The sequence below is a fragment of the Alexandromys fortis genome, unplaced genomic scaffold, assembly GCF_014885135.2.
Source record: "Alexandromys fortis isolate MF-2015 unplaced genomic scaffold, M_Fortis_MF-2015_v1.1 scaffold_12, whole genome shotgun sequence".
Classification (NCBI taxonomy): domain Eukaryota; kingdom Metazoa; phylum Chordata; class Mammalia; order Rodentia; family Cricetidae; genus Alexandromys; species Alexandromys fortis.
Genome location: NW_026067937.1, coordinates 7,701,829 through 7,773,568, shown reverse-complemented (window position 1 = coordinate 7,773,568; position 71,740 = coordinate 7,701,829). Strand labels below are relative to the sequence as shown.

The 71,740-nt window shown below is 47.0% G+C and overlaps 1 protein-coding gene across 1 annotated transcript; it reads left to right on the top strand.

Moving 5' to 3' along the window:
* The first annotated feature begins 33,908 nt into the window (after positions 1-33,908).
* Commd9 (COMM domain containing 9) lies at positions 33,909-50,688 on the top strand. Its single transcript, XM_050147111.1, has 6 exons — positions 33,909-33,987; positions 43,803-43,928; positions 46,188-46,327; positions 48,067-48,101; positions 48,992-49,095; positions 50,022-50,688. Exons 1-6 carry the CDS (start codon positions 33,937-33,939, stop codon positions 50,160-50,162), a joined length of 597 nt encoding a protein of 198 aa, XP_050003068.1. The 5' UTR covers positions 33,909-33,936; the 3' UTR covers positions 50,163-50,688.
* Positions 50,689-71,740: the final 21,052 nt, after the last annotated feature.

Below are 71,740 nucleotides of genomic sequence, written 5' to 3'. Positions count from 1 at the left end.
CAAACAGCTAGCAAGTGGCAGCAACGCGAGGAGGACACAGGTCAGGTCTTCGGTCCGGTCTTCTGTCCGCTCGGGGAAGCTCACAGCTCTGGGGTTGGTCAGAGAACTACACAGAGCAGCTCCTGAAATTGCTTGACTTGGGAAGTTGCCTTAATAGAGATCCGGCATTCGGAGCCTGTGTGCCTCCTTTTCTTCAGTGATGAAACTCTGTCCTCCTGCAAGTGGCCGTGAAGTAACTGGTCCCTTCTACTGATCATGTGACACACACTACACCAATTTCCAGAGAATTTGAGTTTGACTGTTTTGGTAATGAATTTGACATTTTCATTACAGAGTTCAGAGCCAGTTTCCATCATTCACAGCCTAAGACTCTTAACCAACAGGAAGCCGGAGCCAAATACAGGAAGATGTACTTGGTTAGACAGAGGGTCCTAAATTGTGTGATCGCTCTTAGTACATGCACTTTCCCTGATGGTCTAATGTTCTTGTAAGTTTTTTTTTTCTTATTTTGAGTCAAGGTCACTCTATATGGCTCTCTCCATCCAGGAACTCATTGTGTAGACCAGGCTGGTCTTGAACACACAGAGACCCGAAGATGGACCCTTAAAAAAATCCCACACTAGCTCTGAATTGAGAACAATAAAGGGTTATTTATTTAGGGATAGACTCACAGACCACAGTCCTCTGCTCGAACGGGAAAACAGCAACCGAATCCAGCAGCCAGAAGAGAGAGTAAGCACGAGTTTACATGGGCATTTATAGTATAAGAGACCATGTGCAAGTAGACAGGTAACTCAAAGGCTACTGGCTGAAGGATTTCCTACAGCAGAGATCCACTTGCCTTTGCTTCCCAGTGCTAGGGTGGAAGGAGGGCAAGGCCACAGGCAGCTCTTCCTGTGGGATGTGAGGAGAATCCTTGTCCAGTGCTTCCTCAGCAACAACACTCCTTGTTATTGGAGAAGTCATCAGCTCCCCTTCATTCCTGCTGGTGTGGTTGAGCAGAGCTGACTCCACCCGTCTAAGCTGGGCCCTGACCATATGCTATGCTAGCCTATATCCACTATTTACTTTGAGATTGGATAAGGTGTTGCCGCATGGCCTAGCTTGGACCAGTGAGAAGTTGCTTTTGTATGGTACTATTTTCCCCTCTAGTAAGAAGATGCCATCTTGGACATTGCCTTGTAGCCAAGGCAACTACGAGCAGACAATACAGTAGTATCCAGGTTTGTGGTTATGGTAATGGAGATCTAACATTTCCTAATAGATGGAAGAAAGAAGGGTCAGGAGACCTCACTTGAGAGATCAGCTTTGTTCCACTGCTCCCCCCTACCCAGCGCAAGTGATCTTAGGAGAGGCTAGTAGTATATAGGAAGTGAGCAGTTAAATAAGAGTAAGACCTGGAGATGCAGACTCTAGGCACCAACCTTGATGAGGTCATCCTTTGCGGTGATGCAGTTGTTTTGGGATCACCTGTATTTTTGTAAACAATGCCTCATTGCAGTCTGAAAGGAAGCCCAACGAACTCATTGGTCTTACCAAGATGGACTTTGGTGGAACTCTCCTTTGGCTTGTTATTGGTGCCCAGTTACGGTAGATGTAAAGCACATATGTATGTATGTTGCTGAGGCTTGCATCCCTCCTAGAAGGACAGTGATTAGACTATGGGGCACTTGCTAACGCTGGACTCCATAATAGTTATTCTAGAGACAAAACACCCAATTGATTTTTTTTGCAGCCAAATGCCACAGAGGTAGTCTACCAGATCCTGAACCAGGCTACTAGAGATTGATGTCTAAAGACCAGTCTGGCCTCTAGTTTAGCAACTCCACTGTTGAAGCCAGGGGCCTCAAACACATGGCAGTTCAGAAGACTGGGTACATTTAAAATCCCGGAAGTCAGGGTCCCCTCCAGACCAGTCTATCCCAATGGGAATGGGACAAGGCCTTTTCTTACCTTCTTCCCTTGCATCCCAAAGAATGAGTCCCTAAGTTCACCATGCCAGAGTAAGAGGTCAAGTGAGTCTCAGGGGCTGGGTTAGTTAACATTCTACAGCTCCAACAAAAATAACCCGAGGGGCTCAGCTAAGAATTATTTATTTGGACTTACAATTTTAGAGATTGAACCCATTCAACCACACAGTTCTTGGGTCCCTTCCTTCTGGGCCTGTGGTGACGCAGAGAGTCGTTGTAGAAGGGCGCCCATGGGAGAGCCCATGCACCTTGGGCAGATGGAAGCAGAAAGAGACAGACAGGCCGAGGAGGAGATAGGCTCATCAAGGACAAGCACCCCGTGACTCACTTCCTTCCTGCCAGCCCCACCCTCCAAACTCTAGACTCTCCCAGACAGCGTCTCCAGCTGGAAAGCCAGCATGCACAGCCCCCTTTGAGGTCACTTCCCACCCAAACTGACAAGTGTTCCTGTGAACTGCAGCCAAAGTTCACATTAAAGAGTCAGATAACAAGCAGAGACGAGCAGCAATGACACTTCCACTTACTCTCCTACTCGGTCTTACCGGAAGTTCAAGTCGCATTCCCTACAATTGTATTATAGCGTAAAACAGTAAGTATCGGCCTGCTTGCTTAACTGTGCTTTGGCCTGGATTCCTCAGGACATTAAGTCTATATTTTCTGGGCTACTTAAGTTAGAAATGTCAATTTCGCTGATTTTATTCATGGTTTATGTCATATTTAGACGTGCCTTAAAAGGTCTCAGTGAAATTACTACGGATAAAATATACTAAACTGAACTCCGGCTGCAGGGTCGCAGCTCTTTCTTGCTTTCTTGTCTAGAGTTTCACCCCTCTAATCTGTGAGGTACAGCACTCCCACCAGGCCATGCCTGCTTTAAAAGAATGACTCCCCATCCTCAGTGAACCCCTCAAGAGTAAAAGCTGACATGTGCTGGGAGGCTCATGGACTTCTAAGTGAAGCAGGAACCTTTAGGAGAATGTTCTGTTCTAATCTTTGTTCTTGGGTCTGTTTAAGCTTTTGGAGAAAACTAACCATTCCCAGAGGTCCTTCTGCTCAGCATCTTTATTGCATGAACTGTGTATGTCCTGAAGTGTTCCTGTCCACCATCTTAATCCTCTAAAATATTACCATGAACTGAGCAAGCTACAAAATAAATTTACCATCCTTCTGTCTGAACTATGACCTTAAACTAAGTGTGTTCAGAAAGAAAGACCCCGCCTTTATGTGTAGGGTCCCTGACTAAAATCCCCATGCTCCCCTTGTCTGGAGAGCAGGAATCACTCTAGTTCATCCTGCGTGTGCTGTGGACAGAAGCTTTTCTCCTTTTTTCCATCTTCTGGGCTTGCTTTGCAAGCTTTGATCTCAGAGAGACCCCATTCTACTCAGGGCAGCGACACCGTCTGAGCTGCCGGAAAAGGCCTCCTCTGAGGGCAGTGCCTGCTCTAGATCACTCCATGATGGAAGCTAAATCCTTCATCCGATTATTGAAGTTCACGTTGGGACTTCACTTCCTTGCAAGCAGGAGCTCTATCGGTTCCTAGATGGAACTCTCCGAGATGCAGATCCTTTTAGGCTGGACTAGATCCATCTTGACGTGGGCTATGATTTTTACAGTGCTTGCTGCTGCTAAAACGCTTTCATTCTCTTTATTTCATATAGTACCTTAAAGTGAATGATCCATTTTACTCCCTGTCAGGAGGGGGAAATAGTGAGCATTAAATGTCTCTATTATCAAAACACCCTTGTTATGTGATATAGACCATTAGGGCCTTCCAGTGCAAGACAGACAGACACAGAGAGAGAGACAGAGAGAGAGAGAGACAGAGAGAGAGAGACAGAGAGAGAGAGACAGAGAGAGAGACAGAGAGAGACAGAGAGAGAGAGACAGAGAGAGACAGAGAGAGAGACAGAGAGAGAGNAGAGAGAGAGAGAGAGAGAGAGAGAGAGAGAGAGAGAGAGAGAGAGAGAGAGAGAGAGAGAGAGAGAGAGAGATCAAAGGACCCAGCTCTTCTTGGGCCAAGCCCCTACCAATACCTCGCTCTGCTATATTTGAGTTTCTTCTTTCCTGCCGTCCTCCCTGTCTTCTGTCTTTTGGATCTACCCTGAGACTCATTTCCTCCCAGTTTCTCTTCATTTTCCGGAGTATTCGAGAGCCTTCCCTGGCTATGTTTTTCGACTGCTCAAATCTCTATCTCATTCACCTAACTTCTCCTCTGAAATCCTTCCTGTCCGTCCTCTTGCAGGCTTATGCCCTCAGAGACTTCCTCCACCTTCTCTTTGGTACAACCACCCTCTGAAAAGCAGCTGAAATGAGCTCCCACTCAAACACAGGTGATCACTTGACAGCAACTGTGTGTGTCTACCCTCACGTGCATTGAAAGTAGACTTGACCAAAACGGCTAGTGTTTCACAAACTCGACCATAGACTGTAACAGAATATATTCAACAATAGAATATCTCTGCAGTAGAAGAAGATTATTAGCCCAGTGGTTCTCAAATGGTGTTTGTGAGTGGCAGGTAGTATAAGAATTAGGATCTGTGTGCTATCCTATCATTTCACAAGATTTTAAAAATGGAAGTGGGATTGACATATAGAACTATATTTAAATCAGGGGTTTTCTTTACCAATTAATATCTGTAACAGCTGAAGGTCTCAGGTCCAGATAATATGAAGAACTACTCCAACTCAGTATGAAAAGCTGATCTTCGAGGACGCAGTATATGAACGTGAGTATTCAAATCTTGATCAGTGTATGAAAAACCACACAATCTCATTACTCGCTAAGGAGATGACACTTAAAACCACCAGAAACCAACAAGGCAAGCAATTGGAATTCTCACAACGTTGCTCAAGAAAACACCAAGAGCTCAATCAGTTTTCTAGAACTGTTTAGTGTTTACTAAGCCGTTTGTTATCTCCTGAACATACACAGCCCAGATCTAGACACGCACGCCTGTACGTCTCTGACACGCAGTTCCTCTCATGGATACACTGTGAAATCAATGAACTCTAAACACTGACCCAGATTTTGAGATGCAAATCTTTATGAATGGTGATAAGTCTTTCAACTTCCCTAAATTAAAAATAAAATAGCATATAGGAACACACAACTATCATTTAGTATATGCTGAACAGTTTACCTACCAAAGTCCACCTGGCCCTCCCGACTCTGAGGCCGGTCCTATCATTCCAATTGCAGAGGTGGCTTAGAGAGGCAAAGAAACTTGCCAAAGGGCACACACTTAAGTCAAAAGATGGGATTCAAACGTAACCCCAGTCCGTTGCCAGACTCTTCCCATTCTGTCATCTCTTTTCTTTACCTGGTTCCATGCTGGTTTGGCTTCTTCTCTCATGGCTATAACAAAACGCCTGATAAAAGAAACCTAAAGCTGGAAGGGTTTTATCTCGCAGTTTGGGATATCATGGTGGAGATGTCCTGATGGCAGGCACTACAGGGCGGCAGGAGTGTGCAGCGGGGATGCACCACCTCCGAGTATCTCGAGTATCTCGGAGGAACAGCAGAGAGTGGAGGGGAAGTGAGGCTGTGCTGTAAAATTCCAAGGCCTCCCTAAACTGTATCTGTTAAAACTTCAACAATTTCCTAAAACACGCCACCATCTGGCTTATCTGTTCAAACACATAAACACTTCCCAGCCAAACCCCCGGACACAAGCTGGTGGTTGCACACAGGAACTCCCACAGCTGTTGCTACCTACACAAGGTCTGTGCAACATCAGGATAGTTAAAAATTCCAACATGGAGAAACCCTGTCTCAACTCCCCCCCCCAAAAAAAAATTCCAATATGGATTCCTTTACCAACAATTCCTTACAAGGACCATCATGTCCTGCTCCTAAGAAATAGTCTCCCTGATCATCCTCACCCCACGCCCAAAGGGAAGCATCTGGACATTCCACGTTCTGGTACACCCCAAAAGGCTCTAAGTTGCTTTCTGCTCCTGATAGGCCTAATCTTTTCCTTGTGGGCTAATCCTGAACGGACTTGCTTTGAGCTGTAGTCGTCTCCAAGAACTACATTTGTGTCTAATTACCACCAGGCACAATATTGATTTTGCACAGCCTTTATAACATCGCATTCAATTTAATGCAAGCTTTATTTGATCTAGGCATTAAACTCTGCTCTTGCATCCACAGTCCATCTCCGTAACTAGTTGCTGGTGGAGTACGGCCAATTGCTAGCAATTTACACAAAATCAAAGGGCACGCTGGCCAGAAGTGCTGGGCTATTAGCTCATGCCTCAAATTAATTCTGAATGTGGAGCTGACGAAAGGAAACCACCACAAAGCTAAAAGGCCCCGAAGAAGTTGAGATTTCCTAAGCCAAATATCAAGAGGGAGCCATTAGTACATTTATGGATTGTGTAGCAATTTTCAACCTCTAAAGCTAAAGCTATTAGACTAAATTAAATGATTTCTGTCTTGACCAAAGCTTTCAAGAGAAAAAAAATAACATTAAGATTGCCTAAATATATCTGAACCTTGCAAACTCGAGTTTTATACTGGGGAAAAAAAGCAAATACACTTTCATATCCTAACAGTGCAATTCAAAGAATGAGCTATTAGTAATACCTAAGCTTTTTAAACTCTGAGTTGGACTAGACTGTGTTGTACACATATTATCTCATTTAATTTTCCTACAAGTCATAAGTAAATGTAACGCTCCCCATTTCCTGATGGGGCACTTTAATATGGAGAATGGTGAAGTGGTGAAGGAAGCTGCAAAAATCTCCACCACTATCTGCGACCCAGCTCTTTACGCCTTTGTGTTCCATGGTGCTCTCTACACATTCGCTAACACACTTATCAGTGGCCCCTTTTCATTATGAAAAGCCCCACTTACATGAGGCCTGGGGCCACCCATTCATCCATACAGCGTGCACAGCAGTCTGAGTATGTGCCAGACACTGTGTTTCCCAGGCCTGACTCCACACGCTCTTCCCCATAACTCTAATGACACTATCATTATCTCTGTCTCTCAGACAGCTTACCCGATTTTCAGATGACAAAGAAAATAGCGCGCCCCAAGCCACAGGACTAGGAAGCAAAAGACTGTGTGTTTTCATTGTTGACTCTGGGATCCCCAAGCAAAGGGTCGTTTTGATATATCAGTGTGCCGAGTCATAGTTGCTGGCCTGGCAGAAGTTCGATGCAGTAAGACTGTGGAGGAAGCTGTATTAGGGCCCAGGAGCCCTGCTTACTGAAACGAATAAGGAATTGGAATTTCCCAGGAGGCGGACAGAGAACAAGACTGGCTGCTGGTGTAAGGAAAAGGGCATGGGGGGAAACCCTCCGAGCACAGCCAATTGGGACTTCAGAGAGAAGAAACCCTGAGAGATGTGGAAGCTCTTTGCTTGCTGTGGGATAGACATGTGTGTATGTGTGTGTACACGTGCACACACGTTATAAACACACCGCTTCCTTCCTTCCCGGAGCTCACCAGAGCACCGTGAGTAGACGCTACCCAGCCTGCACGTATGTGAGCTCACCAGAGCACCGTGAGTAGACTCTACCAAGCCTGCACAGGTGTGAGGGAGTTCTTTTTACAGCAAGTCACCGCATGACCTTGGATCTGGATTGTCACCAGGCAAACAAGAGGACACGGGAGCCACGCCTTAGCCACCAGCCGACCTCTCAGCCACGTTTTATAGGTAATCTCAGGAATTAGTTCAGTGACCTCATACCAACCACATGTTTCCAGTGAGGTAAGTGTTCTTCAGTCCCAGGTACTTTACAAACACAAGGAAAGACGTTACTGGTTATTTGAGGCTCAATTCCTACGCAGCTTGCGCTGAAGGTTATTTCTCCTTATTAACACCTTCAATCCCCACTGCAGCCCGGGGAAACACGTGCTGGTGTTGCCAGCATTTTCAGCGGAAGGCAAAGTGAAGGTGAGGGAAGGCATGTGACTGGTTAAAACCACACCAGGTGCTGAGGATAAGCTCGGCTGGTTTTAAACTCGGGTCGGGTCACATGCCCCAGAGCACCTAATCCAGACTTTACCCGAAGCTGTGCCACGCAGAGAGATCTGCTACAGCAGGACCTGCAAAGCCCTTTACCCCCCCCTCCCCCGCTCAGCTCTAACTTGACAATATCCGCACCCTTTAATTGTTCCTCAAAGCAGATATGACTGGCAAGGCAGATAAGGTCAAGCTGTAGCTTGGCGGTTGCTGGACCGTGGTTTTGAGATTTTTGGCGTGTTCATACGGGAAAAGATTAATTCAGACCTACGGCCCTCAGGTCCCTCACTGCTCTCCCCGCCTGTCTACAGGAAGAGTAGGCTCAGCTGCTATTGGCTTACCTCATGCGTCCAGGATGAACTATTCGGTGGTACAACGAAGAAATATATGTCTGCCCAGAATACAGACCAGGACCAAAAAATAACCTGAGACAGCCTTCACTATATTCCCACTTTGGTCTTGAATTCCTAGGCTCATATGATGCTCCAATGTCAGCCTCTTGAGTAGCAGTGGCTACAGGCCCATTCTGCCCTACCAGCACACAGTCCTGCAGGCTTCCCCTCCTCCCCCTCCTCTTCCTCTTATTCTTATTGTTCTGCCTTGTTGTTGGCTATTAAATGCAGGGTCTCGCACATTCTAGACCATCTATACCCAATATTTTCGTACTAAATACTTTAAAAACATGACTAGACTGAACTATTTGAACCCCAAATATTGGAGGAACTTAAAACTTCCTCCTCCAGGCAGAGTAAAACATATCACATTAAAAGTGGAGAATCCCTAATAACTTGGCTGGCATCTACTTTTCTTTCTCTTGCCTCAAGCAAGATTTGCTTATCACAAACGAAACTCGAGGAGGCTCATTGATTAGGGCACAGTGAGACCCATTGCTTCTCTCTGACATCTGGTGTGGCTGCAGGCAGGGAGAGGGCTTTTCTATTAGAGGAACCATTAGCGTTTAGAGCCATTTTGCAATGACATTAAACCTTTTGCTTAGCAGTCGCATGGGGAATAAACACTTGTGGGGTGTCCGAGAATACAGTTGTGTGGCTGCATCTGAAATGACCTCCAGAACCCCACTCTGCCATCTGAGCAGTGCCCAAGGGATGCCTCAGAAAGAAGGTTTGTGTTGTCCTGCTCTGCCTGAGAAATCATAGACTTGGTACTACCTTAAGTACAAAAAGTCAGTGCTTGCACTCCCGACTGCAAGCAGTGTTGCTAATGTAGAACATAGATGTTTGAGCATCTATAGCGGACCATGCACTGACCTCCTCTTGGGATGAACCTCACGAGAGTATGGTGGGCACTCATGCTATACATGTTTCATAGGTGTGGGGATGGAGGCACACAGGTGATTAAATAGATGTGAGGCTCACATATCTAGTGAAGGCCAGAGGTAGGGTTTGAATGTAAGTTGATTTTGTCTCCGGAGCCACTATCTTAATGATCCCCTGCCCTGCCTCCCCAGAACAGCAAAGAGAGGTGGGCCCAGCTGCTCCTGCAGAACTCCAGCTGCCTCGCACCTCAGCAGGCACACTTCCAAGCTCTGTTCAGAGGAGTGCATAGCTGCTGCACAAGACGCAGAGAACACACCAAGGACATGCTTAGCAGGAGGGAGGGACGCGGTCCTCTGCTGTATAAGACACAGAGAACACACCAAAAACGTGCTTAGCACACAAATGTGGTCCCCTGTATGAGACGCAGAGAACACACCAAAAACACGCTTAGCAGATGGATGTGGTCTTCTGCTGCATGGGACACAGAGAACACACCAAGGAGGACACGCTTAGCAGATGGATGTGGTCTTCTGCTCCATGAGACACAGAGAACACACCAAGGAGGACACGCTTAGCAGATGGATGTGGTCCTCTGCCTTCAGGCTCAGCACTCGGTTTCTTCTTGCTCATATCTTCCTGTCCTTTCTTCTCTTCTCCCCTTCCCAAAGACAGGGTAAAGGTCATCCCAGTGACTCATAATGTACACAGAAACAGTTATTTTCAGTTATCCCTTCTCTATCTACCTTCCCCTCCTTGGGTTCTCTGTGTATATATGTATGTATACATAGGGAATATATTCTGTTTCTATGAAATGATATTGAAAAGTTTCTAGATCTGGGGAAGAAAAAGAATATGATAAAATACATTGCAGAAAACTCTCAATGAATAAGCAAAAAACATTTTTTAAAAGATAATTTTTTTCCCATCAGGTTCCTATCCACCTCATTGCCATCCTTAATCCCTATCAGTACATGTCAGAGCTGCTGCTCTGTTGCTGTGGAGAGAGGCCACGGCCAAGGAAACTCTTACAAAAGAAAGCATCTAACTGGGGCTTGCTTACAGGTTCAGGTTCAGAGGCTTAGCTCATTATCATAATGGCAGGAAGCAGACAGGCATGGTGCTGGAACAGTAACCATGCTACATTCATGTGTGTCCTTGGTGTGTTTTCCGCGTCTCATGCAGCAGAGGACCACATCCACGTGTCCTTGGTAGGAGAGAAGAGAAGGAGATTTCCTCCAACAAGGCCACACCTCCTAATCCTTCTAATCCTTTCCAAGAGTTCTGCTCCCTGGTGACTAAGCCTTCAAATAAGTGAGGCTACATGGCCTGTTCTTATTCAAACCGCCCAGGGATTCCTTTCATGCATCTTGTATGTATGAGGTGCTAAAGCATGCAGGCCTCCCTTCCCTCCCCCACTCTCACAGCTTGTTCATAGGAACAAGCTGGGAGAAGATATTCCTTCTCTTTTTATGGTCGATAGCATTCCATCTTATGGTTACAGTGTATTGTATTTAATCAGTCCCTCCCTTATTAGCAAGCAGGGATTATTTCTAATCTTTTGTTACATTTAAGTTGGTGTTGTGATTTTATGCCTGTACCACAATTGGCTTTAACACAGACAGAAGGAAGGAGAGGGCATCCCAGAATTCCAACACTGCCTTCCACTGAACACTGGAATAGAGGAAAAATGAAACACACTCAAAGGCCCCACTGGAAAAAAGAAAGAAAGAAAGAAAGAAAGAAAGAAAGAAAGAAAGAAAGAAAGAAAAGAAAAGAAAAGAAAAGAAAAGAAAAGAAAAGAAAAGAAAAGAAAAGAAAAGGGCCTTACTAAGTCCCCGGAATCTGCTACATCCACTGGCTCTGCCAGAGACCTCATTTCTTCTCAGACCGGAAGAGAAGGACAGGCTAAACTGAGTCATCTCTCCAGGGGTGTTGTAGCTTAGAAACATTTCTAAAGTGACGGACCTCAATTTTTCCATTCCACTTTCCTTAAAGTCATTAACATAACTCAAATTTTAATCTAGCACAATTTAGCAGCTCAAGGCCAAGCAAGGAGACCTTACTCCCTAGGCTGGGACCGTGAAGAGCTAAACAACAGCCACTCTGCTAAGATACCTGTGCCCCTACCCCTGCTCCATGCCAACCAAGGCATTCCCCTAAGCTGTGGAAAGGACACACCCGTTCTAGATTTGTGAATTCCTTCTCTCCAGCCTCTTTAACGTCCACAGGAAGAGCTATGCCAAGCGGCCACACCTTCGCATGAACCACACAAGAAATGCCCCTGACTCCTGACATCTTTGCCTTCCCCAGGTTGAGTCGCTGCTCCCGACTCTCCTCTGTGCTTTTCTCACCATAGGTGATGCCACATATCCAGGAATTAATGCCACCATGTGCATCACCTCAGCCAATCACTGGGCAAAGCTGGTAGAAATAAATAAGGCAGCTTTCATGCCACTTAGTTGAGATAACCTAAAAAAAACACATTTCATATTGTTTTCCAAAGTTCTCCAGCAGGATTACGCCTGTTTTGGTAATGTGCACGTTAATGTATCCTTACCTGGTTTCTCCTGCCTGGTGGAGCTTCCATCATCTTCCAAGAGAACTGCTGGACCAGGCACATTATCTTCAAGGTCTTCTTTATGACTGAAGTGGTCCTAAGAAAACAGAACATCAAGATAGGATTCTCAAAGTTGGATCTTTGCCTGGCTGGTGACAATACAGATCTGTTGATGGTGCCAAGCGGGGAGTTCCTGATTCCTCAAGGACTAGCATCCTGACGGTAGTGGATTGGGTTGGAGCACAGGTGGAAGGAAGTGTCTGGCGTGTGTAATATTTAGCGATAGAGAGAAAGGGGAGGAAGTATGACATCTGTAAAGCTTTGAGGTCAGTTACTGGTTGAGATGTACAGAAATAACAAAGGGGGAAAAACGACCAATCCAAACTATGCAGCCATCACCGGGCAGTGGTGATACATGTCTTTAATCCCAGGCCTTGAGAGTCTGAGGCAGCAGATCTCTGAATTCGAAGCCAGCCTGGCAAAGATCCAACTAGCCTACAGAGCTAGTTCCAGGACAGCCAGAGCTACAGTGAGAAACCCTGTCTCAGAAAACAAGAACAAAACCAAAACAAACAAGCAAAAACAACAACAACAACAACAAAAAAAGCTATCAACTTAGGTTGATGATCTAACAGCTACTATGGAAGTGTGTAATGAGACTCTTAAAGTCTGTGCCAGAGGGCCAATTGTGCTGATAACCAATTGCACAAACAGTAAGGAAGCATGGGAAATATAGGAACAGTACACCTCTGGGGCTAACATCAAAATCCTGAAATGGAAGGAGTATTAGGTCCTACAATGCATTCATAGGAAGAGTTTGCTTTTCCTCTTTTTGTCAAGGGACAGCCAAGGGAATGTTCTAAGAACCATAAGATCTACTACCTTCATATTATACCACATCACACAAAAGCTGTTTGTCTAAAACTAGATTAAAACAACTCACCAACACATAAAGGCACAGGAGAGAGGCCAACTTTGGGGTGACCTCTTATGGAGTCAAGGTACACCCCACGAAAATGTGGTATATTTTGAACCAGGAGTCATTATCTGGTGCTCTGTCCCCAGTCACTAAGCTACATGGATTTAGAGACCATGAAATGTAATTACAACTAACTCCTCTTGCTGTAACTCCGGTGACCTGCTTATGGACTTTGTGCTTCTCATTTGCTCAAATTTAATATCTGTTGATTCTTAGTGGGGAGATAGGGAGAAGATGAACTTTTACCATAGAAACAGTATGAGTTACACCCAACCTAAAACTGCTAGTTAACCAGCAGACAAAGGAAGGAGCTTTTATACAGATGTTGATAATTGATCTGGGTATCAAAACATAGCAGAACCAAGGAAGTCTATATCCAGAAGCTGCAGGAACACTTGGGCACATTTTAATATATCTGACCACAGTGATAACAAGATGGGTAACTGTCACACAAATACATCTTGACTAAGTCACAGCTACTAGAAGATCAAATCCCTTGATGGTGTCAGCCTGGGATATCTCCTTGATTTAAAAACCTGTGCCAACAGAAGTTGTGGCTAGGGTAAGGAATAGTAGGACAGGATGGAAGAAGAGGAGAGGATGGTCTGGTTGATCTACAGAGAAAGGTTTGTAGATACCAGAGCTGGTGCTGCCTCTGAAGAGCAGTCCCATTCCCCAAGGTCATTGTGCTCAGGCTTGTGGAGGGCCATAAAAGCTAGGGAATTCATACCCACGGAAGCATTCTCAACCACCAGCCAAGGAAGCTGGCATAGAAATGCTCACTGACTTCTTCCCGAATGACATAACTCTCAGGTGCATGCCCTACAGTCTCCCAAGGCTTTTAGGAGTTAAACTACAACCACCATTACAGGGATAATTTTCCTTATAACACTACGTTTATGGGCCAGTTTTCCCTGCTTTCTCGGTTTCCTGCTTTGATAATAGCCTTTCCCCTTACCTTACACATAGATTACATGCGCTTTTGTCTCAGGATTGGCTCCTAGGAAAACTGATTAAGACACTTAGTTCCACTCCAGTTAATTCTCCCTGGATAGATGCTGATGGCCTCTTCCGTCAGGTGCAGATGACTCATGTGGTCCAGTGGAGTAAATTTAAAAGGTTTAGGTGCCGATGCAATGGGCTAGACATGTAGGAGCTGTGTGAAAATGTGCTGCCAAATTATGACCAAAGGACAAGTCATTGTCAGTAACAACCGACTGTCGTTACTGTATGCTGTCACAGACTTGTGAACTGATCCTGTCTCAGAGGAAGGGGTACAGCTTACAGCTCTGTCAAGCCATACATGGGTGTTCTCCTGAGATGACTTTTATATCTGGGTGCAAATATCAAGCTCTGCTCAGATACTGACATCAAGGCAAAGAGCCATCACATGCAACTCTAGGATAACAGTGGGTGGTTAACAGATACACTGATGTTTGCAGAACCATAGAAAATACGATATAAGGACAGCTGAGCCGGGCAGTGGTGGCGCATGCCTTCAATTCCAGTCCTCAAGAGGCAGAAGCAAGCAGATCTTTGTGAGTTTGAGGCTAGCCTGTCTACAGTGAGTTCCAGAACTGGCAAGTCTACACAGAGAAACCCTGTCCCAAAACCTCTCCCATAAAGGAAAGCTGAATTGTTGGGGGTTGTTGAGTCTTCTCATCCTTATGTTGAGTTTAACAGCGCATGTGCACGCACACAGAGAGAGAGAGAGAGAGAGAGAGAGAGAGAGAGAGAGACTGTAACTCTGGATTTCCAGTTACAATAAGTAATACAGATCTAAGGAGAAGAGAAGAAGATGAAAATTTCTGAGAGACTTTGAGATCATATGCCACCAACACGCCCACTATTGCCCACCACCCACGCTTGCCAAGTATCTTTACTGTGTCAGTATTTTTTAAGCAGGCTAAAGAGAACCCTAAGGGTGCTAGGTAGGAACTTGACAGTTCAGTCAACACTGAAAGACTTAGTACTAAATGATGATGGTGTAGACTGTACTCAGTGATCAGTTTTATATGTTAACTTTGTTGGAAAAGGGCATCCTACTCCTTAAATGCAGTTTAGAAACTAGTAATAAACATGCTCCTCCCTCCCTCCCTTCCTTCCTTCCTTCCTTCCTTCCTTCCTTCCTTCCTTCCTTCCTTCCTTCCTTCCTTTCTTCCTTCCTTTTGTCCTTCCTTTTTTTGTTTTGATTTCCAGACAGGATTTCTCTGTGTAGCCCTGAATGTCCTGGAACTCATTCTATAGTCAAGGCTGGCCTTGAATTCAGGGATCAGCCAGCCTCTGCCTTCGGAGTGCTGGATTTTAAGGTGTGCACCACTACCACCTGGCAACTATTTTATTTTTATAACCACCTCCATCTTGCAGATAAGGACAGTGAGGTTCAAAGAGGTTGAATTACTTATCCGAAGGCGCAGACTAGACAAGAGCCAGGCTGTGGCATGCAGCCATGGCCCAGCCCACGCCACAGCCCTCACTCTTTCCTCCACGTACAGCGTGTGAGAGGCTATGCTGAAATGCATGGTTTAGCAATTTCTTGGCCGTGAAGTTGGTTTAGGTGACAAGGGGTCACGAACAGTTTATTAAAATTTCAGCGTTTGGGTTGCTTCAAGAAGCTCACCATGATACCTCCAGTTCCTTCCAGTGCTGAGCTCTTCTCGAGGCTGCTGACCTAGGAGCTGCTTGAATGGGACATGTCCTCACAGCTTGTCTCCACGTCTACGCACTCGAGCAAAGCCCCCACATATCAGTCTGCTATTGCGCCGATGATGCTATGAAAACAACACCAACTTTGTGGTCTAAGAAAACAAGCATATGGGCTGGAGAGACGACTTAGTGGATAAAATGTCGGCTGCACATGCAAGAGGACCAGAGTTCGGATCCCCAGAACCCTTGTAAAAATGACAGCATGTGTCTGCAATTCCAGTTCCTCTATGTCAAAATAGGGAAGTGACACAGAAAAGGCCTTCGAACCTCCCAGGCCAACTAGCACGTCATACCGTGCACCTGCCTCAAGCAAGGGTTGAAGGCGAGGGTGTCTTCTGGGTTTCACAAATGTGACCTGGTATTTTTACCTGAAATCACACAAATGAATACACACACACACACACACACACACACACACACACCAAAAAGAAGAAGAAAAAGAAAGACACTAATATGCCTTACTTGAGGATCTGTAGGTGGGCTAGACGAATCCTTCTACTAGTTGCGCTGAGTTCTGTTTCCTATGACTAATTCTGTCTGGGGGTCTACGGAGAAAGGACTGCAGCTACGCTCAGCATGCTCTCTCCTCTCCAGGTATAGGACCACAAGGCCAGGCAAACTGCAGAAGCATTGCTTAGCCTCAACCACCCAATCTGTACTATCACATCCCATTAGCAAAGCAAGTCTAAGGACGTGTGCAAGCTTCAGATGATCCTGTGGTGGAGAAGGTGAGTGGAGATTTACTGACTGGCACCTGTCCCCCACGCTAGGTAAGTAAGAGTGTGCTTCCCAGCGAGAAGGTAAGAATGCCTTTCCTAAGTCCTTCAAATCTAAAATTCTCCCAATTTCCAAAATCAAGCCTGCAAACAGACCTCTCACCCTGAAGAGACTTCTCCTGAGAGCCCAGAGATAGTTAAATATCTGCCACCCAGCATAAAGACATCCGAGAAGGAATTATCCGTGATACTGGGATAGTTCAAAAGCAGCCGCTTTGCTCCTATGATCTACACAAACCAAGTCTGCAACACCCTGCGTCATAAAGGCTGCAACCTGGGATAAAACAGGAGGGCAGATGTGGGTATTTCATACCCTCCACCTTCAAGGTATTAGCTGTCTCAGCATTGTGACCTGAAAGAACACACTAAAGGAGGGGAGATTTACTTCAGTCTTCCATTTCAGCCCATAGTCACCTGACCATGCACTTGGACCCTTCACGGTAGGCAGAAAACAGCTCACTGTGTATATTAACCACACGTAAGGCCCAGTGCCAACAGAAGATCGCCAATGCAAAATGAACTCAATCTCATATTGCTTTTGTGGACATTTTTTGTCTTATTGGCCTTTTGCTTGTAAATTATGGTTTCCAATTTTGTTTTTATGGTTTTTTTTTTGTGTGTGTGTGATTCTTGTGTTTTTCTTTTCTTTTTTTAAAAAGATTCTGGGCCGTGCAGTGGTGGCGCACGCCTTTAATTCCAGCACTCTGGAGGCAGAGGCAGGCAGATCTCTGTGAGTTCGAGGCCAGCCTGGTCTACAAGAGCTAGTTCCAGGACAGGAACCAAAAAGCTACGGAGAAACCCTGTCTCGGAAAAAAAAAAGATTCTGGTTTGTTTTTGTGTTTGCCTGTTTGTTTTTAAACAAACAGAAAGAAAGGTGAAGTGTTGGGTTGGTGGCGAGGTAGAGAGAGCTGGGAGGAGTTGGGGGAGAGGAACCTCGATCAGAATAGATTATGTTTACGTTGATAACATTTTTAAAAAGAATATTTGTTAACACAGTTTTTAAGCACACCCTCGTTTATCATGCTTGCCTGGGAGTTTAAGGCAAGGCAGCCACTTACTAGCGCATCCGTTATTACCTAACTCGCTCACTCCACTTTTGCATGGGCACCCTGTCCCGGAATTGCTGCAAGGGGCGAACGCCATTGCGGAGGAAGTCTTTGAGACCTGACAGGGTCTGGAAGCTGTGCGGGTGCAGTGCCACATGGCCATGGCTTTTATTGCAGGGAATTTGAAAACTTTCAAGTAAGAAAATATGGCCCGAGACAGCGGCTGTCCTTTCCCCATGTTTAGTTTGTCGCCCCCTAGCTGCCGCTTCCAGAACTCATTCTACAACCTACTCCTCAAATTGGGAAGGGCTCCAAACTGCATCAATGAGCTCCTAACAGGTAGCATCAATGAGGGTTCCTACACCATGGCTGCCATTGGTGGGACCCCAGGAGGAAAATGGATGGCTGCTCTTATTTTAAAACATTACAATTTGTATAAGTTCCCTTTTCATGAGAAAAAAAATACAATCAGTTTAAGTAAGAGGAAAGCGTGTCCCAGGTTCCACTGCCCAAAGGAAACACCGTGAACACAGGTATGTCCTCCAACGGTTTTGGTGCTGGTTGCTCTTGAGAAAAGGAGACTGACAAGCAGCCAGCCAGGTTCCCAGGGGTAGCCTCCCACATCAGCCTTGGGGAAGAGCCTGGTGGAGTTTTCAGGAGAAGGGTCCAGCTGTGCACAACCTGAAAAGAATGATGTACCTGTTCTCTGGATAAGCAATTCTGCTGGAGGGAGGGGGAGAAATAAGAGCAAAGTATAATACCAAATTGTTGTCTGAGGTTTCTGTCCTGCCTGGTTCCCGCATTCGTTAAGTCCCAAAGAAATCACACAGAGGTCTACATTAATCATAAACTGATTGACCCATTACTCAGGCTTCTTATTAACTCTTATTATTTACATTAGCCCATTATTTTTATCTGTGTTAGCCACATGGCTCAGTACCTTTTTCAGCGGCATAGTCACATCTTGCTTCTTTTGTGCCTGGGCAGGACTACAGAGGTAGCTTCCCTCTTCCCAGAATTCTCCTGTTCTCTCTACTTCCTGTCTGGTTGTCCCACCTACACTTCCTGCCTGGCTACTGGCCAATCAGCATTTATTTAAAACATAATTGACAATTGTCCTGCACCACCAAATGTTTATGAAAAGGCCACAATGAAACCCAATACGTATGCTAACTTAAAAAAAATTAACTTTAAAACCAGGTGGTGCTGGTGCATGCCTGTAATCCCAGCATTCAGGAGGCAGAGGCAGATGAAGCTCTGTGAGTTCAAGGCCAGCCTGATCTTCATAGTGAGTTCCAGGACAGGCTCCAAAGCTACACAGAGAAAATCTGTCTCAAAAAAAAAATTAACTTTAAAATGTGCTTGTAGGACCCTGGCTCCTGAAAACAGCAAAGAAACCAATGAGTAATTACAAAGAGCTTGTAGACTGCTAGAGTCTTTCTGTGTATTTTTTATACCTGTCCTTCAGGGAATATTCAAAGCAACCACTTTAAAAAAAAAAAAGAAAAGAAAGAAAATGGTAGGTTTGTTGAGGAGTAATTCACATGGTGCCTTGTATTTTTGGGTTATTGTAACCATCACTATCAAATAATGGCTTCTATGCAACAGTAGCTTGCTCCTTATCATTCTGGATGCCAGGGTATTCCAGATGGAGGCTGTACCCAGGGTTTTGTGAGGGCTCTTTTTCCATTTCGTGGCTGGTGCCTAATACGGCCTCCAAATGTTAAAAGGGAGGAAGCACTTTGTAGGGTCTCTTCCCTGAAGGCACTAGTCCCAATTGTGAGAGCTTCGTCCTTATGGTCTCCTCGCCTCCCAGAGGCCCAACACAAAGACTGTCACACTGCCAGCAAGTTTCAACATGGGAATTCATGGAAGGCGTGAGCATGGCATTCAGAGCTTGGCACCTGGTATAAAATTAAACTATTTATAGTCCATAACAGCTCAGTGATGTAAAAACACATTCTCAAATGTGGCTCATTTTAAACACCTTTCTCACTCCAAAAAAGAAACCCAACAGCATCTCTCTGTTCCCGTGCTTGCCCGCGTGCCTTTTAATGACTTAGCCACCTCCCTCTTTTCTTCTGGAAATGTTCTACAAGTAGATTTACCTATTATAATGTTGTTTCTGACTCATTCCTTTCACTTAGCATGTTTCCAAGATTGTCCATATTCTAGCAGCTATCAGTATTTAATCTCTCTTTAATGCTGAGTAATATTACAGTTTATAGATATATTATACATATATATATACTAGTTTACAGATATACTTCATATATGCCAGTTTATAGATATACAAATTTTGTATTTAACCCTTCATTAGTTGGTGGGTACTTGAGTTACATCTATCTTTGATACGCTACAAACAAAACTGCTATGAGCATTTTTTGTGCAGACATCTATTTCCATTTCTCCTGGGAACAGACCTAGAAGGGAACGTCTTGGATTAAATTACAGTCTGGGTTTTCCCTCTGGAGGAAACGTCGGACTGTCTTCCAAGGTAGCAGCAGCATTTTCCGCTGTGACCGGCAGGGGGCGGGTTTTCTCATTTCTCTCTACCTTCACCAACATTTCTTATCTGGTTGATCATCTCCTTGTGCCTGTCCCTGTGGGTGTGCAGTGCGGAGTTGAAGTGCACTTCCATGGTGTCTGTTGAAGCTTTACTTCACTAGTGAAATTGCACAGAGGGGGAAAGTGAGGTCCAGAGAATCTACCTAATTCACACGCAAATACTTGGTGTTCACACTTACATGTCAACACAATGTGCAGAGGAAAGTATGGGTATGTGCGCATGTGTGTCTATGAGTGCTTGTCTGCTCCATGGGTGCCTTCAGAGGCCAGAAGACAGTGGTGGATTCCCTGGGCTGGGGTTCCAGGAAGACATGAGCAGCCACAGACTTGTGCTGGGAACCAAATTCAGGTCCTCCGGGAAAACGGCAAACACTCTTGACCTCTGAGCCTTCTCTCCAGCCTTGTTTGTGAAAACTAATGACAACCCCACTGGCTTTTCTTCAGGGTTTATCAAAGGACAGGGAAGGTCAGATGGGATGAATTCCAAGACAAATTGCTAGTGAAAAGTTACAGAACCACACACACAGTATGAACGTGCTTACCTTTGTGAATGTATGGGCTGGAAGACTGTATACCACATTGTCACAATATTACCTAGAAAGGGCTGGGGAAATGGCTTAGCAGAAAAGACTGCATACTGATCTACCAGAGGACCTGAGCTCTGTTCCCAATCTTCACATCAGGCAGGTCAAGAACACCTGTTACTTGGCAGCAGGGGAGCGATGCCCTCTTCAGTCCTCCATGGGCACAAACACGCATGTGATGTACATAACCACACACACACACACATAGAGAGAGACAGAGACAGAGAGACAGAGACAGAGGGAAAGACACACACTAGCATACAGAAATAAAAATACAATCTGTAGAAAGAGTATCAACTTGGTCAAAAGATCTGGGTGCTAGGGGACACCCACAGGCCTGGCTGCCACTGCTAGACCTGAATAGGTAGAGGAACATCCAGCTGGCAGAGGAAACCTGAGATGCCCTTGCCCTCAGCCACGTGACTTGGGCCACAGCCCAGAGGATGTGAGCTCAGGAGAGCTGGCCTTGCCCCTTGTCAGCAGGGCGGTGGCTGAGGGAGAGATGTGTTGTGCCCCTCATCCCACCCCTCGCAGTAGGCGGGGGAACTGTCCCTGAGAGCCCCATCTCTCACCAGCTACAGCCATCCAGGGAGCGGCCTCACACCCTGCCTGGGCAGCACAGTAGAGCTGGGCCTGGTAGCATAGGCACAGGAGATCCAGGGGGAGGGGTGAGGCAGGAGAGTTGGCTCCACCTCTCACCAGGGCATCGCTGGCGAGCAGACCCTGCTGGTGGGGGTATAGGAGGATGGGCAGCTTGACAAACTCAGCTACCACCCAGGCCCAGATCCGGGGCTTTGAGCTGGCCCGCCCCAGCATCTGCCCCATCTATAAACTGCTGGAGCATGTGAAGGGGCTGGACCTGCAGATCCAAAGCTGCAGGATCTCCATGACATAGAGCAACAACAAGGCATCTGAGAGGAGTCCCGTGGGGATCTGATATCGATCGTGTAGCAGAAGCCAGAGACCTCAGACTACACATTTGCAAGGAGAGATGTCTGGACTAATGGACAGACTGTGAGACACACCACGGCACATTGCAGCTTCCAGGGGTAGAGGTTTTTTAATTTTAATTTTTTATCGTTTTTTTGTTTTCTTTGGGGGAAGGTTGCAAGGGCAGAGGGCAGGCATGGAGGGACAGGAATATGAGTGGAGCTGATATGAAATCCACAAAGGATCAATGAAGAAATAAGCTACAGGAAGGCAAGGCTTTCGTCATCTTACGCACGGCTGTGTTACCAATCCTTTACATAGTGTGTAGCACGTAGTAGCAGCTGACCAAAGAGTTCTCAGAAAGGTATGGCGAGAGGGGACTGCAGAGGAGCCGGTGTTTTATTCTGCAGACCTGTGTCCTCTGTGCCCAACATGGCATAGTGCTTGCCTCCCCCTTCCCCCTCCTCCACCACCACGGAAAAACCAACCAGGAATCTTGAGGCCTTTAGTGGCACAAAAGAATGGTAAAAGCGACCCTCAGAGATGTTGATGTGAGACAGAAAAGTGGCCTCAGTGGCCTTCAAGGGTGCTATTGATTCTTCTGGACCACAGCGCTCTGCCCTTCAAATGGGTTCAATTCGGTCTCAGTACAGCTCCATCTCTGAAGGCTGATTACTTTCCCGGGAAGAATCCTGTTCACTGGGAACCCCCACCTAATCAATAAACCACTCTTCTAGGGAACAGGCATCCAATGTCAAGATACTAGCACTGAGTCTTGTTTTCATGCCTGAGAAGATCCCACAAATCAATAAGCATTAGAAGACATGGCCGTGTTCTTTTCTTTCTATCGCTTTTCAATATTTGCTTAATTTCTCATACCGGTTAAGCATTCTGAAGAGGCTCGCGGATCAAGGGCTTCTGGTGAGTACACACAGGTGTGTGATCATGCCATCCAAGGCTAAGGCTACGACTGCTAGGTCGAGGAACTATTAGAGAAGAGACCGAGAACTGGGGTTTGCCTGGACTGACAATCAGCCGCGGGTACAGGGGTACAGGAATAGCCTACGTATTACAGCAACTGCAGATTACAGGGCTCACACCGTACAAATGACAAGTTGCACCAATGAATGTTAGCAGAGGCCAGGACAAGGGGAACGTGAGCTGACTGCACAACGAGCCACCCGACTTGGCCGAGGAGCACGCTAAGGGACTGCCAGCACTTGTTTGAGATTTTAACAATTAGAGCGTTTCTGTGCTCCCTTATTCTGGTCCATTTCTCAGGCCAGTGCTATGCAAGCTCAGGTTTTCAGTGGGGGAACAAACTGATCTCTTCTTTGACATCAGTTATGAATACTTGCTCTGAAATTCCCCTGTCCCCTCCCCTTTGTCTCCGTCTCCACTGTTACTTTGTTACTTTGTCTCCTGCGAGGCTCCACTGCCAGTTGCCTTGACTGATGGTTCCACAAGAAGGCTTCCTGCCTAAACTGTTGGCCAAGTCCCCATACAGATATCTGAGTGGCCTGGAGTAACACTGTAACGCAGTGCTTATTTAGCATAGGCCTTGAAGTCAGGCCACCTCAGTTCGAATCCAGTGTCCTTCAGACCTGCGGTGACCTCTGCAAGTTACCGGGTCCTTCTGAGCTTGGTTGGTTTACACTTCAAAGAGAGATTCTAGTGTGCATGTAGTTGGTAAGGGCTCAGCAAAGCTAAACAAAGTAGTATAGACTAAGTGTTTGGAACTGAAACAACTGGGTCCTTATAGCCACATGCCTGTTAGCTGGCCTGTTTCAAAAACATATCCATCCGCCTCTTTACAGTGTGTTGAGAAGAAAATCCAGATCACTTCCTGAAACACATGGGCATGCATGCATACACACACCCCTATAAGCCTTGTGGGACCTGATCTTCCTGCCTGTCACTCACCCTTCAGTGACTAAGCCGTTGCTTCCCATTCCACACTGACATTGAATGTCTGTCTGTTACTCTAGGAAGATGGGCCCCCAGGCCTACAGACACTCTTCCCTGTGCCTGGAACATTCCTGATCCGCTGCTGCCTGTCTCCCAAGGCTTAGGTGGCATTTTCTCTGGGATATTTATGTCGCCTGTGTCAATCAATGCCTTTGAAGAAACGTCCTTTCTCATCCATGTCTTTGACACTTTGAATCTAAGTTTTCAGTGTGAAGCCTAAACGCTCATGCTCTCCCAGCAATTGAGAATGCTTACACGTGTTTGTCTCTCTATTTCTATAAATATTATTTTTATGTAAATTACAGGCACCATGGATTTTTCCCCATGAGTCTTCCAACTTACATCCTCAAAAAGACACAAGTGAAGGGCTAGTCTCCCAACTAAAAGGCAACATTAGGACCAGAGTTTAAAATGGCCGATTCTCTAGTATCACTTACTACTTGGTCCTCATTCACATCCCCCCAATTAATCGCCAACATTCCATCAAATCTCCTGCGCTGCTCTTCCTGTGTGCTGTGTCAGCTCGAGAGGCACCAACACATCCTGTTTTCCACGCCAGCACTCAGCCCTGTTGACGTTTGCTGAAAGAGGAGTTACCTTGCCTCAGTCTCTCCAGCTAGGAAGGATTCTCTGTTTATTCCATCCACACACAGATGCACACACATACACACACACACAACATATACACATACCATACACACACACACATCCACACACATATGCACACACACCACACACACACATCATCCATACACACATGCACATATATATGCACATACACCATACACATGCACACACACCACACATACACACACCACACACACACACACTATCCACAAACACACACATCCACACACATGCACACACATGTGCACACACACACACACACATACACACACCATCCACACACACAAACACATGTGCTTTCCATAGTTCAGATCAGAAATTCCGGGCGTTTCTGTGCCCCTCCCTTGGCTGGTCCCGCTGGTCCCCACACTCTGTCTTTTCTCCTGTGGCTTTGCTTGTTTCTCTGCGTGTTTCTGAAATTCACACTCATGGGGTGTATCAGTATTTGCACTGGGTGAGCAGCTGCTACACATTGATTACACAGATAACAGGAAGTAGACTGAGACACTGGGTGTGGCTTTAGCATATATGAGACCTTAAAGCCCTCCTCCACAGTGACACACTTCCTCCGACAAGGCCACACCTACTCCAACAAAGTCACACTTCCTAACAGTGTCAATCCCTCTGGAGGTCATTTTCTTTCAAGCCACCACAGTCGCCCTCCTTCCGGTAGCTACATTCTCTTGAAAACCCAGAGAGTAGCACATAGCCACTTACCAATGCCTGCCCTCTCCTGGTGAGGGTTCACAAAAGCTTCTGACATGACATGAACTAAACTGCTGGACAGACAAACAGAAAATGCATTCTGTCCTCCCCCATCTCCCTTCCATCTGCATCCCCAGCCTCTCTAGGTTCTGTTGCTTGGAGCTCAGCTCCACCCCAGCCCAACCCAGCCCCCCACTGCCATTAGATGATCCCCTGGGCATAATGTTTCCAAACGGCTGCAGAGACATCCATGGCCTCCCTTTCCGAGGCATGGCGTTTGTTTGTTTGTTGTTGTTTGTTTGTTTTTAAAAGCATAGTTTTTAAGTAGAGTTTTATACTTTTGAAGCCCTCTAGGCTACAGCCTCCTAAGGAACCGAGCAATGGCACGGCCCTTCTGCCTCCGTTAAGATCCCGAGTAAACGCCATCACTTTAATCTGCGCCGACAAAGAGACACCTCACTGCCATTCATTCTCCCGCCTTTTCACTTAAACTGTGGGGAGGAGAAGGGGCTTTTCAACCATCAAAGACATCTCCCTGGAAGAAGAAACTCATCTCACGCTGCACCTGTCACGCCTGTCGGCATCTCTACATCACAGACATCACGCACGACCTTCAGAACGCTCACCAGAGGAGGACGCTTATGCTGTGCACACCTAACTGTGACAGGCAAAAAAGAAAAAAAAAAGGCTTAAAGTATCTCAGATGCTGATGGCCCAGAGAAGGGTAGATGGATATGAGCTAAATCTGGACTCTTCGCTTCCCTCCTCCAAACCCATCTTGGGTGAATTCTTTAACCTTTGCTAGTTCCAGGTGCTTCTCCCATCTGTGGATAATAATATCCTAGGGTTCTCTGTGAAATCAAAATGAGGTGTTGTTTGGGGAGCAGGATGTAGAAGCTATTTTGGTCTCAGTTTAAGCTGAATAGCCGGCACATTCCAAGCAAGCGGTGATTCCAGGGTGCAGAAGGAAGGACAGCAGTGACATGAAGCGCGTGTCCCCTTTCTATCGCCACCTCCGGCACACAAAGGAGGCTGGACAAGGGAGACAGCTGGCGGGGGACGGGAGGAGTTTGGGGGAAAGCAACGGGTACGCTCTCAGCTCTAACCATCAGCACTCAACTATTGCCCCAAAGAGTGGCTTCAGAGGAACACAGTGTCCCTTCAGAGGAATGCAGCGTCCCTCGAGCTGAGATGTCTCTGAGGACATAGGTCTGCATCATGCTTTAGAAACCCAAAGAAAGGGGAAACAAGGGAGGAGGTAGCGAGCTGGAATAATGGGCTTGCCTGGGTAAACCGCGATTATTTTCCTCAAGCCTGAGACACCCACGGGTAACCTGTGGACTCCATAGCTCCTTGTTTATTTGGTTTTGCTTTGTTTGTTTGTTTGAAACAGGGTCTGCAACCTAGGCTGAACTTCAGTTCACAGCGATTGTTCTGCCTCAGCCTCTCAAGTGCTTGGATTGTAGTAGAAACTCTTTGGAACAAGGAAGCTATTAATACCTGTGTGCTTCCCAAATTCACAAGCTGTCCCCAATAGTTCAGGATAGGACTGTATAAGAAACCAGGACTTCTGAAAAGCTGATTATGGGCCGTAAAAATGGCTCAGTGGGTAATTGTACTTGCTGTCAACCCAAATACCTGAGTTCAATCCCAGCAACCTGCACAGTGGAAAGAGAAAAGTGACTCACACAGCTTGTCTTCTGGTCTCCACATATGCACTGTGGTGTGGGAGCGCACACGCATGTGCGTGCACACACACACACACACACACGCAAGCTGTCTTCTGGTCTCCACAAATACACTGTGGCACACACACACACACACACGCAAGTTGTCTTCTAGTCTCCACGTATGCACTCTGGCACACATGCAACACACACACATACATACATACATACATACATACATACATACATACATACATACTTTAAAAGCTGATTGTGTTAAATAACGAGGTCCTTAGTGTAGAACCTAAAGCAGTGTGCACCGGGGTTTTGTAAAAACACAGCAGATGAACATAGTGGGAAGACAGGCACCTGCAAGAGCTATCCTGAGCCTTGGACTTCTAGTCTCTAAATTTAAGTTATTTAATTCCCCAAGTCTGGTGTTCTGTAGCAGTCCTGTCTCTGATGCTTAAGGAGGGAGACTTAGGCAGCCACTTCCTGGGGCGTTCAGAGATCCTCAAAATTTACTAAAAAGGGCACTCTCTGAAGTGCCTACAGATCATAATAAAAGATAAAACTTAGGGCCCAGTCAGTGTCACCAGCTATATGTTCAGCGTCCTTTAAAGACCATATACTAAATGCCTAGTCACCAGTCTGAGGTAGTATCAGCACTGGGGTGGAAGCCATGGGATGCTGGGCCTCTGGAGGAAGTTGGGTCACTGGGACTGTGCCCTTGATGGGGATGTCTGGAACTTAGCTTCTCCCTCTCTTGTTATGGTTGGTTTTAAGGTCAACTTGCCACACATTAGAGCCACCTGAGGAAAGAGCCTTCCCTAAAAGCCTGTCCCGATAGCCTTGATAGAGCTGGGAAGATACAGCCTGGTCGTGACAGCAGCCTAGGGTAAAAGGTGGTCAGAAGGAGGATTGTCTGACCTTTCGCCAGGTCGGCCTTCCCTCTGGCCTCACCTTGATTTGTGCTGCAGTCAGCAGCAGCAGAACCAGCATTTCCAAGCTATTTTCCTGGGATCGGGACCAGAGGACCTTCTGGACTTCCTGCACCAGATAAGAACTGCTGAGGCCCTCACTACATGGACTAAGATACTACCAGTTGCTGCTGCTTTCCAGTGCGAGTCAGCCACTGTGGGACTACTCCGACTGTTGAGACCCCAGTCTCTAGTGTTAGGTCCAAAGGAAACTCCATTTCCCCGAATTCTGGTGGTTAGACAAAAGCCAGAATTCCTTGGTTTCTTGTGAAGCTGGTTCCCCTCTACCAAAAGAGCCATTTCCCTGTCACTGTCAGAAGGGACAAATGGCTTTCCGTGGCATCTAATAGCATACCAGGGCACATGCTGGCCTCCAAGAGCACTCAGTATCACAAGTACACATTTCAGAGTCCGTGCTGGCCTCCTGGCTCTTCTCCCCTCCTCCCCTCCCCTAAACTTCAGCTCATGGCTTTCCCTCCCCACAGCTACTCATTCTTATAACCCTACTATTTCAGCTCTATGTGCTTTCTCTGGCCTGTGGTTCTTTTTGTCTTCTTTGCTAGAACCCCCTCCTGCCCCTCCCCACTCCGGTACCTCTCTCTCCCTCTCTCCTCTCCTGTCCCCTCCCTGCTTGGATCTCCTGATCTGCTTCTGCTTCTCTCATTTCTGTTTCTCTCATGGTGAGGTTACCACGTTTGATCTACAGCTTTCTCACTCTGCTCTAGATTCTTCCAGATGTCTCTGGCTTCTCTCTCCCTCTTGGCTACAGTAAAAAGCTTCTCCTTAGCCAAGTCATGGAGTGGTCATACTGTCAGTTCATACGTCAAGGACCTAGGAACTACCGGGTTCCCCATGACTCGGGTGTGATTTGACCGCCATTACTCTTTCAGCCTGACTTAATAAACCCTGATNTCCGAGAACCCCAACTAAAACATCTCTCCTCTTTGCTTTCCTGCTGCTGGGAAAGGAACAGATTGCCTCTACTGTGTGTTTCTGCCATGAGGAACCCCACAAAAGTATGGGCCAAAATGAAACTTGGTTCCTTAAAAACTGATCCGTTCAAGTATTTGTCCAAGTAGCAGAATGTTAACTAACACACCATACTATGAACCAAGCTGAAACTTGGGTGGCTTTTCTGCTTCCCCTCCATGGGAAGTGGTGGGGAGGTCACCACTCCAGATGGTGCTGGAAGTCTGGCATTCCCCCACAGGACTGAGAATATCATTTTTTTAAGCGACTTCATGTTAAAATTCTAAGTAAGGAGCCTGGTGGTGGTGGCACAGGTCTTTAACCCCAGCACTTGGGAGGCAGAAGCAGGTGGATCACTGTGAGTTCAAGACCAGCCTGGTCTACAGAGTGAGTTCTAGGACAGCAAGGGCTGTTACACAGAAACCTGCTTTGGGGGGGTAAAAAATGAAAGAAAATAAAAAAGAAATAAAAAACTTAAAAAAGTAGGAAACTTTTGGTTTCTGAAGGTCATCCAGGAGAATTACTTTATCTTTAACTTTTATCCTAGGACAACAATGGGGCCTACAGAGAAGAATTAGACAGAGAGGTGGGCAGAATTACAGGTGTCTTCCTGAATATGCTCCCCGTGTCCCGTCTGTTTAATACATAAACAAACTTATGATCTTACGTATACAGTTCCTCAGTCCACCTACAGCCAAGCACGAGGCATCGTCCCTCACAGTCATTACCGTTCCCTCCCTGTCACTGTCGAAGAGTCCGGCTTTGCTCAAAGTTGACGGCTGCAGGTCAGTCATTTCACATCTGCTCAGTCTTCCAGCTGCACAGTTTGGGTGCAGGAATCCTATAAAGCCAGGCGTAAATGCCACCCTCTAACACACCAGTCCATTGAGGGACACTGACTCCCAGCCAGCAGGGAAGCTGGGCAAGCCTCATAGTCACGTAATGCTCCAGTGAGAACCGAGTTCAAATCTGACCTCCCTATTTAAAGGTCATGTGACCTTGCATGGAAGATTTCACTTGTCTACGCCTCTATCTCCTTATCTATTAAATTGGGGTAATATAGCACCTACTTGACTAGGTTATCCTCTAGAATAGAAGAGGAAAGAAATGCAAAACTCTTAAAGACAGCATCTAACCAGGGCAAAGGACTCAGTACCGAGACGTACCCTGACACCCTGACACTGCAAGGCCTCTCAGAACGAAATGCTGTCATGGTCTCAGTGTATTGGCAGCACGAGGAGCTCCTGATGGAGACCAGATCCTAAAACCAGACTTCCTGGGCTTGAGTTCTGCAGGAATGGGAAGCACGACTGTGTAAGTGTTTGATGTTATTGCAATTAGCACTGTGATAAAGTAACGTCTATATGTACATGGTATATACAGTAAGACAAAGTAACGCCTATATGTACATGGTATATACAGTAAGATAAAGTATGTCTTTATGTACATGGTATATACAGTAAGATAAGGTATGTCTATATGTACATGGTATATACAGTAAGATAATAAAGCAATGTCTACAGTACATGGTATATACAGTAAGATTAATAAAGTCTATACATACATGGTATATACAGTAAGATCTTAGCAATAACAACTGCTCTTTAGAAATGGTTACTTTGATAAACCTCCATGTCCCTGGAGATTCTGGTCACTCACAGGTCTCAGAGGCATTAGGTGTTTACTTCCTCTTACACTGTTGGTGGGGGCCCCAAGAATCTTCCAAGCTTCCATTCTTCCTGGATACTGTGACCACCTGTTTACCTCTCTCCAACCCCCTTTTTGGAGCATATGTTTCAGTTTGGAGATAATGTTGCCATTGGTCAGAACATGCCACATAAGAAGGCAAAACATCCTTATGCATGAAATGAAATGAATAAATCTTTAAAAATGTTTTAAAAGGCATAGCTTCCCCCTAATTATCATCAGAGGATTGGAGTCAGGACCCTCGGAGACACCAGAATCTGAGAATGCACAAAGCCCTTGTTTTAAAAATTGATAAAGCCTTTTCCATAAGATGTACATATCTTCCATATATTATGGTCATCACTAGATTGCCGCCCTATCTGGTACAACATAAAGGTTCGGTAACTTTATGTTCTGTGTTGCTTAGAAAACAAGGAAAAATGTCTCTGCATGCTCAGGACAGATGAAATATAAATGATATTTTTTATTCAACATTGGTTACATGCTTATATGTGAAGCCCACGGGTAGCGCAGACTAGGTCTGCTTCCCTGTTGGGAGGCTGTCAAACCTGACCACAGTTGCTTTTCCCTGTGTGTGAGCCAGAGGTGTCTGTCTCCAACCCGGAGCCCCATCCTCCTTGGGCTACACACTCAGCCCCTGCCTGCAGTGGCCCCGCCCTAGGCTCTCAGCCTCTCTCCAAGTTACTTGTCTGGTTCCTTCTCCCAGGGTGGTTCCTACCTTGCACAGGAGAGACGAAGCATCCTGCCCTGCCAGTCTCTTGAAGTGGTGACATTTTGGCAGTCCAGATCTCCCTGGGCCTCACTCACCACTCTGACCCTGAAGATTGGGGGAAATGGAAGAGAATTGGACAACCTGCCCCCTTCTAGCAGGAAATCATAGTTTCGCCAATCCCAGAACTGATAAACAAGTGCAACACTGGAGAAGGAGGATACAGTGATGCTCAGGCTATTGTCACAGCCGCTGCTCTGTGCATGCGGGAACAAAGGGGGCCTGTGTACAAACACAGGGACAATACTGTTGTGTTGCCAGCTGCTTCTGTGTTACTCCCGGGGACAGCGGATGAAAAATGAGGCCATGGTGAGCTCTGGACCTCACTAATCTTAGCAACCAGGCCATTTCGGACATGGAAAAGACACAGGAGCATTCAATCCATGGTTTCTATAGTGGGAAACAGGGGACAGTGCCCCAAGCGTGATCTATTGCTTACAGGCCATTTTCAATACATGTGAAATCCTCAGCGTCTCTCTCCTCTTCCCTTTCCAGCTTTCAAAGATGTTAGAGTAAAAAGAACTGTTGTGGTCATCTTATGATCCTCAAAGCTTAGTTTTCATAAACACAAACAAACTCTAGCCAATATTCTGACTTACAGCCACTTACTTTGTAGTTAACTTCCATGCTTTGGCACCCCCCTCCAATGTTTTGAAACTAGACAGTGTGGGTTTTTAACCTAAGTAATTGTGCTGGTTAATTTTTAGATATCAACATGTTACAGCCAGTAATCCATCTGAGAAGGGAGTCTCAAGGGAAGAGTTACTTCGGTTGGGTTAGCCGGGGTTAGCCTGGGTGCATATCTCCGGGAGGTTGCCTTAGTTGTTAATTGAGATGGGATGACCCATCTCAATGTGGGCAGCACCTTTTCATGGGCTGGACACTGAAAGGTGTAAGTGAGATGAAGGCCAGCTGAGCATAAGCAGCAAACAAACAGCTTGGGTGCCTTTGTTTCCCGCTGGGCTCCTGAGCATGCTGGTATGAACAGGGTCTCGAGCTCCTGCTTCAGTGATGCGCTGATACTAGGAACTGTAAGTCAAATCCTTTCTTCCTGTGTGCTGCTTTCTGTCAGCGTTATTATCACAGCAGCAGAGATAAAGCCAGACTGTTTTAATTTACATTTTAATTGTATGTCCTAATAAATAAATGAAATCCATGATAGTTTGGTAACTTACAGTGTATGCATAAAGATCTCTGTCAAGATGCACTTTTCACAGGAAATAAATAAAACAGAGAAATTAATCTATTCAAAGCCAACATTCAGTCTGGTAGATTTCGGTGCAGGACAGTCTATAACAAGCATGTCTGCCCTTATTCCCACAGCTGCTCAGCTTCCAAGTTTAGAATTTTTGGAAGCCTTTTAACTGACATTTTATCATGCTGATATCTGGCACAGTCCACAGCATCTCCAGCCAAGCTCCGAGCACTTCCAATTCCCTCACGTATGGGTAGAAGTTTAGTTAGCAGCATCTGGAACTCCAGTGGGGGAGGAGACTGCTCTGACACCTGCAGTGGCTGCTGAGGCTGCCCACACACCGCAATGGCATGCATCCATATCCCCGGCATGGTCCATACCCTCGGTGCATCCACCTTTCACTGATAACTAACTCTTCACCTAGCTGTGTTTATTCAGGGAAGAATGAGTATCTTTAAAGTCAGGTATCAGGAAAGACCAGCTCCCTCCTTCACAGGTTTCTGGGTTTTTCTTAGTTCTGGAAGCCCATTCTTAAAATTGGAGTCACTTCCCATCTTGCAGCAAAGAGAGCTCCACACATGCCTGTGGAGGTGGCTGTTCTGACCACAGTTTTTGCTTCACTGGGATGTGAGCCTCCCCTAGCGCAGGCAAGCAGTGATTAGTGTCTTGTGCCAGAGCTCACAGCCGGCAGCCGCTTTGAACCAGGGTGTGAAAAGGTCACACTTAAAACTGTATGCATTATTTCAAGGCCAGAAATCCTGGAATGGCTCGGCTGAGTGGCTCTGCCTCAGATCTCCTAAGACGTTTGTGTTGGTCACTGTTTGTCACTGTGACACAATACTGTGCAGGAACGACTCAGAGGAGGAAGGTTCATTTCTGCTCGTGGTTTCAGAAGTTGTACTTTAACACGGCAGAGCAGGGTGGCAGTAATATCCAGGCAAGGCTCCTTACATGCTAGCAGACAGGACACCAAGCATACGGGCCAGAACCAGAAGCAGTACAGCTCTCAAAGGCCTGCCAACAGTGACACTCGATAGACAGGTCCCATTTCCTAAATTCCACAACATTCAAAACAGTCCCAGAAGCTGGGGACCAAGTGGTCAAAGCCTGAGCCTGTGAGGCAGATTTCAGAGTCGACAAATAAGAAGGTTGCAGTCCAGCAGTTGGTTCGGCTACTACTACTTTCAGACTCCCTAGAGGCTGGAACTTCTGCCCCTGAGGAAGGCGGTGTTTGCAGGCCTCAGTGCCTTGCTGCATGAGCCTCAACGTTGAGTTGAGTTCCCAGAGCGAGAGACCCAAGGAAAGAGTACACGGAGAGCATGTGCGAGACAGGCAGCCCTGAGGGAGGCAATACTTTCATATGCCTTCCTGCCTTCCAGTCCCTTCCTAACCACCTGTTCTTCACACCAGAGCTCTCCTGGGGACCACATGAAAGTCACTAAGAACCCTAAATGCTTTGGCTTCACTGTCTGGTAAGGCTGATTATAGTACCGAGCCCGTACTTCTCTACAAACAGGAAAGAAACTATATGCATAAGAGCACTGTGTTTTTTACAGGGTTACTGCAGGTGTGCATACGTCCACGTGTGCGTGAATTCCAAGAATTCGAATCGGCACAGCTTAGTTTAAATCCATATGGCGAGGAGGAAAATCACTGCTGTGGCATCTACGTTGCCAAGGTGCCTGCCAAGTGTGCAGGTGCATTTCCCAAATCAGCCAGCCTACCCAGAAGGGCAAAGGCAAAACCACTTTCCCTGACCTAGGAAGTCCAGACAGCTGCTCCTTGGAAATCATCCCATACCCAAGTTCTCCCAGCACCGGCTCTCTGGTCCTTGAATACGATTTCCAGACCTTCTGCACACCCTACTACTTTTACGCTAGTCTCGCCTGACACGGTGAAGAACTACAACTCCCGGCATGCCCCGCAAGGTGTCACGTGGCACGCCCCGCTTGCTCTCTCTGTCACATGACTGCAGAAAGATGGCGGCCTTGTCAGCGGAGCATTTCGTGGCGCTCCAGAGCCTGCTGAAGGTATCTGGCGGCAGGGGTGGGGATGCGTTCGGCGGCTGCCTTAGACTCTGGGACTTTGTACAAAGCAAGCGTTGGGAATAAACCGGCTCTGTCTCGGAACACTGCCCCCTCGCAAGTACTTGTCTGTGTGACACATAAAATCACTTAGCCTTTCTGAGTTTTTAAACAGAGCAACAAACTTAATCACTCCCTGATATTAAGGTGGAAGTTAAAAAATAGATAATTGATGTGAATTCACCGAAGAATGAGTGAGTACGAGTGGTTTTCGGGACTGGAGCAGCCGAGTGGCAATCAGTTCCCTATTCCATCCAGGTCCGTCTGCCCGCACTATCAGAAATTCTTTTCCTTGGGTTGTATATGCTTCCAGCGCTGAGTTGTGTGTGCGTTCTGACCCACTGAGGTCCAGTCTGTATTGGTTTGGCCTGTATGCGGCCGCAACACTTTCCTGACCGTCTTTGATAGGTTATGAGGTTGAAAAGGACATGAAATTTATGCCCTGGCAATGCTGAAGCATGCTTGGGCAGCCCGTACATAGTGGTTCTGTTGAACTTGTCCATATTGGGTTTCATGGTCTAAGTTGATGAGGACGACTGACCAGGTCTCTTCCTCAAGAGGGCCCCAGATCTCATTACAGATAGTTGTGAGCCACCTTGTGGTTGCTGGGAATTGAACTCAGGACCTTTGAGAGAGCAGGAAGTTCTCTTAACCGCTGAGCCATCTCTAAAGGGACATACCACTGGAGATATCATAAAGTTTGAATTACTCTGTAGAAGTGTGGCTTTACCATCCCTCTTAGAACTTACCACTAGCTGACATCGCGGATCTGTTCATAGTCTCTTCTCAAGAACAAGATTTCAGATTGTTTTCCTTTCTTCTCTAGTGAAGATCAGGAATGATACTGGTGGCACTATCATTATCAGCCACATTTGCTGGCTCCTCTCCTGAAGGCTTTGACTTTTGTTAATCACAAGTGTATCCCAGCAAGCAGAACAACTCCTGGCACCCAGTATGTGCTGAAGCAAGAGCTACTGAGTGCATTAGTGCAACATAACTGTAACTAGGAACTAGAGTTCTCATGCCCAGCCTTTAGCCTTTGTGGTGGCTGATTTGGATCATTGCTTCTCCATTGCTGCTTATCTTGGGACATTTTGTTTTCTTTGATAAACTTTAAAATGTGATCTATAGCATAGATGCTGAAAATGCGGAAATCGTGAGGGCTTCACTTTCTGACTACGCCCTCGTAGCCCACACTAGATCACAAACTGAGACACCTGCCCCCGGAAGTCCCTCCCAGTTCCTCATTTCTTCCTCTGGCCTTCCCAGTGGTGCACTGCTTCTGACACAGCTAATTTAATATTGCTCATAGCTGAACTCCACAAAACTGGAACAGTTTGAACACATTCATTTTCACATCTGGTTCTCAGGTATGATGTTGTAGCGGTAGCTCATTCATTTGCATTGTTAGTTCTATTTTTAAAAATTAAAGTTTATTATAAGTCAACCTTAGAGCCACATGTAGTTGTAAGAAATAATGCCGGGAGATGCCATTTACCTTTTGTCAAGCGTCCCCTAATGGTTACTTTCTGGGAATCTACAGAACAGTATCACCGTTGGGGTATTTACGTTGATATGCTCAAACTGTACAAGGCATTTCTGTCGGTGGAAGAGCCCGTGTTGGTGTCTTACAGCCATGCTCCCCTGCAGTTGGCTCCAGACCTCCCTTACACTTCTGTGTTCTTCTGTCTTTGTTTTTCATTTCACGTACTTTGGTAAGTCTCATTGTAGATGATGTTTGTGGATTGGCTTTCCTCACTCAGTCCAATTCTCTAGAGCAGTGTTCTCAACCTGTAGGTCTTGACCTCTTTGGGGGTCACATATCAGGTATCCTGTATATCAGACATTTATTTTATTATTTATAAGAGTAGCAGAATTACAGCAATGAAAATAATTTTATGGTTGGTGGTCACTGAAACATGAGGGTCGCAGCACTAGGAAGATGAGAACCACTGCTCTAGAGAATCATAAATCGTGTGTGTCAACAGTTGCTTCCTTTTTAGTGCCTAGGAGTCTGCTGTAGTATTTGTTTGCTAGCTCACCGCTCTATTGAAAGACATGTAGACTGTTTCCAGTGTTCCCTGTTACAGAGAAAGTTGCTCGGTCATCTGGAAGTCGCGTGGTTTAAAGACATCTCCAGACCTTTCCAGAGCGCCTGTGCTACTCCACACTTACATCTGTGCCCGCATCAGCATCTGGGGCTGTCTCTGTGTCCTAGATGATTCTGATAAATGTGTCTTAGATCTCAGTGTGTTGGTGTCGGGGAGGGTGTATACATATGTGTTTGTGGGTGTGATTGTGGGTGTGTACGTGTGGTGGTCAGTCCTTGTCTTTAGTCTGGTTGAAGACAGGATCTTTCTCATCATTCACTGCAGCATACACCAGGCTCACTGTCCCGGAGCTTCTGGGAATTCTTCTGTCTATCATTGTGTAGCAGGAGCCCTGGGAGATATGTGTCCTACTTCAGCTTTTGTGAGTGTTTTGGGAATCCCGCTTCGGTCATCAGACTTGTGCAGCAACTGCTTTACCCACCGGGCTGTCTCCCCCAGCCCTGCATCTATCTTTAATATTTCAGTCTGTGATCTATACAGAGCCGTTTTTTATAAATTATGTGATATTTAGGTCGAGTGTGCTTTTTTAATGTCAAATTGTTTTAGTACCATTTGTTAAAAAGAAAATCTTTCCTATACTGAATTACTTTGCAATTCAAGAATCCTTTGGGCATATCTGTGTAGTTTTGTTTCAGGGTCCTCTGTTGCCTTGATCTATGTGTTCTTTCCTCCGAGTATGCCCAGTGATTGCTCTAACTGTATAATAAATCTTGAAATCAGACCGGTTCCTCCTAGTTTATTCTTCTTTCTCAAAGTTGATTTGGCTAGGGAGATAGCTCAATCTATAAATCCTGTGTTATGCAAGCGTGAGGTTCTGAGTGTGATCTCTGGACCCCAGGGGAAAAGCTGATGTGATGGTGTGCACTTGTAATCCCAGTGGGTGGTGTGTGCACTTGTAATCCCAGTGGGTGGTGGTGTGCACTTGTAATCCCAGTGCTGAGGAGACACGGACAGTGGGGTGTCTGGGGATGGCTGGGCTTGACTATTGACTACTTGGCTGGCCCAGACCAATGAAGAACCTGTTTCAGGAAGCAAGGTGGATGCTGCCTGAAGAACCACAGTGAGATTGTCTTCCGTCTTTACATTCATGTACACGCATGTGCACATGTTCTCCCAACACATTCACAGGCGTGCGTGTGCACACACACCACACACACACACACACACACATGCTTGCACATGTTGCTTTAGCTGCTCTAACTTGTTTGTTTTTTTAGTATACATTTTTTTAAATGTTGTTGGGTATTTCTGAAACAAATGTTTAGATTTTGATAGGAATTGTTTTTAATCTATGTGTCAACTAGGGTCAAGGTGCCCTCTTTAGGGTGTTGAATCTCCCAGTATGTAAACTTGGTGTGTCTCCGTATTTATTTCATCTTCTCTGGGCTCTTTTGTCTGCAGTCTGTAGTTGTATCACAGAAGTCCTAGAATTCATTCTTTGACCATTGCAAAGGACACTTTTTAAATTATGTTCACATAACTTGTCCTGACTTCCGTCAGCGATTGGGCATGACCTGAGAGCTGTAAGATGAAATAAACCTTTTCTCCCAATCACAGCAATGGAAAGCAAACTAAGACAATCTTCCTGGAGTACTGGGTTACAAAGCAGAATGAGCAGGAGATATACTTTCTGTCAAGGAAGAAAGGGAAGGGAGGCTTGTTGAAGATGGAGCAGATTTCTGAGGAGGAAGGGAGGAAGATAGAAGAGGAGGGAGGAGGTGGGAGAAGGGGGTGTGGGGATGGGGAACCGGAATGTATTAGGATACTCTTCTCAGAATTGTAGATGGTAGAAGATAGCCAGTAGTTCTGTGAAAATATTGATACACTAGTGAATAGGTAAGGCCAAAGCCAGGGCACCAAAGCTGGAGTACAGTCCTTGCTCATCGTCAGTAACCTCTGCTTTGTATTTTGAAAGATGCGTTTTCTCTGAGAAACATCTGTCCATTACTCGGACAGACAGCACCCAAGTTAAGATGGTTCAACCTTCGATTGTTTGACCTTGCAACACTGTGAAAGAAATAGCTTTGGGTCCAAAGCACACACTAGATTCAGATCATCTGGCTTGCAGCATCTGGGAAAGATACTTGCAATGCCAGGGGGCAGTTCTGAACCTAGCTGTGCTGGACATAGCCTAGGTTGTTAACTATAGGCTTTCACAGATGCCCTTCCCGGTTAAGGACGTGTTCTGCAAAGGTTTACTTGATCCCCAAATTCTCCCATGCTCACTGGCCAGGTGGGGTCATGAGGCTGCAGTCTCCTGGGATGTGCACCCTTAGGTTTTAGGTGTGTATACTGGCCTCCCATGATGCCAGGTAGTTTTTTCTAAGAATTTTATATTTTTGAGGTTTTAATTTTAAATGTATTTATTTGTGTGTGCACAGGCACACACACACTCACATATCCAGGTATGGAGGTCAGAAAACAACTTGCTATGGGTGAAATTTCTGTTCCCTCCCTTCTCAATTCCCAAATATCCAACATGGAGACTTAATTATAAATGCTCAGTTGATAGCTCAGGCTTATTACTAATTAGCTCTTACAACTTAAATTAATCCATTTCTATTAATCTGTGTATTGCCACCTGCCTTATGGCTTTACCTTTCCTCCAGCGTGTCTTGCTCCCTCTGTGTCTCCTGTGACTCTACTTACTCCACCCTTCTTCCTCTCAGCATTCTGTTTGACTGTCCATCTGTACTTCCTGCCTGACTTATGAGACTAATGATAACTGATGAGAGTAATGTGTATTCACAGTGTACAGAAGGATTATTCCCCAGCACTTGCAGTGCTTGGCTCTTGCCTTATACCATGTAGGTTTTAGGAATCAAGCTCAGGGCCTCAGCTCATGCCTTTCTTTCCCTGCCAAAACAGCTCCTTGGTTGAGAGGGTTTTCTTTGTTTGTTTATGTAAAATATTGATGTTTTATTTTATCAAGCATTGTTCTTGGTTTGTTTGTTTGTTTGTTTGTTTTGAGAGTGTGTGGTTTTCCCCCTCTTTAATCTGTTAAAATGTGAATTACATAGATTTTCATACACTTAGCTAGATTTATATTCCTGGGATAAATCCCATCTGGCCATAGTGTATAATCCCTTTTATACATTGTTTATATATTGCTTTTTCTATATGTTACTATGTTGCTAAGAATTTCTGTGTCACTTGTTATGAGGGGATGCAGATTTGTAATTTTCTTTATTCCCTTCTTTCTCTTTTCCCTTTTTTGAACTATCCATCTGATTTGGATATTTAGGTAATTTTACCAATGAAATGAGTTGGAAACTGTCCCTTCCTCTGTATTCTAAAAGAGATTTATAGAATTGATGTTTTTAATCTTGAAATGTTTGTTAGAATTCTCCAGTGAAAATGTCTAGGTCTAGAGTTTGTTTTTTTTTTTTTTGAGTTAATGCTGTGGGTTCAATTTCCTGAGTAGTGACAGCTGCTGCATATCTGTTTCATGTGAGGGGCGTCGTGATGGGGTTTTTGAGTAATTGGTTCATTTGTGGAAGCCAGCAGGTTTGTGTGTAGGCCTCCCTCATCCTTTCAGTGTCTGGCTTGTCGTTCTTGCCAGCTCTTTGTTTCACCTGCTTCCCCTGTCCTCTTACTGGGGATGTTCCATGGATGTCAATTAGAGTGATGGATGGTGTTGCTTCATTCTCCCGTGCCCTCTTTCATATCTGCCTGGTTCTGTCGGTCGCTGAAGGAGGGGTGCCGCTGTGCCCGTGGGGTTGCGGAAATCCTGTTTCTCCTTACACTTCTGTCAGTTTCTGTTTTGCAGTTTGCAGTCCTCTTGCTGGTTGTATACACATTCTGGGTGTTTTCTTAGTGGACAAAATCTGGCAGCATTTTTTAATACTGTCCTGATAGTTTTCTTTCTATAAAGTACGCTTTATCTGTTATCAGTGTGGCCATTCTTGCATTCCTTTGATTGATGTTTGAATGGCATTCTTTATTCATCCGTCCACTTTTAGCCTGCCCATATACTTAAAGGGAGATCCTTGTGTATAGCATTTAATATTTTTCATCTACTCTGTCCATTTTTCTGTTTCAGTTAGAATATTTAGGTCACTTAAGAGTTAGTACAAATAATTGTCATGCTAGGACTTAAATCTGCTCTTTTTGTTTTTTTGCTCATTCTTTTTTATTTTTTTCTTACATTTCTCCACTTTCCCAAGGGTTATCTTAGGGGCTAGGAAGATGGCTATCTGGGTAAGAGTGCTTGCTGTGCACTCGTGAGAGCCAGAGTTGGATCCCCAGCACTCACCTAAGAAGCTGTGCGTGGCCACACAGCTCCCTGTAATCCCAGCATTGTAAAGATCAGGGAACAAGAGGGTCTCTGAGAGTCAGACTGCTGGCCTAGCTCCAGTGCAGTGAGAGACCTTGTCTAAGGGCATACACACACACACAGATATACACATGCACATACACACACATGCACTCCCCTCCTGATGCACACACACACACACAATACATACACATGCACACACAGTTCTCCTCTGGTATACACATACACACACACACTCCCCCTCTGATGTATACACACATCCACAGAGATGCACACACACTCCCCCTCTGGTGTACACACACATATGCACATGCACACACTCGTACACATGCATGCAGCACGCACGTACATTTATACAAAGAATCCTGTATTATCTGGGGTTCTAAAATGACCTTTCTAGTCACATCATACTTGTATCACAGTCTGTTGGTGTCATCATTTTATCAGCTAGGATGGAGTCTAGTTATAACCCATTTGTATTAAATATTTCTTGTGCATTACATTTGAAGCTTTACCAAACTATGCTATAATTTTTGCTTAGCCTTCAAATGTAATTTAGAAAATGTGTGTGTGTGTGTGTGTGTGTGTATGTTACGTCTTTGCTTATTTTTTTCTGTCTTCATGTTCTAGGAAAATCTGTAAAAACACTGACTGCCATGGTCAGAAGGTGGCAAGAGACTAAAAAAATATGTCATGCACATTGCTGATGCTCCTGGTGCCGGCATCAACTTGCAAACCACTCTGATGGTTCTGTGTATCCCTGGGATGCAGGGAAAGGGGCAGGTTTGCTGAGGGGCGGTATGGCAGGGATGGCCCAAGACAGTTTCCGTCAGGTCCCAGTGGCTCCCACACTCTGTCATTCCTTCTCTGTTGAAGAACTCGCCATAGCCAATTCATGGTAGATCTGACAGATTATCTTGGTTGTGTTTCGTTCCTGAAGGACATTTGCTGAGGGTCCTAGGCTGACAGTTCATCCCACACCTGAGGAACATTCTCTTTAGACCCTGAGTTCTAGCATGAAAGCCGTTGCCAGTCTGAGTGTTTCTCACACTGCTTATAATTTATGTGTGTGTTTCTTTTAAAAGCTCAATTTCTGGTGTGTCTTGGTATGCTGTTTTAAAATTATGCTCTTTAGGGTTTACTTGGGTTCTGGAAATGTTTACCATTAAGTCTGATTAAACTTGGAAAGTTTAATATGTTCTATTATTTCTTAAATGTTATCCATCCACTGTCTATTTCTGTCCATCCATCCATCCGTCTGTCAGTCTATCATCATCCCTTTCCTCTTTTGTTTCCTTCCATAACTTAACTGGTACACTTGTTAGGTCTTTGGTAGAGCTCTGCCGACCCCCAAGGCCTTGTTGATTAGTTTCAGTCCATTTTCCTCTGTGCAGGCTGGGTAATTTCTTAGGATGGACTGTCTTCCATCTATTTCTCTGATGTCCCTTCTGTGTTGCTGTGCTGCCTTGTTCTCTGGGTGTTTGTTTGGGTTGTGTCTCCCAAATGCAATTTGTTTGCTTTATATTATTGTTGCCTTATATTTTTTGCCAGTCTTTTTATTTGTTTCAGGAATATTTTTAATGATTGGAATATTTCAAAATCATAGCTGCGTCAAAATCTTGGTCAGATAAATTTAACATTGTCCCCAGACAGTCCCATCATGTAGCCCAAGTTGACTGCAACTTGTAATCTTATTCCCTCAGCCTCCTGTGGCTTCTCTTCATTCCCCCTTTCCATTCATCCCAAAATCTTCCTGGTTTCTGGTCACACGGGTGGTTTTTATTAGAACCTGGACGTGTCCCTGTTATGTTCTGACTGTGCATAGTATTTAAATCTTGTTTTAGCTAGCTTTCCCCAACATTGCACGGCAGAGAGAAGGGATGTCTTTTGTCAGCTTCCCCAACATTGCTACGGCAGAGAGAGGGGATGTCTTTTGTCAGCTTGACTCAAGCACAAATGAGATAGAGTCTTCTAGAAAGAGGGAACTCCAATTGAGAAAATGCCTCTATCAGACTGGCCTGTAGGCAAGACTGTGGGCGCATTTCCTTGATTAATGATGGATGTGGGAGTGCCCAGCCCACTGAGAGTGGTGCCAGCCCTGGGCAGACAGTCTTGAGAAAGCAGGCTGAGCAAGCCATGAGGAACAAGCTGGTGAGTGCTGCTCCTGCGTGGCCTTTGCTCAACTTTCTTCCTCTGTATTCCTGCCTTTGCTACCCCCTGATTGTGGACTGTAACATGTAAGCTAAATTAACCTTTTCCTCCCCAGGTTGGTTTTGGTCAGTATCTTATCACAGAAAGAGAAACCTCATTAATTCTCCATGGAGGTGGAAGTCCAGATTCCCCACGGGACAGTGTGGCTTGCTAGAAGCCATTGGGAATGAGGATCCACGTTCCCCTCTTGCCTTTCCTGGTTCTGGATACCATCTGCATTAGTCAGGGTTCTCTCGGGTCACAGAACTGATAGAATGAATCTCTCTCTCAAAAAAGAAAAAAAATGTGAATCTCTCGTCTTGAGATATATATGGAATTTACTGGAAGAACTTACAGGCTGTCTTCTAACAATGGCTGGCTGTGAATGGGAAGTCTAAGAATCTAGTAGTTGCTTAGTCCCATGAGGTTTGTGTCTCAGCTGGTCTCTGTGTATGCTGGAGTAGGATCCCAGTGAAGTAGATCCCAGTGATGGAATGTATGTGCCGACACAGTGAGGGCAGGCGGGTGAAGAACAAGCAATCCCTCCCTCCTTCCACGGTCTTTATATAGGCTTCAGCAGAATGTGTGGCCCAGATTAAAGGTGCGCCTTCCCACCTCAAGGTCTGGATCACCAGTGTGCCCTCTGTTTCTGGACTGTAGTTATAGTTCCAGATATAGTCAAGTTGATAACCAAGAATCGCCTTCAGACCACCCTAACAGGTGTTGGGATTCCTTGCTGCAGCCTCGATTACAGGGCTTACTGCTCATGGCGAGACTTCCTGTCAGCCATTGTTAACCACTCTACCCCCCCACCCCCCCACCCGTGATGTGCTCACGGTCCTCTGTGTGACTGTTGTTGGGGCTGAAGTAGAGGAGTCACTGTCTGAAGGGATTCCATCTTAGGAGGCTGCCCCTCTATGGCCAGGTCTGGGATCAGTGAGACAAAGGGAACCCAAGAACTTGAGCCCTGTGTCAGTCCCTGGGCTTCATCCTAGCAGGTCCGCCTTCTCCCCCCTTCAGGGCTTGTTTCCCCCGAGTGCTCAGGATTGGTTCTCAGCAGGAGGAGTAGGGAAAGGTACATCCAGTCCGTCTCCCCAGAAACAGAAGTGTTTAGAAACTCTCAAAAGAATCATAAAATAACCAACACAGGTGTTTGCAGGGTCTAACTGTGTGTGCTTCCCTAGGCCTCCTCGAAAGATGTCGTCAGACAGCTGTGCCAGGAAAGCTTTTCCAGTTCAGCCCTTGATTCAAAAAAGCTCCTGGATATTACGTGTTCCGGCTTGTCTGTGACGCAGGAGGAGGCAGAGCAAGTAAGTGTGCTGAGAAGTGGCCGTCACCCGCCAGTCCTTATCACCTGTCAGCCTCGTTCCTGACTTCCCAGTCAGCCGCATGTCCAAAGACATTTTCTCCTTGACACATTTGTTGATACTGTAGTGAGCCTCAGATAGTTCTTAAAAAAATATTAATGAACTCAAAGGAGCCTTATGACACATAAGCCCACTTATGATAAGTAACTCGAGTTCCCAGTCACTTCATTTCAGGCTTATTACCTAGGCAGTGTGGGTTAAAAAAAAAAAAAAAAACAAACAACCCGAACTTTTGTGATTTCACGTGTACCCAGCATGTGACTTGCGGGTGCTGATGAGCCAGCAGCTGGCAGCTGAGGGCAGACCTTGCAGAGATGTCTGAGCTGAGGCACCAAGGCCTGAGAGGCGTTAGAGAATACCCATGCTGGGCTCAATCAGGCTCCCTCAGGGACGCTGTGTTCCGCACACCCCATTCTTGTCCTCTGCCCCTGTGACATCTTCTGCTCAGGTCACGTGATGTTCATCAGGCAGCGGAGGAAGCCAGAGTTATACAGCAGTGGCAGTGTGGTCCATCCCTGGCAGATACGCTTGGCAGGAGTGTCTCCATCCAGATGGCCCTGTTACTGTCATTCTCCTTTAATCTAGAGCTTTATTATGGAAATCAACTATAGGAAAATGAAAGGCAGACATGAGATTGTGGACTTAGTTTGGATGCCCTTAAAATAAATGCAAGGACTTGGGTCCAGCTGGGTGATTCTAGGAAACAGGAAGGCGTGGGGAGGACAGAATGGAGACAAGCCCATTACCAAGCACACTGACCAAGGGGTCACTACTGTGGCATCAATGCCCACCCTCACTGCGGGAAGCTTCGCTTCTCTTTGCTTCCGAGCTGCGTCCATTTATAGGCAGACAGCCTCCCTGGTGTCGTGAAGCCGCAAAGCAGGGAACAGGCACCTCCAGAGAGCTTCCTTGGCTTCAGCTTAGCATCATTATAGTCATAAGTCGAAGCTACATTTGGCTACAGGTCTACAAGAACATAGAATAGTTTGCTGGGAGTGTAGCTCAATGATGGGGTGCCGGCCCACTGTGCAGAAGCCCTGGGTTTGCTAGGCAGCACCTGCAAGGGTATAAGGTGGGAACACGTAGCAAGGCAGAGTCCAAGACTCCCCTTCGCAGAGGGGATCCCACTGCTGGCCAGGAACTGTTTTTCTTTGGTCTTCCAAGTGACAGCCTAAAGGTAAAGACAAGATGTGCCTTCCGCTCCAGGGAAACCATTACCTTCTCTAACAATTCCATAAGCACAAAATCAGATTCCTGCAAGGAGGGTGCAGCCTCACTCACATAAGTATGGTGTAGTGTTAGTCCAGAGGCATTGGGCCAGTGCAGGGTTGCCTAGTAACTCAGCTGGCTTTGCACTTCTCTCAGGTTACCAGGGAAACAGCATCACAAAGTTAAGTGAAGGGCAGATTCTTCTACAGAAAGCAAAAGAAAAAGATGTATCATCCTTTTGCCCGCAACTAACAAGTTGCTGACAAGCTGATGACTTCCTGGGTCAGGCAGCTGCCTCTGTCTTCTAAAAGGGCCAGTGTGTTAGCAAAGTCAGGTGGGTGTGTAGTGAACTAGCAGGGTCAGGTGTGTATTGAACTAGCAGAGTCAGGTGTGTAGTGAACTAGCAGTCAGGTGTGTAGTGAACTAGCAGTCAGGTGTGTAGTGAACTAGCAGTCAGGTGTGTAGTGAACTAGCAGTCAGGTGTGTAGTGAACTAGCAGTCAGGTGTGTAGTGAACTAGCAGTCAGGTGTGTAGTGAACTAGCAGTCAGGTGTGTAGTGAACTAGCAGTCAGGTGTGTAGTGAACTAGCAGTCAGGTGTGTAGTGAACTAGCAGTCAGGTGTGTAGTGAACTAGCAGTCAGGTGTGTAGTGAACTAGCAGTCAGGTGTGTAGTGAACTAGCAGTCAGGTGTGTAGTGAACTAGCAGTCAGGTGTGTAGTGAACTAGCAGTCAGGTGTGTAGTGAACTAGCAGTCAGGTGTGTAGTGAACTAGCAGTCAGGTGTGTAGTGAACTAGCAGTCAGGTGTGTAGTGAACTAGCAGTCAGGTGTGTAGTGAACTAGCAGTCACCTGGGTGTCAGCGCCTGCTGCAGAGGCCCCAGACTTGTGTTAACTCACCATGTGACTGGTGGTGTGTCTGTCCGTGGTGAGTGTGCAGAGCTCCATCCCTGCCCCTCGTGTGTACCCTTGTGCCTCCGCCCTCTTTGTCCTGCAGTTGCTCCAGGCTCTGCACCGCTTCACTAGGCTGGTGGCCTTCCGGGACCTGTCCTCTGCCGACGCGATTCTGGCTCTCTTTCCAGAAAATTTCCACCAAAACCTCAAAAACCTGCTGACAAAAATCGTCCTGGAGCATGTGTAAGTGCGTTTTTGAGAGTCCCTTGTTGTTAGGACTGTTCTTGTACTGTTCATAGTCTTGTTATAACTATTAGCACATTATGTGTCCTGTTATATACACTAAGCCTAGAGATAATGTAAATTGTGGTTGGAAATGCGTACAGATAAATGACAGAAGAAAATAAGATGCCTGTAGCCCCACAGCTGGAGCTTAGCTACGTCCAGTTTCTAACGGGAAGCCATTTATTTGTTTACTTTTGTTGTTTGAGGAAGGGTCTCGCGTAGCTTAGGCTTGCCTTGAGCTGCCTCTGTGGCCAAGGATGGCTCTGAACTTGTGTTCCCTCTGTGTCCTCCTCCCGAGTGCTGGGATCACAAGCATGTGCTGTACCACTGCTAGCCTGAAGGTGAGAACCTGGCTGGTGTTTCTTTTAGCATTTATATGGAAAAGAAACCTTTTGGTTTTGGTTTTAACAAACAGGACCTTGCCATTTTATAGCTGGTTTATTTTCAGCAAACAGTATTAATATTAACGACACTTCTATAAATGTTTACCCTAGGGTCGTTTTTAACAGTTTAAGAAAGTATATTCTAGAATATGGAGGAATTTAGTATAATTTTTTAGAAATCATTTAAGGTGTTGACAGCTTCTCCCAAAGACAGTTTGTAATAGAACTTTGTTAATGTATTCAGCTATTGACTTCCTGGCTTAAAGGCCATCACACAGCGGGACATACTGGGTTTTGTTATACATTGTCAAGTGGGCCAAGTTGGCTACCAAAACCATTGTTCCAAGCCACACACACACACACACACACACCCCTTTCTTGAGACTAGGTCTCCTGGAGTCTTGTTTCTGCTGCTGTGGCTGGAGGCGTGCTCCACAAGGTCTGGCCTCGCAGCACTGAGACGATTTCTCTTTTCTGTTCTCTCCCCAGTCCTATGACTGGGAAATAGCACCCCATTTTAGCTTTGAACTCTTTGAAATTAGAGATGTTGATTGTCTTTTTCCTGTATTTATTGATCATTTTTAGTTTCTTTTATGAATTGTCTGTACTTTCTAAACTGGGAAGATGCTTTTCAACACGAATCTTAAATAGAAGTGGATTGTTGTTTAGCTGAACGCTTTAAGGAGTCTGTTGGTAATGGTTGTTTACCAGGGGCTTGGTTGCTAATATATGCTGACCACCATACATTCTGATGGCTTGGCACCTCACCCTGCTGCTGCGTTCTCTAGCATTGCCGGGCTTGTGTGGTGTGTTTTGAGTAAATGAGGCACTCAGAGTAGATGCTCAGGGAGGGGGCAGTGGATTGACCTGTTCTATTTCATCTCAGAGACCAGGAGCTCAATAAGATTGTGACCCACTAAGCTTTCTGTTCTGTCGTATTGCATTGTTTATTTGGAGGGCTGTGGAGCATGCCGTGGTGACACAGAGGTCAGAGGGTGGCTTGCAGGACTTAGTCCTCTCTTTTGATCATATGGGTCTCCTACATTGAACTCAGGCCCTCTGTTAGGGCTGCAGTGTGTTTATTTTCTGCCTTTTATAGTTTTTTGTGTTTTGTTTTTCCTAAGCTATGAAAACTACCAGCATTTGGGCCTACCAATCACTGAGCTTTGCAAAACAATGAAAAGCTGCATTTGATAGGGGTTGTTTCTGAAGCCTTTTCTTGATGAGAGGCCCCAAGCTGGGGTCCCTCCTTATCAGAAAGCTTACTCTCATTGCTTTCTCATGGTTTCCTCCTTGTCTTTCCCTCTTAAACAGATCTACTTGGAGAACTGAAGCCCAAGCAAACCAGAGTGAGTACGGAGCCCCCGCCGCTACTCCCCCAGTGCCAGCGCTGAGTCCCCAACCAGGCACTTAACCACAGACCAAAGAGAACTATTCTAGTGAAATTTAAATTTCACTCTTGGCGATGATGATGATGGTGATGATGATAGACACAAGCTGCTAAAATGCAGAAACACCTCAGCAGAAAGTGAAGTACTTGTCAGCTAAGTACTGTGTCGTTAAGACAAAATAAAGAGGGGAGCAAAGCAGGCTAATAGGAGGAGGGGGAGAAAGTGGATGATGCTGACCTTAGGTAACACAGTACATGTGCAGTGACCGTAAGCAACGAGAATTGTATATATGCACATGTGTGATGTGCAGAAAGGCAAGATTAGTCATTAGCATTACTCCGAGAGGTTGCATGAGAGCGTGCTGCTGAGTGACTGCCCTTGCGTTTTTGTTAAGTCAGTCACACAGCTGGAGCTGTGTCTGTGCCGACCCATGCAGCCCTCCCAGTAACCCTGGAGTCCAGGATTCTAGATGAGGGGGTTAGGCAAGTGTGGGGCTTGCCTTCAAACCAAGGCCATTTCTTCTATAAAGCAAAGTCTCTAGCGCAGTCGCCCAAGCTGCCCTTTCTCTACGACTCAGGCCATGGCTGCATCTCCACCTCATTCACCTGTCATTCTCTCCCAACATCTGGAGTGTCAGTGTCTGGAGATGCACCCACCGGGAGTCAGGCTAAGGACAGGTGGCCCCACACAACGTGTAAGGTACACGACACACAGGTCTTAGGCCCTCCCTGTCTCTTCCTGAAACTTGCCTGTATTATATGCATACCTTCCTTTCAGCCCCTGTCACTGAATCAAAGCTCAGGAGACACAGGTAGTATAACCTCTTACCAAAGCTGTCCCCTCCACAGTCTCTCTGCCACGCCTGGTGGACCTGGACTGGAGAGTGGATATCAAAACCTCCTCAGACAGCATCAGCCGCATGGCCGTCCCCACCTGCCTGCTCCAGATGAAGGTATGCCCTCTGTCCCGCACCGCAGAAGGAATGATAGTGTGCTGACCCTCCCCCACCCACAGCCATCTGAAACACCAGCAGTCAAACGTCCTCCCCCAGGGTGGTGTCTGTTCAGATTCTACCTGCAGGCCCGTATTGACGTAGCATGGTCACAATGAAGTAGATAATAAAAGCAGAGGCTTCAGAATAGCAGGTGCAGGGCATTGTATTCCTTAAATAGTGTGCTGAGCCCGGCATTTGCAGCCGGGTTACGTGTGTAGAAGCTGACAGCCCCCTGGACCTGTCGGTAGCTTCCTGTCCAGTGGAACGGGGCCGGCACGGCTGCAGGACAGCCCAAGCGTCCGGTGGCAGTTGATTGTCAGCACTGCGTTTTCCTGCTCGCCTGCCTGGCCTCATTCTCTCCACCTTGGTGTTCTTTTCCGGAGCCCCGTAAAGGCACAGAAGCCACCTTGTAGGGTTTGTGTGGTTACAGTTAGGAGAGTGCCATGCTACCGCCACTTCAGACTCCCAGAAATCCAGCATCCATAGAAGACGAAGAAGTGGCTCTAACAGGTCCCTTTCAAAACATAGTAACGTTTCATTTCCTCTTTTAAGATCAAGAGGAACTTTTCTGTGTCTGATTGTTTTCTGCATGCCATAGAGCCCGCTTGCTCAAGTGTCATACAGACAGGGAGTGGTTCTCATTTGAGTGCTAAGACCCAGTTCCAGAGAGGTAAGTGAGCCTTCACTCACACTCGTGTGTAAAAGGAGAGTGACCCAGGCCTTCCAAGCGTCTCCTTCATTGCCAGCTGCTGAAGGATGCAAGGCTAGGGTCCTCTGCTGCACCCCAGAGAGCCCTTCTCTTCAGGAGCTCGAACTGTGTGGGGCTCGCTTCCCAGAAGAAGCAAAGACAGGCAGCTCTGACTTTCTGGACCGTGTTCTTACAGATTCAGGAAGATCCTAGTCTGTGTGGAGACAAACCCTGCATCTCGGCTGTGACCATGGAACTGAGCAAGGAAACACTGGATACCATGTTAGATGGTCTGGGCCGAATCCGGGACCAGCTTTCTGCTGTAGCCAGTAAATAGGCCAACCAGCTGCTGACCTGTGGAGGTGCGGTACTCACCACACGGGCTGAGGTGGGCACGCAGCAGGACGGAGACGCCGCTGCTCTTCAGAAAGCACAGTGGGGGGAAGGAAGCCGTGGCCATTCTTTCTCTTCCTGATGATGAGCAGAAGCTCCCACCTTTGAGAAGGCCTTGTGTGATGCTGACGTACTGCGCGGGTTGTGTGAGGGAGCACGTTCTTTATATCAGCTTCCTGAGCAGGCTGCTGTGGAAAACTTGGGCCCAAACTGGGGAGCTTACCTCCAGCATTACCTCGGAGGAGTTCATTGCCCGCCCTGGAACACATGGGGTGATTGGGGGTGATCCCAGCAGCGCCTGCTCGCCCTTCAGAGAAGCCGCACCACAGCACAGTCCCGCAGAGCTTTCCCTGAGCCTGCAGCCCTCCTGGGCCACAGCTCCAATTCAGAAAACTAAAACATGGTATTTGCCACTACTCCTGAGCGAGAAAGTGGAAAGAATTGGAAATAAATAACAGTCTTTTATTCTGGTCATGATTCTTTTTACTTGAGTTGATATCTTCAGCCTTGCTACCTCTCATTCGGGGAAATGACCTTAGCTTCTTAATTCCAAGCTAAGCTCACAGCTGCGTGGTAGGAGGCCCTGCACGGTTAATGAACCTCACCACTCTCTGCTGTCGTCCATCATGTCAACCCAAACAAAACGGTTAACAGTCAGGAGAGGCGCTCCGAGAGCTTTGCCACGGAGAACAGCTCTCTCATGCTTCACGTGCCGCAGACCCCATGTTGGGGAACCCCTTCTCCTTCAGTGATCTCCATAGTAGCTCATGCAGCCTGAGTGTGTGTGTGTGTGTGTATGTGTGTTTGTGTATGTATGTATGTATATACATGTGTGTATATATGTGTGTGTATATGTATGTGTCTGTGTGTATGTGTGTCTGTGTATGAATGTATATACGTGTGTGTATATATGTATATATGTGTGTGTGCGCATATATATGTGTCAGTGTATTATGTGTGTGTCTGTGTGTGTGTTTATATGTGTGTGTGTTTCTGTGTCTGTGTGCATGTTGTGTGTGTGTGTGTGTTGGGGTTGTTGCAGGGAGGAGGTAGCACCATTGCTGAAGAACAGTCAGGCATCCAGGCTGGGGAGACGGCCCTGCTTCTCGATGGGGATGTGCTTGACCTCTAAGGATCAATTCCTACCCAGCCCTGCTTCCCTTTTTTAATTAAGTAGACACATAATTGTATCTTCCTTCTAAGACTGTGAAGATGAAATGGTGTAACACACCTGAAAGCACTTAGCGCTGGGACAGCTAATAGGCTCGGGAACGGCAGCTCTGACTATTAATAGGCACAGCGGTAGGACGCTCCGGCTTCCGATGCATTGTCTCACCAACAGGGTTGGTATGAGGATGCATGCGGGTATCCTCCCTTTGTGGATGAGACAGCCAGCTCATGCAGGTTGCTCACCTGCTGGCAAATGGCCTCATTAGGTTGTGGGGCCAGCTTTCCTAGCTTTCTCCCTGAGACGCAGGACTCTGCAAGGGACGTGAAGTTTTTTAACTGGCTAGGTTTGGAAAATCTGAACCTGGAGATAAGAAATCTAACCTCTGACCACCCAGTGAAATACTGGGAGGTCAAGACAACCCTCTGAGCTTCTCATACCGAGCAACCTGATCTTAAAATACATTTTTACTAATTGTTTAAGAATTTCATACCATACGTCTTGGTCACATTCAACCGCCCCCCCCCCCCCCCCCCCCCCCCCCCCCCCCCCCCCGTTCCTACCGACTTCTCCCATACCCACTCCCTCCTCTCCCCTCCTAACATTGTGTACTCTGTTTGGGTTTGTTTTTTAAAGATCTGTTATCTGTACACTCATCGGTACCCGACCACTTCCTAGTGGATGATTGACTTCGTGGGGGTCACACCCTTACAATGGACTCCTCCTCTCCCAGAAGCCATAGATAGTCAATATCTCTCCAGCTAGGAGTGGAAAATTGTGCTGACCTGCCCCTCTATTCCGGCATGCTGATTGGCTTGATCTTGTGCAGGTCTTGTCCATCAACCACAGCTGCTATGCGGTCATCAGTACAGGGTCCTGTCATATCCAGAAGACACTCTCGGGCTGGTCCTCCACCTCTGGCTCTTACAGGCTTTCTGTCCGCTCTTCTGCGATTGTCCCTGAGCCTTGAAGGGGTGAAGTAGGATCCAGATGTTCCGTTGGTGGCTGAGAACTCCACAGACTCTCTGCCCTTCGGCCACTTATGCATTTCTGCCTTCACCTCTGTCTGCTCAGAGGAACTTCTCTGAGGTCAGAGAGCTGTGCTGAGCTGTGGGTGTAGAGGTGCAAAGTAAGGGGCAGTAGCCTGTTCTTAAAATGGTAGACCTGAATTCTTTGGGGTCACACCCATTGAGAGCCTGTAGGTCCTGTCTGTAGAAAAGGGCTGTTTGATATTTTGTATGCCATGACCAGTCATGAACCTGAGACCCCAGCCCACTACTTAGGGTCGACAGTCCCCGGTCTGCTCTCATGGACGACTCAGCCTTGATAGGAATTCGCCCGTTTCCTTCCAGCGCCTGTTATCTGATGTTATCTGTTATCACATGGCTGGCTTCACATCTCAGTCTCCCATTACCCGTTGTCTTTCGTAAAGGACATACAAGGAGTGCTGGCTGTGTGTCTGGGAAATTGGATATTCTGTTTGAATCAATGACACTTGGGGTGTGAGGTCACACTGAGCAGACCTGGGAAAGTCAACAAATGTCTGGTGCTCTTGGATAATCCTTTTTAAGAGCCTCGGGGATTTTTGGTTTTTTAGCAAGGGTAGACTGGTTGGGTCAACACAATTTCAGAAGGACCTCTCACTTCCCCGTGGATCGCAAGGGAAGTTCTGCACTGGGTGATTGTCTGGTTTCCTGGGACCACTGCTCAATGAGCAGCTCTCTGGAAGCCCCTTCCCTAGGGTGCAGAAAGATTTAACGTGCAGACTCTTCATCAGAGGGTCAGTCTTGGAGGGATGGTGCTCCTGCCTCCCCAACACATCCCACCTACATACAACACAGCAGGAAGGTGAGCAGCCGCCTCAGTCCTGATCAATGCATCTGTCGCTGAGTCTGTACTGTGGCTGTGCCTCGCTCCGGAAAGCCAAGCAGTCTTTCCCTGCCAGGGATGGCCAGCCCCGCCTCTGGGCTCCTTCAGTGAGTCAGCAGTGCTGAGACCTACTTTCCTGTGCTTGGAGCCTGTCTGCTCCAGACCCCAGAGGATGAGGAGGGAGATGAGGATGGTGAGTGGTGAGTCAAACCCACTCCTCTTGGAGTGTCTGCCCAACCTGGTGGACGTCCATGCTATGTTAGGGTACAAGGGCGTGTGGAAGCGAGACTTCCTCGAGAGTTGTCCACCTGGTTTGGGGAGTGCTGACCCTCTCTCTGGGGTGACAGCTGGATCAGCCTTGAACTCGCTGCACGCTGGGCTGACAAGTGAGTCCAGAGATCTGATTCTGTCTCCCTGGCACTGGGATCATAAGCATGTGCCACCACACCCAGCTTTTTTTTCTTTTTTTTAATTGACATATTTACTTTTATTTTATATGCGTTGACGTTTTGCCTGCCCACATGTCTATGTGAGGATGTCAGATCCCCTGTAACTGGAACTACAGGCAGTTGTGGCTGCCATGTGGGTGCTGGGAATTGAACCTGGGTCCTCTGGAAGAGCAGCCAGTACTCTTAATTAACCGCTGAGCCATCTCTGCAGCCCCTCATACCCAGCTTTTTTACGTGCATTCTAGGGATGCAAGCTCGTGGCCTTGTGCTCAAACAACAAGCAATTTACCATCGGAGCCATCTCCCTACTGCCGCTGATTCAGTCGGGGAGGAGAGTGGGTGATTCTCCACAGATGACCTGAGTTTGCCTTGAATGCAGTGACTTCCCGCTCTCCCACATCAGCCTCTGGGGATCATCTTTCCTTTTCTGCTGAAGTTCAGTCTGACAGTTGGCATCAGTCAGTCACTCACTGGGTCTTTGCTCACACACAGGCACCCTGTCCAGGCATCTATAGACAAACTCCAGCCTGGTGTTCACAAATTGCCAACTCCGATATGGTTTAAAAGCTGAGATGTTACCACCCGTGAGAAACTTTTATTAGTTACCATTCTTTTTAAATTCTAATCTAGAAGCTATTGACCACCTGGCACTTTGAAGATTTTTCAAGTCATTAGACACAAGGACTATTCTCAGCTTCTATCGGCTGACGTCCAAATACTGATAGTTTTTTAATATCCTTAATTGCACACTGGTGACCTTTGTAGAGCTTCCCGCCTTGTTTGGTGCCCGTATTTCTGTGACTTAGTTGCCCTCTTCACAGTTTTGAAAAGGAAAACCAGCTTGTTGATAGTAGTCCCTGGTTGGTGCTAGAGGACCCGAATCTCCAAGGAGAGATTTTGGCGGCCCTGAATGCCCGGGAAAGGCCCTGGTGGGCTTTCAGAACTCACCCGTAAGGGGGGTGAGGACACTGTTTAGGCAGCATAGATTTCGGTTCACCTCATGGCCTGCTGGCTGACGAATGGTGTCAGTGTGCACACACTGCCCAGAGAAGGATAACATCACCCCACATAGTGACAAACGCAGGGATGTCTCCAGTCTTCAGGGGACCTGGTGGGAATTGCCAGGAACTCGAGGGGTGTGCATCCCTAGGGTTAGCCTCTGGCTAGGATTTCAGAGGCTCTCGCTGAACTTCAAGGAGGGAGGCTTGCTATTTGTTTGTTGATTTGGCTGCATTAATAAAAGCCCACTTCCTGTGGATCCTAACATTGAGGCAAGCAAGCGTAACGTAAAAGTCTGAAGCGGTAGAAAACCTGCATTGATAGGATTGGTGTGTGCCTGAGATCGTGGACGGAGGTTCTGTCTTCTGCTTTACCCGTCACAAGGTGTTGCCCCCACTGCCGTGGACAGTCTGCTCACCACTGTGTTCTGGGGCTGTACCCCACGGAGGAAGAAGAGAGTACACCGGAAGCTACCACATTCTTTCCTGTCACTGCTCAGACTCCCGCAGCTTGTCCTTGGCCTCAGCGTAGGTAGAGAGAGGACAGCAGACACAGCTGACAGGCAGTGTCGTACGCACCATCTCAGCGACTTCAGCGCAATGTAACCTCAAGTATGGGCGACGAGAAGAAAGCAGAAAGCACCATGGGGTTTGGAGGTAGAGATGTATATGCCCAACGCACAGCAGACTGACCAATAATTACCCAATTATGACTCACAGATTCATACAGGATTTGATCACTATCGCTAAACTGTGGAGTCACTTTCATAGAAGTCATGGGTGAATCTGAGTGACAGTTTGAACAGAAGTGGCGTTCATTTTTATTATCTCTCAATAAGGCTCTGTTGCTCAGGCCCTAATTCATCAACTTCGGCCATTCTTTATGCTTTCAAGCTCTCACTGACTTCAGGTCCACAGGAGTCCACCTGTAGCACACCCTCCCACCAGCCGTGGCTTGTGGGTAGGAGTCCGCTCCAGAGGTCCCGCCATTATTAGAGGTTGGAGACCAGCATTTATAGAGGGCCAGTGGAAGGAGGTGCTGGATTCTCTCTACCAACTAGGCAGACAAATGGGGGATTTACTGGCGGGGTCTTAAGTAGAGATGAAACCCAGAGAGCCAGCCCTTTGTCCCAACCGAGCCCTGTCTGGAATGCCTTCATTTGATCCCACTCCTCTCATAGGTACAGGAGCAGCACCCGGCAGGGGCCTAGGGAGTCAGACCACTAGCCTTGGTCCCCTGCATACCCTTCTGCACTCTTCCTGTGGACACACTGGGTGTTGGGGGTCTGTGTCCTTGTCTCTGACCCCAGACCCCTCACCCACACACACACTTGAACACTCAAATGCTTGGTAGCTTCTCTCTGTACTGTATTAGGTAAATTGATAACTTGTCTCTGGGATTAATTTTATAAAAGATGACATTGGCCGGGCGGTGGTGGCGCACGCCTTTAATCCCAGCACCCAGGAGGCAGAGGCAGGTGGATCTCTGTGAGTTTGAGGCCAGTCTGGTCTACAAGAGCTAGTTCCAGGACAGGAACCAAAAAGCTACGGAAAAACCCTGTCTCGAAAAATCAAAAAAAAAAAAGTGACACTGGTCAAGAGGTCACACCCTCTTTGGTGGGACCCAAAAGCCTAAACCCGAAAATGAAACCCGTGAGGAAATTGCGGCCTACTTCTCAGCCAGGCGCAGCTGGAACTTGCGTGATAATCCCAGCAGGTGGCGCACTTGTCCTCTCGATCTGATCCAGGCTTAGTGTTGAAAACAAAGACCAGAGTGAGGAAGTTGGGGAAGGAGGCGGGCCGTGGTAGAACCCCAGCTAGCGAGAGGCTACCTGTAAAAGAAGATCAAGGCCTGCGACCTCCAGTTATCTCTGCAGGGCAACAAGGGTTGGAAGAAAGGGAAGAGGGTAGGCAGGGCAGACAGACTCCCAGGGAGCCCCTGAAGGACTCCCCCCTCCCCCCCCCTCCCCGCCCATATCTGGTTTCCTGAGATAGCACCTCCTTGCCGCTTCTGCCACAGATTAGTCAATCCTGGGTTCCCGTCTGTTATGATTCATCAGACGCAGCTTCTCCAGACACGGTCCAGGATTTGGCCAACAGACATTTCTGTTCCTTTGGTAGATGGTGGAGACAGGATGCAAGCCCAGGGTTGCTTGGACTAAGTCTCGATTTCTTCATCTGTATAAGAGAGAGATTAAACTTAACTCATCCTGACAACCCAGCTTGGAGCGGATTAATTATGTATGAAGGTATCTGAGTCGTGGAAGATGCCCATCAATGTTGGTTAAACTCCTATGCATGAGCTGCCTCTTCCAGGGAAGCCCCTGCTTGAGCAGAAGGCTCTTCGGTTCTGATGTGAGGCAGGTCTGATGTGTTGCAGCCCCGTGGGTGGTGAGGGCCCTGGGTAACTGGCATCTGGGTTTCCTTGGCAGCTCAGTCCTCTTCTCTTCCCCGCTGTAGGCATTGTCTGAACAGAGTCAAATGGCACCCATCTGCCCCAGATTCTTAATGGCTCCTTAATGCCTACAGAATGAAGGCTAACCTCAGAACTGATACTCAATGTCCTTTATAACCTAATTTCCACCTACATTTTAAGTTCTTAGAACAAAACTAAAGAAATGGCTTAAATCTGAATTAACAGAGCAAAGCCCAGGAACCAGAGAGGACGGAGGCTGTAGGTAATGAACGAGGACAGGTCTGAGGACCAAGAATGGAAGTTCTCCACCCCACACCCCCATAGTCTCTCTCTTTCTGTGTCAGGGGGTGTCTTGCTATATAGCTTAGGCTGGCTTCAAATTCATGATTCTCTTGCCTTGGCTTCCTCTGAGGGCCTGATGTCCTCTTGATGTGTCTTTCCTTAAGGACAGAGTTGTAGCATGATTAATAAAAACCTAGAGGCAGAAATTGGGGTTCAACCTGAAGGTCAGGGAAGCAAAGCCATCAACCACTGGCTCTTACCTCTACCTCAATCAGAAATGGAGATTCTGCCTCCAGGAATCTCAAAATGAGACTGTGTCTGAGAGCTGTCTCCTCCCGTCTTATATTCCTCTCAAGGGCTGGGATTAAAAGTGTGTACCACTACCGCCTGCTTTCTATGGCAAACTAGTGTGGCTACTGGGATTAAAGGTGTGTGTCGCCACTGCCTGGTCTGTAAGGCTGATCAATACGGCTGTTTTACTCTCTGAACTTCAAGCAAGCTTTGTTTATTAAGTACAAATTTATAAAAATTTCTTTGTATTTATTAAAATACAAGTGAAATATCACTATACCCAGCATGGATGAACGAGAATGAATGAATGAATGAATGAATGAATGAATGAATGACAAGTGTGACAAGTGTCCTGGAAGTGCCAAGGGTTGGCTAAGTGACTTTGTCCAGTGTTTCCTAGCCCCTGACCTTTGCTAACCAGAGAAGCCAGAGAGGGAGCTGCTGGGGAACAGTGCAGCCAAAGAAAAGAACTGTACCAAGCAGAGCAGCCTTGGTCTAGAAGCAGGGAAGTCATGCTTACAAGGTCGGCAGCCTGCTGTGCCCACAGCCTCTCTGAATGCTCCATCCTAAACCTCCCAGGAAGGTGACCCTGGCTGCAGGGCTCTGGTCAGCCAGGGGGCGTGCCTGTCCAGCCATCTGTTTCCCAGGATACCGTTTCCCTGGCACAGATGGTACCCAGAACTTCCTCCCCATGTCAATCAGCTGTGGAGGATGCCGCATTGCTGGGGCTCAGCCTGGTCTCTTTTGACCCCGTTTTCCCCATCCCTCAACTCGCCTCCACTCCCCTCCATATGGTGGTTTCATTTCAGTGTTCTCCAAAAAGAACTCCTTCATCTGGCTGGCTGTTCAGCATCTCACAGGTGGAAATCTAGAGCATTTAGGGTAGTTTAAAAGGCACTTTCTCACTCTGCCTTTTTTCCAGCCTGGGGATCGAACCCAGGGCCTTGTGTGTTTGACAGACACTCTGTCGTTGAGCCACAACCCCAGTGCCCTTGTCATTGCTTGCTGAGGAGGGGCATCTGTCTCCCTGTTACCACCCTGGGACATCCTCAGTTTCTCACCGGGAATCCTGAATCAGCCTCTAATCAGGCTGCTCCCTTGTTCTCCTCAAATTCAGCCTTTGCAACCCTCTTTGGGGTGTCACCCTGCAGCAGGACAGACAGACAGACAGAGGGAAGGGGGGGGGGGAAAGGCGGCCCTCAGCCTGGAGTCCTGTTGGAGTCTCACAGCGGCTGACAGTTAAGAAATGCAGGATAATTCTGTGAAGGTTGCCTGTGTAGAGACAACATTCCTTTTTTATAGCGGCATTTCAAATAAGAATGCTAAAATAGCAATAAATCATGCTTTATGCCTAAGCCGGCCTCTGAGTTTGGCCTTATTTCTTCCCCATGTGCAAACTTGCAATTTCCTCGGAATCTCACAAGAAACCCCATTTACGGTGAAAGGCATGTCAAGTCCCGTGTACAACCCTTGTGACCCATGCTTTCTTTACAAGGCTCTCCAAGGCACCACTGGAGCAGCCCTCTAACCTCATGTATTGGGAAAGAAGGGAAAAGGGGTGGTTTCTTGGCAGTCCTCTGAGAGGTAGTGACAGCTACCCAGATGGTATATATGGTGACTGATAAGACATCTGGGTGTGACTCTCCCTTGAGAAGCCCATACTCACCCTTGAGTCTTCCCACCCCCTCCAGCACCCCTCTTTTTGTTAACCCTATACACAAACCTTTGTTGAAATATCTTCATAATAAAACCCAGCTCCACTTCATATCAGCTCCTCCTGAAATTCTTTTCTGTGGCCAAGTCATGAGTCCCAGCTTTGCCTGAAGAAGCCTGTGGACAGCACCGCTCCGACAGCTAAGGTGGCGTCGTGGGGCTGTGTCTCTGGTCCATGCCCACACAGCCGTCGACAAACCTGGTTCTGCTTTACCCTCCAAACGTGATCTCACCTGCCCAGCTTCTTTACCTTAGGAAATTACAGCCCCAGCCAGAAACATGGAGCGTTTCTGCCTGCCGCCTCTGTCCCTGACAGGCCTCATCCCCAACTCTGTTTAATGTGGAGCGCACCCTGACTGTCTGTCTCTTACTGCGCTCTCCTTGGGCCGGTCTTCTTTATCCCCGTTATCACAGCGCAAACCATCCTCAGCCTCTTCCTCCCGTATTACGTTGCTTCCCATCGCCTCACACCCCACTCCCCTGCCTCTGTCAGTCCCGGGGTCCCTCTCTGTATTCCTAATGACAGAGCCTTTGTAATCCCTATGCCCACCCCCTATGTGCGCCTGGACACGCTCTCCCTGCTCTTCAAAAGAGCGGCTTCTTTTCATTTTTTCAGGGCTCATCTAGGTCACTTCCTCAGAGGAACTCCAAACAGCTCTGTCTGAAGACAGTTCCTCTCTGTGTCCCCAGGCCCTGTTCCTTGTGGTCGAGAAGCTTGATTTGTTCACAGTATGTCCACAAAGCCAAGCAGAGTTCTGGCCCAGAAACTATTCTAACAGTGACGTGCACGTAGTGCGTGACAGGAAGAGCCCTTGCGTCATCCGGTCACTGCCCTGCTCTGTCAGCCAGTGGCTCTCCTTTATCCAAATCCCACGGGACCCCTTAGCGTTTCTTCATGAACTCACTTGAGTTCCCCTTCTGCAGTCCTGACTGCGTGTGTTCGAAATCAGCCAAGAGGGGAAAGCTCACAGAGCCATTGGTGCCGTGGTGCAGACAAGGGCTCTGACCATCGGGTGAGCAAAAGGAATGTGGGTCGGGTGTTTTTATGATCCCGGGCAATGCCTCCATTCTGTGATATCTGAATTTTTATAAAACTGTAAGAGAAACGGAACTCTGGACCAAGGAGGCTTGAAACTCCAGAACAGAAGCAGCTGCTATCTGAGTCTTGGTGTTCGAGGAACTGACTTAGACCAGTCTGCATGAAGACTCCCAAGAGAACAAGAGCTCTGAGAGGTGGGGTGAGGCACATAGTGCCTCATTATCAACTGGATGACATTTAGAATCTTGATAGAAACAAATTCCCGGGCGTGTCTGTGAGGGAGATTCTGTTTCTTATTTTGTTTTCAGGATGGTATGTGAGGGAGATTCTGGGTTGGGTTGATTGACTTAGGAAGACCCACCCTAAATGCGGAGGGCACCAGTCCGTGGACTGGAGTCCTGAGGTGAATAAAAAGGAACAGCTTTTGTTTCTCTGCTTCCTGACCCCAGATGCAATGGGCCCAGACACCTTGCCTTTCTGCAGCCATGACTTATCCACTGAGACGGATTATGTCTCTTCGAACTGCAAGTCCGAATAACCTTTCCCTCCCCTAAATTGCTTCTTTTCAGGCAGTTGGTCACAGCAATGAGAGCAGTAACTAAAGCCACTGGTTTAGTTCACACTTTCCAGGCGTCAGGTAAGCCATAGAGGTCACACAGCTAGCCCCAAGTCCTTGTCCAGTAGAGAAATGAAGGCACCAGAAGTCTCAGTGTGAGAAAAAAAATCCTCCGCAGAGGATAAACAAGTCAGAATCACTGGGAAGATGCCCCAGAGGAGTGTGGTAGAAACTCTGGGCACTAGGCTGTGTTCCTGCTAAGACCAGACCAATCAAAAGCCAAGAAACTAGTGAAGGATCTGGGACCTCTGGCCTCATGGTCTCAGGTGAGGTTAGAGAAGGAAAACGAAGAAGAAACCTCCTAATATAAAAGCCGTCGTCACGGATTCATGATATTCCAGGCGGAGGCAAGGCTGGGTCTGGCAGCAGCAGGAAATGTTCTTTCAGGAAGTCTCCCTTTCCAGTGATCACCGCTGCCTGTCTAACCTCGGCAACCCTCTTGTGAAGTTTGTAAGTTTTGGGAGCTCCCCGGGGCCTTGTAATTTGCATTTATCTGGGTATGTGCACATATTTCCTTTACTTCTTGAGTCTTAGGATGCTCTCAGGAGAGGATGTTTCAGGTGAGGCTAGAGCTGCAGAGCACTGGGCATGCCCTGTAGGTTCCCCGCCCTTCCTGCGTGTTTGCTCTGCAGTAGGTGCATGGGCCCACCCAGACCAAGGACTGAAGTCACATGGATGGCCTTCCCCAGGCAGGGACTTCCAGGGCCTGAGGCACGTCATGACTGACAACTGGAGCCCCAGAACATGAATATCCCGGCCTTGTGCCCTTTCCACACCTCCTAGTGCTCCTTATTTTCCAAACTTCCATTAATAAGTGTGTATAAGGGTACACCTGCCAGCCAGAAGGCCAGCCATCAGCTGCTCAGTCTGGAGGCCAGTGACCCCCCTACCTCCCACTGGTGAGACCCAAAATGAAGGAGAATGGCTTGGCGTGGAAATGGCCTTTGTTGATTGCTGGCCGTGCCTGGGTGTGATCTGTTTTCTTCCCACAGAGTCCTACTGTGTAGTAGCATCAGACAAGGCTCTTTTGTGGTTGTCACTGCAGAGTCATAGTGGTGTGTGGGGGTGGTGTGTGTGTGTGTGTGTGTGTGTGTGTGTGTGTGTGTGTAGTTCTCTCCCATGTTATCACAGTCTGACTCCAAGAAGCCTTGTTGATTTTGGTCTACTCTGCACCTCCGATCAGCTCCCTCTTCCACCCCTACTCTTCTGTAGGCTTCCCCACTTACATGGCCTGCTGAATTCTAGTCTATGATTGGTAGCCAGGTGGTCACTTTAAATGGTCTGATGTTCTCACTCCTAAACCTAAGCCCTGCCATAGAGCTAAACATACACCTATGCTCCTCTTCCCATCCCCTGAGCCTGGGGCGGACTCACTTCACCAGAGCCAGCCAGAGTTCCCTGCTCTTCTCAGTCACACAAAGCTCTTCTTCTGCAGCCTGCTCCCAATACCACAGGTTGGTGCCCAGGTTTCCACCCAAGCATGAGCCTCTCGTGTATCGTACTTTCCAACACGACTGGCTTGGTGTCTGCTGAACCCAGTGAGCCTTTGAGGAGGCAATCTTCAGGCATACAGGGACCTTATGTTCATTTTCTGTGTGGTATCTCCACCTTCTAGAACTCAATCTCCTCATTAGCATTCCATGGTTTGGGGCCATGGAGGTCTTTGTGCTCACAGACACTCACTAGGGGAACCTGGGGGTCTTACGCACACAGGAAGGCAAAACCTGCTCTCTGCCCAGGAGGCTGAAGCAGCTGTGCTTCCTAGTCTGGTGACACTGTCTGTGTGGCCAGAGATTTTCTGGCACGAGGTATTTCCCCAGACACTTATCGTGGATTTGTTTTTCTCACTCAATGTATAAGGTTTACAAAGAGTTTTTATATAACCACGTCTGATCTGTATTTAGCTTACTTTGTTCTTCATAGAGATTTATCTATTTTTTGTTGTGTATACAGGATCAAGTTTTTACCAAATGGCATTGTGCTTAAACAACCCTAAAATAAACCACTTGGGGTCAGACTTTTGAAGTTTGGAACAACACTAGCAACTGAGTCACACTGAGCCAAGCTGCCTTCTTGCCTCTCATGGTAGCTCATCACTCCACTGGCCATGGAGGTTGCAGAGATCCCTGCACTGTGGGAGCAGTGTTTATGTTATACCCCTGAATCTGTTCACCTAGAATCCTCCCTGGGCAAAACGTCCAGCAGTCCCTGGCTTCTGTTTTCGGTAACCTACCTAAGATTCACTAATTAAAGTGCTGAGAATCCTCTAGTCGATTGTTTCTTTGTATTTGATGCCAAACCCTTAGATTTTCTCTTCCTTCCTGCTGCCCCATCTCACTCCATCTGCTCCCATCCACAGGGACAGACCCTGGACCCCAGCACCAACTCCCTTGCTGCTCCCCATCAATGGAAGGCAATCCATTCAGGTACCCAAACTTCTCTTAAACAAAGAGAATTAGGGAATGGCGTTAAAAATTAAGAACTTGGAGAAAGCCAGGAAAGAGCTTGTCCCAGTCATAGAGGAAGTCAGATAAATCACATGTACCAGGTGATGTTGGAGATGCCTATGTCTGGCCCACAGTTCACAGCGTCATGCGTGTGCTTGCTCACGCTTTGCGTCCATCACTCTAAACCAGCCTTAGGTGTCCTGGGAAAGCACTGGAGAGTTGCGTTAACACCAGTTTTACCTTGCACTTGTCAAAGCATCACAGACACAGGTCTGAGTTGGTCCTGCATCTCTTTATTTCCTTGTCCCTTTGTATCTTCCTTGATCCCCATCTCTGGGTAGATATAATAGCTAATATTTATGAGCATTGTTGCAAGCCAGACATTGTTCTGATCCTTTCATATAGTTAGAGTATATAATTCATACAACAGCTCCATGAAAGAAGAATTGTTATCCATATTTATAACAAAGAAGAAAACAGGTCCAGGAAGTAACTTGGTCCAAGGTCATGCAACTAATAAAGAGAGCTGAGAGTTTACTTGCTCCCAGGCAATCTTGTTCCAGAGTTTGTGGTCTTAACCCCTCCACACTGTGTGTCTCACACTAAATGGTGGTAGTGAGTACGCCTTGAGAAATGCAAGCTCCCGAAAGCTCTCTCGACTCTACTAGTATACTTTCTCCCCAGGGATATAGAGTACCTGGGTGGGGTGCTCTTCTCCTGGCCATCAAGTGTCCAGGACACAGCCTCCCAGAACAAAGGGCACATCTGTGTCCTCAGAGAATGCACGAGGCAGAATAAAGTGGTGGGGGGAGCCAGGGTTCTGGGTGAGAAGTTACAAATAACAAATGTTTGCCAAGTTCTAATCACGTGTCAGGCATGGTTTGGAGTATTTCACAAATGAACAGAAGAGATTGTGCTAGCCAGCCTTGCAGATCCTCACCTCTGCCATTCTTGCCCTTGTCTAGTTGCTCCCCTCCCCCATGCTGAGCGGAGCTAACCTGTTGCATTAGGAGCGGCAGGGCTGCGTCCCCGGCACCCAGCCGCCCGCATGGCTAGCTTATGCCCAGAAATAATTACACAGAAACTGTATTTTTTCAAACACTGCCTGGCCCGGCTAGTTCCAGCTTCTTATTGGCTAGCTCTTACGTATTGTTCTAACCCATTTCTAATATTCTGTGTAGCCCATGAGCTGGCTTACCAGGGAGGATCTTAACCTGCATCTGTCTGGAGCGGGAGAAACATGGCGACTCCTTGACTAAGCTTCTTTCTCCCAGAATTCTCTTCTGTTTTCTCCACCCACCTAAGGGTGGGCCTATCAAGGGGCCTAGGCAGTTTCTTTATTAATAAGAAATCACTCCCACATCACTAACCTGTGTGACCAGGAGATCCTGCACCATCACCACCTTCTCCTTGGTCTTTAGATGGTTCTTTTGGAAAGAAGCAAGCCACCGCACGGTGAGGATGGTCACAGAGCCCCGTGGGGAAGCCAGTGGCCAACAGCCATACAGCAAGGCCACTGAGGAGTAGATCTTCTATGCCAACTTGAGTCTTCAGGTAACACAGCACCAGCCAGCAAGCGACACGCCTTTGAGAGACAACTTGACACAGAACTGCCCAACGGGTAACCTCTGAATTCCTGATCTATACAAACGTGAAGAGATACAAAATGATTATTGTTATTTTATGTCACCAGGTTTGGGGGCATTTTATGACAACTCTACTATACTAACTCAATCAGCACAACAACTGTACAAAATGCATCTTCCTAAGTGCTAAAGGTGAAGTCATTTTGAATTCCTAGAGTGACGCAGCTGGGAGGAGGACCTTAGTCTACCAGGGAAATTCCACCCGGAGCCTTCCCTCTGGGGGGTCATGTGACAATGTCTCTGCTGTGAGTGGTTTTCCGTGTGGATGTAGAGGTTCATACTGCAGGGGTCTCCAAATGCTGCTAATCCTTAGAATTGCTTTATTAAAGATCTATCATCTCTAGTACGCTTCCAAAATATTTCTTCTTGCTGGGTCTAGAACCAGGTCTTCAGGTGATTTCCCATATGTGTTTCAGGGCCCACTGGTCTTCTTGGAACTCCTCCTTCACAACCATGGCAATCTCATTTCTCTGGGCAGAGGAAATTAGAAAATATTGCATTAACCAAGGATCCCATGGTGTGACCCCCTAGAGATTCACTTTCCTTTCTTGTCTTATTCTGAGATCCACTGAGCTGTCTGCCAGCATCTGAACAGTGTCATCTGGATCACATGGCTGTAATAATTACTATTGCAAGAAAAGGAGAAGAAGGAACACACATGCTCATAATGGCCATGCCTAGAGGTGCAACATCCATGCCCACCCACATCCACTAGCCATAGTCTAATGATATAACTGCAAGGCAGGCTTCAAAATACCAGGAACACATAAATGCCGGGGGTACCCCAGAAACCTCTGCCATGTCCATTATTTGATTATGATTATTACTTATCTCCTTATGCATTTACTTATTGTTATGCTGAGGACTGAGCCCAAAGCTGTAGCCTGTGAGGCAGTTTGCATTGCTGAGGTTCCTGCCAGCCCCAATGTTCATCTTGATTCTCAGCTAGATAAAGAGATTTGAGGACGAGGGCAACCTTAATTTGTTCTGTGTGCTCCTGATCACTTGGACTTTGCTGAATACATTCTCCTGGTAATGTCACCACTCTAAGGAAGTGTGGTGACATAGTGACGGTCTGACAGTTGAGCGCACCTTGGTTCCAGCACTCAACAAGTTTTCTAAGGCTCAGTTACTTTGTCTGTAGCATAGGAATGGTTGTGTTTGCCTTGAAGGAACGTTGTACCATGGATCACCACGATCACGGAGGAGAGGCTCAAAAACAAGATCTATTACCAGGCATCATGTCCATCGACACTGAATACTGAAAAAGAAGTGTTACAAATGTGAACGCAATTATAACCTCCTTAACCGAGGATGTGAGAAGGGTGAACTTCCAGGGCCCCTGAGACCCTTGAAAAGATATGCAGATATTTTACGGAGGCCTGAATGCATAGAGACAGTCCTACACATCCTTTCTAGGTTGTTTATAAAGGTAGATAGAAGTTCTCATGGTGAGATGCTTAGCCATTAAGGATTCCAGGAGCTAACATGTATTGAGGGCTTCAAGTATGTTCCAGGTAAGGGCTTCAAGTAAGTGTGTGTGTGTGTGTGTGTGTGTGTGTGTGTGTGTGTGTGTGTGTGCTTAGTCCATTTCCCTCTCATGGGAACCCCATGGGGTGCGACTCTTTCCATCTGTTTTACAAGTGAGGAAACTGGTTCTTAGAGAGGTTAAGTTGCACGACTCCAGAGTCCAACCTAACACCGGAACCAGCGTCACCTGGGGGTCTGTTAGAAATGCAGAGTCCTGCCTCCCACCACACCTAGGCTGGCTGAGGCAAGTGTGTTGCATGTATGTTTGTGTTATATGTGTGTATGTTCATATTGGTGCAAGTGCATGTGTGGTTGTGTTATATGAATGTGTGTATGCTCATATCGGGGCAAGTGCACATGTGTTTGTGTTTATGTGTATGTATGCATGTTCATATTGGTGCAAGTGTATGCACAGGTGTCTGCTTGAGTGTGGAGACCAGAAGATAGCCTTGGTGCTGTTTCTCGGGCACCAGCCACCTTTTTCCTCCCCTGAAATGGAGTCCTTCATTGGCCTGAGATTTGCCTTGGTGGCTACATTAGCAAGGCTTAGGATTCACCCACCTTTGTCTCCCAGGTGCTAGACTTACAAGCATGCCTAGTTTAAAACAAACAAAAACGTGTTCTGGGGCTTGAACCCAGGACCTTGTGCAAGCAATTTAGGGAATGAGCCTCTCTCCTGCCCAAAACGCTGTTTTTAATGAGCTCTCCAGGTGGTCTCCAGTCCTGTTCAAAGTGGGAGGCGTCTACATTCTGCCATCTTGTAGCTCCCCTGTCTCACCAGCTATCCTCCTGCCTCTTTTCTGCCTCTCAATGTTGGAGAGCATCAAAAAGAACACACCTACCCAAATGATTTAAAAATGGTTTCTTTGCCTTGCTGGAGTTCCCTGCATCCTCAGCTCTCCTCAAACTGGAGAGCTCAGTCATCTGAGCAGAGAATCAGACAAAACTGAGCCAAAGCTCCAACTCTACACGTGAAGGAAAAAAGCAGAGGGGAGCTCATGGCAACCTGGGCATGCTATTTTCTTCCTTGCCAAAACCTATGCTTCTCAAATTCATGGGCTGCAAACAGATTGAGACCTGGACTCCCTGGGCCCTCCGCCTCAGCTGTTTCTGCCTTGCCTGGACCCCTTTTCTATGTTCCCTCTGATATCCAGATGGCAGCAGACACAGCGGCAAAGGCAGCTCCAGGCAGCAGCTCCCAGGCCAGCTGCAGATTTGATTAACAAGAAGGCTGGGCAGATGCATCCTATCACAGAGGCAGTGAGAAAGCCCCCACCAAATGCCAGCCTGTTTCATCATTTCCCAGCCAAGGAGAATTTTCATATGATCCTGACGCCTGCCTGGTCAACGATCCCATAATGGCAGCCCTGGTGACTGAACACTGGCCATGGGTCAGGTATCCTGAGTTGTGGAGATAGCTTTGGTGGTGATTACACACAAGTAGTCTGAGGCCCAGTAGAGTAGACTAATTTATCCACGGTGACAGAGCTGAGGAGTAAAGACAGGATCAGATGGACCTATAGGCCCTCTCTACGTATTCAGCTAATCATTTGCTGGTGCAAATCAGGATGGTAAAGGTGAGTTTGGGCCCAGACTGGCCAGCAGAGGCTCTTGTGCATCCAGGATTTACCTTCTAAACCTCCTAAAAACATCCAAGCAAAGGCAGCTCACCACAGCCATTTAGTAAGCAGATAATACCTTGTGGTATTCTGCCTGCGATGAATTCTTTTCACTAATCTAGAGTTGTAAACAAAAAAGCCTGGGGAGATGGCTTGCTTCATACAGTGCTTGACACACAAGCATGAAAATACTCAAAAGTCAAGTACAGCTTTGTGTCTGGGAGGGCGCAGGGACGGGCGGATCTCTGGAACCCGTTGGCTGGGCAGTCTACCCCTCTGGGTTTAGTGAGAGAACCTGTCTCAAAACTAAGGTGGAGACCAGCTGAGGAGGACATCAACACTGATCTTAAGGCTCTCCACACATGCACAACGCGTGCATCCGCATCTGCATGTGCACACACGGTCATGAGAACGTGTACTTCTCGTATGCAAATCATATGCAAATATATACATGTATATCCTTAGAGTATTAATTATGTTGCTTATGGGACTTCCTTGTGCTCCCCTAAATTTGAACTTGACAAGGGTCTCACTAGACTGGCTGAATCATATAAGGTAGATTACACGGGGCTGGTAAACTGTTGCAGACATGTAGATGGGAACGCTGAAGCAGAAAGGCATGTATGTGTCAGGTCATACGCTGAGCTCACTCTGTAGGAGTCGGGGCCTGGCTTCACCCCACGTTGCTCAGGCCCCAGAGCAACTNAGCTCACTCTGTAGGAGTCGGGGCCTGGCTTCACCCCACGTTGCTCAGGCCCCAGAGCAACTGTTCTTTTTCTCTTCACAAAGCCTCCCTGAAGCCTTTCTTCAGAGTCACTGCATCCTACACCATAAAGGACCATAAAGGTGACTCAGGACAGAAGCGCTGCTCTCTGGACTGTCACACCCAGACCTCCCCTGGGACGGTAGAATCTGTGGTGCACAGAGCATGCCGGCTGAGCTCTGGCCTGCAGCAGACAGGGCAAGGGAAAGAGAGGGCATCTCAGCACAGTACTCTGAAGCCAGAGGGAAGAGCCCTCTGTCCTCCCTTGGGTTACACTGAGGGTCCCAGCCCCCTTCTCTTCCTCCCCCCTCTTCCCCACACACAGAGAGCAGCGGCAGCAGCCTGTGGGAGTATACAAACTCCAATCATTTGTCTTTTTTGTCATGTGTTCCCCAGCTACCCTCTGTGACGCACATAATTTGTTGGATGGAAAGGGTGTAGACACTCTTTCTGTGAGCTGATTTGTTTTTCTTCTGTTGTTTTATGTTTCCTAGTTGACCACGGATCTTGGGGAGACTAGAAAGAGGCCTAGCTTCTGCTCCACCCCTTACTGGGTGTTCTATGTCTTGAGGGGTTCAGGGCTCTCTGTAAGGGACACTTGTATTCAAGGCAGGAGCTTGGATGTATAGACCACTGGCGACTTGGGATTGCTTCAGAGACTCAAACATAGGACCTGTAGCCATCTTTGTCCAAAATATAAGCCATTCTCCAAGAGTGATGGAGGCCGATTCATCCCCAACATATGGCATCTTTTTATCTGATGGCCTGGGGTCATGTTCAGCAATTTTGGTCACCCTCTCCAAGGGCGATGAAACCTCAGCTCCCAATATTGGCGTTACAAGGCTCTAGAGGTCCGAGACCTGGTGGGCTTCTATCTCCACCTTGAATACAGGATCAACCCAGAAGTTCTTTGATGAACACTCGTTCAAGCTTCCCATTGCTTCTGGCCCTTGAAAGACGAAGACTGAAAATGTGTTGGTTCTGTTGCTATGGATGGTCAGCCCGGGAGGACCAGCCCGAGTGAAACAGTTTAAATAACATGGAGGTGAGATGCCATTTGGCTGAGTGTAGTCATCTACCGACATATAACACGTAATCCCAAGCTCGCCAGATCCTGGACCTCTAGAGCCTTGTAACGCCAATATTGGGAGCTGAGGTTTCATCGCCCTTGGAGGGGGTGACCAAGATTGCTGAACGTGACCCCAGGCCATCAGATAAAATGATGCCATATGTTGGGGAGTTGACTCAAGCGGGACATATTATTATCTCACAGTTAGCGTCTATCAGGAACCCAGACGGTATAGCCAGAACCTGTCTCAGGTATTTCAATGGCTGAAAACAAGGTGGCGGCCTCATCTGAAGACTTTGCTGGGAAATTTCTAAAACCATGTGACATTTAGGAAGATTCAATCTCCAACCGTTGTCTACAGGTTGCCCACGGCTCCTTGCTAGATGAATTATAGATATCTTTCAGACGAGTATAATGCAAGAACACAGAGAGAGAATAACCAGTCAGAGGTCATGGTCCTTTAACTTAATTATGAAGAGATAACCCATCATGTTTGTCATCTTCTACTGATTAGGATTGAGTCGTGAGTCCATCCTACATCCAAGGAGAAGGACATGCCCAATGGCATGAATGTTAGAAGCTGGGAATCATGGGTGATCATTTCAGCATCTACCTCCTGTAGCCTGTTGGGGCTGAGTAGACCACATCTAGAAACTGTATGTCCATTGTTGGGAGATCTGCACACACTTGCAGGGAATTCTTTATCCTTGGGTGGCCCTGCTAAATAGCTCATGACATTGGCCATAATGGGTTGGACCATGGTGGAATGCCTGAACAAAAAGGAAGCTGATGGAGGCTTAGCCTTCAGGTCCCATTCCTTGGAATGCTTTAGTAGTGAGCTCAGAGAAGGACATGGGACATTTGTTTATTTAAAGAAATGTTCACGGCACTGGGTAGATGAAGCCCACACAGCAGGCATGCTCCCTGTCTTTATGGGGGTAGAGTAGGAAGAAGTGTTGCTTTGCATAGGGCAAAGGCAACAGGCAGGGAAAGGAGGGCCATGATCTGGGATGGCCAGCAGGCACCATAAGAAAGCACTGGTTTTTTAAGGAAGTGAGAAGAGGGAGAAGGTGGCTGGTATTTCACTGTGGAGGGAGCAGAGGCAGGAGCATAGCTGAAGGAAGCCGTGCATAAGGAGGCATGCACACTTGTTCCACTTAGCACCCAGCTGAACAACCCAGTAGAGATATGCTATTGAAGACACACGGAGGATCCAGATTGACCTCATTTGAGTCTTTTGATAACTACTGAAGCAACTGGGCACCTGGCCAGCCACCTGTGTCTCCTGCCAGATAAGAGGAGGAGGTTCAGGGAGCCAGGATCAGCTTCATAGGTCAGCAAAACGCGGATTCTGACTCCAGTGACGTTACAGGACATTCATTCTCTTGAAAACCCTTCTGCTTGTTTTATGTATTGGTTATAGGTCATCTCCTCTTTTCTTTTGTTCTTTTCCTTTTTCTTCTTTTTTGGCAGTAGTAGGAATCGAACCTAGGACCTCATGCATGCTAGGCAAGAATCTTCCACTGAGTAATCCTCTGAGCAAACAGAGCACCTTTAGTTCCCTGGGCCAGTCTGACACAGTAAACAGGGCGCACACATCTCTATTT

Excerpts from the sequence above, each read along its gene's own strand:
- Commd9 (XM_050147111.1), top strand. The coding sequence starts at position 33,937 with ATGGCGGCCTTGTCAGCGGAGCATTTCGTGGCGCTCCAGAGCCTGCTG. Across the intron at positions 33,988-43,802 it reads CGCTCCAGAGCCTGCTGAAG|GCCTCCTCGAAAGATGTCGT; the intron begins GTATCTGGCGGC and ends GTGCTTCCCTAG. Across the intron at positions 48,102-48,991 it reads TGAAGCCCAAGCAAACCAGA|TCTCTCTGCCACGCCTGGTG; the intron begins GTGAGTACGGAG and ends TCCCCTCCACAG.